We start from the raw sequence: 72,089 nt of genomic DNA on the forward strand, positions 1-72,089 counted from the left end.
TCAGCGTAAGGAAAGAGGCAATCTCTCCGGCGTTGAATGGAGATTCCACCAAGTTCCAGACTCGGCCCGTTGGCGCACTCATTCTGGCGGTTCAGATAAAACAGCTCTCTAAAGAGCAGTAGGCTGGGCTCTTCTCCAAGATATACTTCGCAGAATACTTGAAAGTTGTAGATATTTGACACGGAATTGGGTCCTATGTCTTGCGGCCGCAGATCGAAGAAGTTCAGAGCATCCCTAAAGAATTTTGAGCCGGGCGGTGCAAAGCCCCGGCTCATGTGATCTGCGAATATCACTACTTCACCATCTCTAGGTTGAGGTCTTTCCTCCGACGGATCAGGGGCACGATAAGACATGACATCCTTCTTGGGAAGGTAACCCGTCTTCACGAAATCCGCTAAGGTTTCGTCAGTAACATTGGATCTCATCCAGTTGCACGTGATGGGTGCCTTGGGAGCTTTGGGTGGCATTGTGAAAGACGAAATCCTATGACAAAAGGAAATGTCCGGTTCAATTATAAGCCGGAGGAAGTTTACAGTTCAATGTTCAAGATGGCGGCTTACGAAGGGGCCTAATGACATATGGTTAATTGCGTCGGGTTATCTAAGCCGCTAGGGGCATCGTGAGTAATTCAAGTTGTCTGAAGCTTTATTATAAATGAGCCGGAAATTTCTACAGCGTGTGGCCTCTTTTAAGCCGGAGATGTGAGCCGCCATAGCTAAACAGATGCAATTTTTTGGCTAAGTGTGGCGCAAACAGGTTTCACAGATCACAGTAATTATTCTGGATCAAACGATCGACTGGAAAGGGAAAATTTCTAGACCTAGAACAGACACAGAAGAAATTCATAGGTTCGAACGGAGCCTCTATGCAATGAAAAGGGATCTATGCGCATTGGGAACGGGTGCGAAACAACTACCGCAGCAGTTCTGTACGGTCTAAGGATCAAGAAAGGGTGGTAATAGTGGAATCTATCGAGAGTTCATGACGAACGGCGACGAACACCGATGAACTCGAAGATCACTAATGTGGATCCGAGGAACAAGGAGGAGAAGGCTTACAGATGCGGAGCTACTGCAGAGGTTCGTCACGTTTTTCTGGTCACATCAGGTTGATGCAGCGGCCTGAGTTGGTGACGACGAGGAGATCCGCGGCGGCGGCGGTGGAGCTCGAGTGGCAGCACAGTAGCGAGAGGAGGAAGACGATGGAGGCGACAAGTAACTGGAGGCTCATGGGCCGGGCTATTTATAAGGTGAGGCTCATAAGTGGGCGCGAGAAACAAGGAGGTCACGGCGTGATTATCTCGCCACAGAAGCGCCTCGATTTTCGGGATGGCCATTAAAGATAAGATCCGTTGGGATATAACGGAGTAAAAAAATGAACTTAATGGAGAATGACGTCATGGTGGGTTACCAGGAATCCAGAAGATGGCGTCACGGCGGGTTATAACCTTTGCACAGATATAAGCCGGCAGATTTTCTTTCAAAGGGATTGAAGATTGACATGAACCGGTTCAAATCAATCTGGGGCCTAATGTTGAGGATATAACCATTAGAGTCACCCGCCCAGGAGGGGCCGGGTTACGTTATAATGGTCATCACGCGAAGCCCAGTACCAAGCTTGAAGACGGCGGGCCAATAATGGGCTTAAGACCCGGAGATGGCTTAAGGCCTGTAGTTATAAACCGCCGTTATGGCAAGACTTGTAGTGTAAGGCAAGAATAGTTAGGAGTCCGAGCCGGACATTGTTATGAGCCGGCCGGGACTCTGAGAGCCGCTGGGCGTCAACCTCTCTATATAAAGGGACGACCCGGCGGCGGTTCAGGGACGAGAAAGATCAGATCGATAACCAGGCAGGGCGGTTTAGCTCCTGGTCGTCGAAACCCCAAGCAATACAACCTCAACTGGACGTAGGCTTTTACCTTCACCGTAAGGGGCCGAACCAGTATAACCATCATGTTCCTTGTCCCGTTTAACCCCTTTAAGCTTCCTAGCTGCGATGGCTCCACGACTAAGTCCTAGCAAGAGGACATCTGACGTGACAATTCCACAACAATAACATAGCCCTCAGGCACAACAGGCAATTCATATCTAGGGGGAGAATCTTCATCATCACTTTCATCAATATTATCAGTTTCAATAATTTCATTCTCTCTAGCCCTAGCAAGTTGTTCATCAAGAAAGTCACCAAGTGGCACAGTACTATCAAGCATAGAAGTAGTTTCATCATAAGTATCATGCATAGCAGAAGTGGCGTCATCAATAACATGCAACATATCAGAATTAATAGCAGAAGCAGGTTTAGGTGTCGCAAGCTTACTCAAAACAGAAGGTGAATCAAGTGCAGAGCTAGATGGCAGTTCCTTACCTCCCCTCGTAGTTGAGGGATAAATTTTTGTTTTCGCGTCTTTCAAGTTCTTCAAAGTGAACAGCAGATATAAATCCCAGGTGACTCAAAGAATAGAGCTATGCTCCCCAGCAACGGCGCCAGAAAATAGTCTTGATAACCCACAAGTATAGGGGATCGCAACAGTTTTCGAGGGTAGAGTATTCAATCCAAATTTATTGATTCGACACAAGGGGAGCCAAAGAATATTCTCAAGTATTAGCAGTTGAGTTGTCAATTCAACCACACCTGGATAACTTAATATCTGCAGCAAAGTAATATGATAGTAACGGTAACGGTAGCAAAAGTAATATTTTTGGGTTCTGTAGTGATTGTAACAGTAGCAACAGAAAAGTAAATAAGCGGACAACAATATGTGAAAAGCTCGTAGGCATTGGATCGGTGATGGAGAATTATGTCGGATGCGGTTCATCATGTAACAGTCATAACATAGGGTGACACAGAACTAGCTCCAATTCATCAATGTAATGTAGGCATGTATTCCGAATATAGTCATACGTGCTTATGGAAAAGAACTTGCATGACATCTTTTGTCCTACCCTCCCATGGCAACGGGGTCCTAGCGGAAACTAAGGGCTATTAAGGCCTCCTTTTAATAGAGTACCGGACCAAAGCATTAACACATAGTGAATACATGAACTCCTCAAACTACGGTCATCACCGGGAGTGGTCCCGACTATTGTCACTTCGGGGTTGCCGGATCATAACACATAGTAGGTGACTATAGACTTGCAAGATAGGATCAAGAACTCACATATATTCATGAAAACATAATAGGTTCAGATCTGAAATCATGGCACTCGGGCCCTAGTGACAAGCATTAAGCATAGCAAAGTCATAGCAACATCAATCTCAGAACATAGTGGATACTAGGGATCAAACCCTAACAAAACTAACTCGATTACATGATAAATCTCATCCAACCCATCACCGTCCAGCAGACCTACGATGGAGTTACTCACGCACAGTGGTGAGCATCAGGAAATTGGTGATGGAGGATGGTTAATGATGACGACAGCGACGGATTCCCCTCTCCGGAGCCCCGAATGGACTCCAGATCAGCCCTCCCGAGAGAGTTTAGGGCTTGGCAGCAGCTCCGTATCGTAAAACGCGATGAATCTTTCTCTCTGATTTTTTTCTCCCCGAACACGAATATATGGAGTTGGAGTTGAGGTCGGTGGAGCTCTAGGGGACCCATGAGGCAGGGGGCGCTCCCAGGAGGGCAGACGCGCCCCCCACCCTCGTGGCAAGGGTGTGGGCCCCTGGCCTTGATTCTTTCGCCAATATTTTTTATATTTTCCAAAAATAATCTCCGTGAAGTTTCAGGTCATTCCGAGAACTTTTGTTTCTGCACAAAGATAACACCATGGCAATTCTGCTGAAAACAGCGTCAGTCCGGGTTAGTTCCATTCAAATCATGCAAGTTAGAGTCCAAAACAAGGGCAAAAGTGTTTGGAAAAGTAGATACGACGAAGACGTATCATTCATCCATATTAAATGGCTGGTTCATGGATGACTCAATTTTGTTCCATTGTTTTTAGATGGATAAACTAGTGAATGTGCATTATTTGGACAAGGCGGCTTTCATGGATGGAAATGCCGACGAAGGGGAGGAGGCCATGGTTTTGACACAAGCCCGAGCTATGATGATATTGTCGTGAAAGTGAATAACGTCCTCAATTGGATTAGCCCAAGTGATGGTGTGAAGCTTATTGGGCGATATGATGTGGGAGTGGGAGTAAAATCCCGATTAAAGAGTATGCCCATCACCTCTCAATTGCATTGGGATGTGTATAAGGAGAAAGTTGAGGGATCACAAGACAAGTCACTTGAGTTATTTGCCACAAAGGTTGAAGTTCCTCGGCCACTACTCGACTTGAACCGGAATGTGTCCTCCCCAATACATGATGCTGTCGTGGTGTATGACCACAATGCGGCTATCCAACCACCAAGTAGCCAACCAAATGAAGAGGTCATCAATGCTAGAGCCATAGTTCTTCTAGGTGATGATCATGTTGGAGATGAGGATGTTCCTCATGTTGATGAACATGCAAATGTTCATGTTGATGAAGATGTCATTGCTCATGTTGATGGAGATGCTATTGCTCAAGATGATGTGTATGAGGAAGAAGAAGAGATTCATTACAATCCCATTGGTGACTTGGGTGTCATTGTGCATCAACAAGACATGGACCGTAACCTCCCTTACAGCCGTATGTGTAGGTATGAGTCGGATGATGAGGGTCCACCGGAAGAATTGGATGAGGATGGATTCACGCCGCAAGAAAATCGAATTTACAAGAAGGTCAATGGCAAGGAAAGAGGACACTCTTTGTTTCGTGATCTTAGTCTTGCCGACAAGGCCGTTGTTGATGGTGGCATGAGGTTGGGCTTGGTCAAACCATCACCTTGCCCGAGGATGGGTGATTCGAGGCCACCGGGTGAGGATGAGAATGCTCATTTGAAGAAAGGGATCAAGTTTGGTTGTTTGCAAGAGTTCAAGATATGGTTGAGTGACTAAGCCATTCGGAACCATAGGCCGTTCGTTGTTCGTCATTCCAACAAAACATTGTGCTACACCATCAAATGTTACAAAGAAGGTTACCCATGGAAGGCCCGTGGAAGAAAGATCAAGGAAACCGAGCAATGGGAGTTGAAGAGTTGTGTGGCCACCCATGAGTGCATACCGCCGGAGAAAGCGGACCGAAGCAAGGGACACCGCCAACTCACATCTGAGTATCTAGGCTACAAATTGTTGAATGAGATATCCCATGACCCAACCGTGAAGGTGAAGTTCCTCATGAGTTCGGTCTTCGAACAATTCGGCTACCCGGTCAAGTATGGAAAGGTGTGGATGGCCAAGGCAAACGCTATAAGGATGTTGCATGGTGATTATGTCACCGCGTACAACATTCTTCCGAGAATGTTGGGAGCCATTGCTCATCGGAACCCGGGCATGCGCCATAGGGTCGAGTCAATCGAGGGAGTGTTTCATCAAGCTTTTTGGAGCTTTGGGCAATGCATCGATGCATTTAGGCACTGCCGCCCCGTCTTGTCAACTGATGGCACGTTCTTGACCGGAAAGTACAAGGGCACGTTGATGGTAGCAATGGCTCACTCGTCCAATGACAATGTGTTGCCGGTGGCATTTGCGTTGGTGCCTTCCGAGCACGATGATAATTGGGAGTGGTTTATGGATCATGTGAGGACGAGGTGATTGGCCCCAAAAGAGAGGTGTGCATCATATCGGATCGCCATCATGGAATTCTCAAAGCAATAGAAGTTGACATTCCAGGCTATCCAAAGCTCCAACACCGTTGGTGCATGAGGAATTTTTGTGACACCCCAAGATTTTGGCCTTATTTTATTTATTAAAATGTTGAGAGGAAATAAAACTTTTCCATTATTGCCAAGTTCTACCTTTTGTGACCCTAGATTTTTACCTCAAGTAGGAAAAAAACCTTCAAAGGTATTGTTGGATTTGTTTACTCTCTTTTATAAAACAATTCCTCATCAGTGGATCCAAATTTGCAAGGCTTATTTTACTCAAGCTTTATTCCTTTAAAATGATTTCTTTTGCATTTAGAGCCTGCTTTGCACTGCAACCATCTGATAAATGCTTTCAAAATTTCCACCAAAATTTGGAGATGTCATGTGATGTTTCCACATCACTTTCATGCAAAAATACCTCTTGGCCATTGGAGATTTTGAGCTCTACACCAACTTTTCCAATCTGGTCCAGTAGGCACTTTTGCACTGCAACCCATTTAAATATTCTTCTGAAAATTCTTCCAAGTGTTTGGAGATGTCAGTGGATGCATACCATTCATCTTCAAGCAAAAAGCCAGTGATGTCCCTTGGAAAATTTGAGTGGATCAGCCTCTTTTGCATTCTGGTCCAATTTGGTGATTTGTACTGCAACCATGTTTTTCTTTACCCTAATAACCCTGAGCTTTCTCCTACTTGTAGCCCTCCCTACCAAACTCTTAAGTCCAGGAGATTGGGCTCATTGGAGGTTTTGAAGTGCATGTTCTAAACCCTTTTTCTTTCTGTCCAAAACTGGTGTTTTGCAAAACTTGCACTATCAACTTTCTGTCTTTGCCAAACTAACCTTGCCATCATCTCCTGCATCTAGAGAGACACTGATCTGGAGATTTTGGCCACTCCAAGAGTTGCCTAAGTGCATCTGGCATTCTGTCGAACACCTGGTGTGCACAGCCACTTTTGGCAAGCTCTCTGGTTGGCATTGTGGACTTGGACTCCTGACCTATCCACCTTGTCCACTAAGTGTCTTTCTTCCCCTACCATCATCCTGTGCAATGCCAGCTCCACCCTCGAGCTCTAGAGCACGCTGGCATTTCGTCGAGCAGGTGCCGTGCGTGCTCTGGGCGCGCCCAGAGCGCACGTTTTGCACGCGCGCGCACTACGCCGACACGCCGCACTGCCGCGCTCGACGCGACCCGACCCTGGCTCCCTCTGCGTCGCTGAGCCGCGCACTAGCCGCCCCCCCCCTGCTCCACGATCCCTCTGGCGTCCTGCTGCACCGCTAGCCGCGCCCTTGGCGGCACGCCGGCGTCGGCAGCGGATTCCGCCGCGGACGGCGCCGCCCAAGCCACCAGCGCACGACAGCTGCCTCAGAGCACAGGCCGTGCTTATCCTCCCACTCGTCGGAACGCGTTCGTCGCCGCCAAGATGCCCTGCCACTACAGCAACGGCTGTCGCCGGCGATCCTATCTTCTACCACCACGGTCCAGCCTCGCCACGCTATATAAAGGGTCCCCGAGCCGCTCCGAGCACTCACGCGACCTCAGAACCACCCCGTAGAGCTCCCCTAGCAGTAGATTGACCGGAGAGGACCACCCTCCCCAACTCCGGCCAGCTCGGCCGCCGCTAAGCCCCGGCGCGATTCGTCGCAACCGGCCACCCATTCGCCAATCTAGCGCCACCAAGATCCTCCCCGTAGCCTTGCGGAGCTGCCCAGCTGCCCAAGCTCGATCGGAGACCACCAGAGCACGAAAGTCACTTCACCACCGTAGCTTTCTTCCTTCCACCTCCGCCAACCCAACGACCACCCAGAGGACCGCCTCGGTCTTGCCGTTCCATCCCCGCCCTTGGATGCCCTCGAGGAGCCGCCGTTCATCGCCGGCGATCGCCGGAGCCTCGCCACCGTTCGGGCACAGAGAAAGGAGGGAGAGGGAGACCAGTCAAACCTGACTAGTGGGCCCTCTGGACCCACTGTCAGTGACCCGCACGTCCGCCCTCCCTCTGGTTAAGTGAAGGCGCAAAACCCCGAATGCGTTTTCCCTGCTGCGTAAGCGTATTTCCCTCGAAGCGTTTTCCTTTTTCTGGTTTTATTTTAAAAACAGAGTTGACCAAACTTTGACTGGCTATAACTTTTAAAATAAAACTCCAAATGAGTTGATTCTTTTTCCTACCTCTCTCAAATTTCATCTAGTTTATTTTAAGATTTATTTCAAAAATATTTGAGACAAGTTTTGGTACTGTGTTTGAAATATTTGTATTTGTGTATTTTGCAAAATAGGATTTTTGGAGGGAAAGGAAAGCTTCCAATAAGTGCATCCTTTGCATACTTTTGAAGGCAAGCATTTCTGAACTCTGGCATAATATTCTGTTGTGGTGTTTGGATGTGATCACAACACCTTTTGACTTGGAGTGTGTGATAGTTTATGTACCGATATAGTCTCATGCATAAGTACACTTTGGAGTTGCTTTGTGGTCAGCAGGTGGATACACTAGTGATTTGGGTCATCCTCGTGAGTTTCTCTTGCACATCGGTAGGAAGCCGGGAGAGTCGTGGTCTTGGGTAGACACGAGCTCGTCCCTAATCCCTCGTCGAGACGGGTATGCCCGGCATAGCTAGGTGAGGCTCGAGGAGTGATGATTTATTTCCCTAGTGGTGATATGTTTGGTGGATGCTTGGACCACTTGAGTCGGTTGTAGACCGAGTCTTGATCAATAGCTTCCTTTTGTTGGTACCACCACTTGTCCCTGCAGGGGACAGGGTATGGTTCAGTAGGTTGTCAACCCCTGTCCAAGGCACACACCGTACAGAGAGGCCGTGATGTAGGTCCCGTGGCCACGGATTAAAGCCTGTCATTCGGTCCGGGGGCATGGGTGTTTTCGGTTGTAGCCGAAGGGGATAGCTTCCCCAGTTTTGCGCGCGGTATAAATTTTGTGATCCCATGCTACGTCGAGGTTGTAGCCTCCCCACTTAGAGTTTTGCTTGGCAGGTGTCGTGGGTGATTCCAGGCACTGGTGAGTTAAGCTGGTGTGTGCAGGACGGGCGTGTTTTCAATCAAAAGACCGTAGACGGAATTAGTCCAGAGGGACTAAGTAAACCCGTTACTCGTGGAAAATGGTACTCCCTCTGCAGAGGATACATCCTGTCAGATAGTCATGTTCTTGAGTAGAAACCACAGTCTGAGTTGAGTCTTGTAACGGTGTTCGGATGGGGAACGATTCATCTAGAACTCTGTAACGGTATTCGGATGGAGATACGGCCTGACTAAATTATCGGTTTTTCGGATGGAGAAACGACTGTACTAAATTTTGTTTATGACTATGACACGTATGGATTGTGATCTTTATTATATTTTGGACTAACCATTTATATTATGTATATTATTGAGTATCCCTGGGATGGTCCTACCTCCTGGATGTTCACTGTAATTATTTTTCTTATAAGCCCTTTATGCAGTGTCGCTCAGACGCCCGACTGCGGCATGCGTGTTATTCATTTATCTTTTATAAGCCCTTTATGTGGTGTCGCTCAGACGCCCGACTGCGGCATTATTTTTATTTCTGCATTTTCCGCTCGAGGAGTCATTCAGACACTCGCTTGGCACCCAGTATTTTATTTTGGTATATTTTAACCATATGTGTGCATCATGACCTTTCATATATTTCGTGGCAGATGTGTGTTTTATCTAGTTTAACTCGGAGCATGTTTGATATATTATACCTGTGTTCCTAATGTTTGCGAGTACATTCAAACGTACTCACTGGCTTGTCCCTGGCTATTGTCTTGGCCAGATTTCTCGCTCGGAGACGAGCCACGCGGTGACAACCTCGGAGCCTACGTGTTGACGTTTGCGGCCTCGCGAAGATAGGAATTATCCTGGTCAGCTGTTCTTGTGGGAAATGAAGTCCCATAGACGCAGATGTACCCAACCGCTTCTGCCCTCAACCATTAGAAACCAAATGTTGTACTCCTAGGCCTGAATGGTCTTGTACTACATATTTTTGTGCTTGCTTGGATATTCTTGTATCAAGTTGGTGCCTCATCAGCTAACAGTAATCCTGGGGCTGGTGAGCACACAGGCCGTTTTTCTGGGAATTTATATCCCAAAATCCGGTCGTGACAGACTTGGTATCAGAGCCAGGCTGACCATTGGCTAATCCTATCTTAGCCAGGTCAATAAGCTTAGGTTAACCAAACCATCAGACCTTGGCCTAACCCCCGGTCAAGCTTCCCGCGTAAGGTAGCCCCACAGTGACCCGACGCCCTTTTTCGGCGGACGGTGCCCAACCTATCAGCCTAGCCCGTCGCTCACGCGCCAGTGACCGACACCCAACCCGTCTCTATCGCCAGCGTGCGGAGGAAGACTCCGTCCCCTTTTCCTATAAAAAGGGCACGCTAGCCTCGGCATAGCACAGCCTCTTTCCCCCAAACCCAGCCACGATGCCTGGCCCCATTGTTCACAACGAGACCACAGCAACCAACCTTGGAGGTTTTGTGACCGTGCTCGCAAACCTCACCCGCCGTGCCTACGCGTTAGAAGAGCCTCCTGAGTATGTTGTGTACCAGGGACCCATGTACGGTGAAAGCCGTCAGTATTGGGCCACTGTGCACATCTACGGTAGGGGTCTGTCGCCAGAACGCCCCTACAGGTTCACTGGAAGGACAACTTCCTTTGAGCCACAAGCCATCCAACTAGCAGCCCGCGAAGCTATAGTTCAACTCCGGCACCTGTCGCCCAGAGTTAACTGTCGCTCGTTTCACTACTACCCCAGTCGTGACAGGTATGGTAGGCCGCCCCAAGTTGCCGACGGAGACCACGAGACGGATCCTGCGCTGTTGCATCTGGTGCGCTATGTAAACGCACTAGAGCAACTGTTCGATCAGGTCACCCTCGATCTGATCGCAGCTCGTGGAGAGCTGGTTCGTCGAGCCCCGGCGAGAAGAGAAGCGGAGCCCGACACCGACAACCCAGTCGTGCTGTTCGGACACCCGATCGATCCCTTGAGGCCTGCGCCAGCCATCAACCAGAACACTTTGGTGACCCCAGAAGCGTTTCGTCGCCTTTTGGAAACCCATTCCAACGGGATTTGGGCCAACAACCCCCGGGGTGGTCATCACCATCTCCCCGACCCTGCAGCACCTCAGCCTCAACCAGCAAATCCTGACGGTGAGAGCCGTGGAGAAGCATCGGCGTCCGCAAGGCCAGCCCACTTAGACATTAACGAAGTAGACTAAGTCGCTCAAAGTTGTGTCGAGCCTTAGTTTTCTACGCTTTGTAATGTGTGGCCTTGTATCGCTGTTGTTGCATGCTGTCTGTTTGAGCGCCCTTGTTTTTGGAGTAGTAGTTATGCATGTGTACGTTGGCGTACAGTTGCATTTTTTATTTTATTTTTTCGGACGCAGCTACCTAGACCAATCCCGTCAACACCCACAGTAATGCGTCACCTTTATGTGATATGTATATCTGTGGCTTTGACCCGGGTGCAAGATCGTCAGCCAGTTACCTTTCACCCCGATAGATATCCCAGCCCCTGTGTTATTTAAAGGCCACTTCGTGACCTTGCCGAGAACCCCTCACCTTTGTGCGCAGCACCCACAGCCGCCCCTTGCCATGTCGACCCCCAGCGTTTATCTGAGAACCCCAGACGCAACCCCGGGTAGCTTTGTCAAATTATTGTGGGACTTCACCTGCAGTACTATGAGCGCCACCCGTCCACCCCAGTACGAGCTGCTCAAATCGAGGATCACTCCTTCCACCTCGAAATATTGGGCAGTGGTGCACATCCCTCCCGCCTACCCAAACCAAGACCCAACGGAAGTCTCCTTCGTGGGGAAATCCATGCCGACTCCGCAGATGGCCATAGAAGCTGCTGCGTACGAGGCGCTCACCCGCCTTCGATTCGCAGTGCCCTATGCCAGTGAGCGAGGGTACTATTACTTTCCGAGCCGTGCAGCACCCGGAGAAGTTGCATCTTTTCCCGGTGGGCGCATCGAGAGAGATCCAGTACTGGCCAACCTTGCCCAGTACGTCATTGCCCAGGAGCGTTTAACTCAGCGAGTAATGGGTTATCTCCAGAGCCTCGCTGATTTAAATCCTCGGATCGCTATTGGCAGACCACTGAGGCCTGACCAAGAAGGGCGCATTCATCGACTGGTTAACCCGCTTCCCCCGATAGAAGAGGAGTGTGCCCCGGTGCCAGAAGCGTTTTCTCAGGACCCTGTCGCTTTACCCTTTTCTTTATAAACGCCTCCGATGTATTTATTGTCCCAGTACTTGTATTTATGTGTAGCAGCATGTTCGTAAAAACCTTTATGCAACGGATCCAATTTTTCTTTAATTCCTGTTTTGTGAGCGGTGTTGCCGCTGTTAGTTTTGTTTTAAATTATTTCTTCTCTCGCAACATATTTTTCGAGAAGATCTCTTTTCCCCGAGTTATTGCTGCATATATATGCTTTTTCCCGGCATAGATTTTTTTTATTATTCGCGCATCATCGTTACAGCAAACTCTCAGCCACCACTCGACCATGAGCACTGTTACAAATCTCTGAGCACCTTTTTGCGCCTATGTAACCACACTCGAGGACACGACAGTCTCAGTGAGAGTGACTTGTGAGTGTTCATTCGAGCGCAAGCTGCCCCGACACTCCGACAGCAGTCAGCCCCGATGCCGCGTCTAATCCACATGATCGCCGCCACCGCGAAGAGCTAACACTCGAGCAGCAGCATCACGACGATCGTCCAGGATCATCGCGCACAGGAGCACGGAGAACCCCAGCAGCACCGCCAAGCCCCCACACACCAGGACCACATACCAGTCCGGCATTGCCTCCGCCATTGGAGCCTCGGCTCGAGCTCCTGCCAGCAGCTATGGAGAAGAAGGAAGGAGGAGTAGGGGCGAGGCCGGGTGCGAGGAAGAAGAGAGGAGCACCGCGACCGTTTTATAGCGCGAGATCGGTGTACGGTGGGCGAGGTCCACCAGCGCCACCCGTCGCTCGGCCGCCGGTGTTCGGAGGCGAGCCCGCGAGCAGTGCCGACAGCGCCCTGGCCCGCGAGGTGAGTGCACGCTGCACCAGCAGCTAGCACGCCGCGCACTACCACGGTACGGCCTCGATGCCCTACGAGCTAGGCATCGCCGGTGGAGGAAGCGCGGGAGAACGCGCGAGAGAGAAGAGAGGGCCAGAGGATGGAGAAGAGGCCGACAGTGGGCCCTGGGCCCACCTGTCTGCCAGAGAGAGCACTGTGCTCTCGGGTGCGACCAGCGTATATTAGTAATTTAGAATTTATTCTAAATTACTGTATCCCCATAGAAACGTCTCGTTTTTCCCTAACCGTGGATTTTTCCACACTACACCAGTGTGCCACACTGTGGTTTTACACCACTTATTGCCCTCTCACTATAGCCGTTTTGTTTTGTGCAGTTGAAGGATTTCTTTGATAAAAACAGATTTTTTATTTCAAAACAATTCTTGTTCAAAACAGCCTTTAACAAATCTCGAGGACGAGATTTTTTCTTAAGGGGGGTAGTGTTGTGACACCCCAAGATTTTGGCCTTATTTTATTTATTAAAATGTTGACAGGAAATAAAACTTTTCCATTATTGCCAAGTTCTACCTTTTGTGACCCTAGATTTTTACCTCAAGTAGGAAAAAAACCTTCAAAGGTATTGTTGGATTTGTTTACTCTCTTTTATAAAACAATTCCTCATCAGTGGATCCAAATTTGCAAGGCTTATTTTACTCAAGCTTTATTCCTTTAAAATGATTTCTTTTGCATTTAGAGCCTGCTTTGCACTGCAACCATCTGATAAATGCTTTCAAAATTTCCACCAAAATTTGGAGATGTCATATGATGTTTCCACATCACTTTCATGCAAAAATACCTCTTGGCCATTGGAGATTTTGAGCTCTACACCAACTTTTCCAATCTGGTCCAGTAGGCACTTTTGCACTGCAACCCATTTAAATATTCTTCTGAAAATTCTTCCAAGTGTTTGGAGATGTCAGTGGATGCATACCATTCATCTTCAAGCAAAAAGCCAGTGATGTCCCTTGGAAAATTTGAGTGGATCAGCCTCTTTTGCATTCTGGTCCAATTTGGTGATTTGTACTGCAACCATGTTTTTCTTTACCCTAATAACCCTGAGCTTTCTCCTACTTGTAGCCCTCCCTACCAAACTCTTAAGTCCAGGAGATTGGGCTCATTGGAGGTTTTGAAGTGCATGTTCTAAACCCTTTTTCTTTCTGTCCAAAACTGGTGTTTTGCAAAACTTGCACTATCAACTTTTTGTCTTTGCCAAACTAACCTTGCCATCATCTCCTGCATCTAGAGAGACACTGATCTGGAGATTTTGGCCACTCCAAGAGTTGCCTAAGTGCATCTGGCATTCTGTCGAACACCTGGTGTGCACAGCCACTTTTGGCAAGCTCTCTGGTTGGCATTGTGGACTTGGACTCCTGACCTATCCACCTTGTCCACTAAGTGTCTTGCTTCCCCTACCATCATCCTGTGCAATGCCAGCTCCACCCTCGAGCTCTAGAGCGCGCTGGCATTTCGTCGAGCAGGTGCCGTGCGTGCTCTGGGCGCGCCCAGAGCGCACGTTTTGCACGCGCGCGCACTACGCCGACACGCCGCACTGCCGCGCTCGACGCGACTCGACCCTGGCTCCCTCTGCGTCCCTGAGCCGCGCACTAGCCGCCCCCCCCCCCCTGCTCCACGATCCCTCTGGCGTCCTGCTGCACCGCTAGCCGCGCCCTTGGCGGCACGCCGGCGTCGGCAGCGGATTCCGCCGCGGACGGCGCCGCCCAAGCCACCAGCGCACGACAGCTGCCTCAGAGCACAGGCCGTGCTTATCCTCCCACTCGTCGGAACGCGTTCGTCGACGCCAAGATGCCCTGCAACTACAGCCACGGCTGTCGCCGGCGATCCTATCTTCTACCGCCACGGTCCAGCCTCGCCACGCTATATAAAGGGTCCCCGAGCCCCTCCGAGCACTCACGCGACCTCAGAACCACCCCGTAGAGCTCCCCTAGCAGTAGATTGACCGGAGAGGACCGCGCTCCCCAACTCCGGCCAGCTCGGCCGCCGCTAAGCCCCGGCGCGATTCGTCGCAACCGGCCACCCATTCGCCAATCCAGCGCCACCAAGATCCTCCCCGTAGCCTTGCGGAGCTGCCCAGCTGCCCAAGCTCGATCGGAGACCACCAGAGCACGAAAGTCACTTCACCACCGTAGCTTTCCTCCGCCACGGAGCTCACCGTAGCTTTCTTCCTTCCACCTCCGCCAACCCAACGACCACCCAGAGGACCGCCTCGGTCTTGCCGTTCCATCCCCGCCCTTGGATGCCCTCGAGGAGCCGCCGTTCATCGCCGGCGATCGCCGGAGCCTCGCCACCGTTCGGGCACAGAGAAAGGAGGGAGAGGGAGACCAGTCAAACCTGACTAGTGGGCCCTCTGGACCCACTGTCAGTGACCCGCACGTCCGCCCTCCCTCTGGTTAAGTGAAGGCGCAAAACCCCGAATGCGTTTTCCCTGCTGCGTAAGCGTATTTCCCTCGAAGCGTTTTCCTTTTTCTGGTTTTATTTTAAAAACAGAGTTGACCAAACTTTGACTGGCTATAACTTTTAAAATAAAACTCCAAATGAGTTGATTCTTTTTCCTACCTCTCTCAAATTTCATCTAGTTTATTTTAAGATTTATTTCAAAAATATTTGAGACAAGTTTTGGTACTGTGTTTGAAATATTTGTATTTATGTATTTTGCAAAATAGGATTTTTGGAGGGAAAGGAAAGCTTCCAATAAGTGCATCCTTTGCATACTTTTGAAGGCAAGCATTTCTGAACTCTGGCATAATATTCTGTTGTGGTGTTTGGATGTGATCACAACACCTTTTGACTTGGAGTGTGTGATAGTTTATGTACCGATATAGTCTCATGCATAAGTACACTTTGGAGTTGCTTTGTGGTCAGCAGGTGGATACACTAGTGATTTGGGTCATCCTCGTGAGTTTCTCTTGCACATCGGTAGGAAGCCGGGAGAGTCGTGGTCTTGGGTAGACACGAGCTCGTCCCTAATCCCTCGTCGAGACGGGTATGCCCGGCATAGCTAGGTGAGGCTCGAGGAGTGATGATTTATTTCCCTAGTGGTGATATGTTTGGTGGATGCTTGGACCACTTGAGTCGGTTGTAGACCGAGTCTTGATCAATAGCTTCCTTTTGTTGGTACCACCACTTGTCCCTGCAGGGGACAGGGTATGGTTCAGTAGGTTGTCAACCCCTGTCCAAGGCACACACCGTACAGAGAGGCCGTGATGTAGGTCCCGTGGCCACGGATTAAAGCCTGTCATTCGGTCCGGGGGCATGGGTGTTTTCGGTTGTAGCCGAAGGGGATAGCTTCCCCAGTTTTGCGCGCGGTATAAATTTTGTGATCCCATGCTACGTCGAGGTTGTAGCCTCCCCACTTAGAGTTTTGCTTGGCAGGTGTCGTGGGTGATTCCAGGCACTGGTGAGTTAAGCTGGTGTGTGCAGGACGGGCGTGTTTTCAATCAAAAGACCGTAGACGGAATTAGTCCAGAGGGACTAAGTAAACCCGTTACTCGTGGAAAATGGTACTCCCTCTGCAGAGGATACATCCTGTCAGATAGTCATGTTCTTGAGTAGAAACCACAGTCTGAGTTGAGTCTTGTAACGGTGTTCGGATGGGGAACGATTCATCTAGAACTCTGTAACGGTATTCGGATGGAGATACGGCCTGACTAAATTATCGGTTTTTCGGATGGAGAAACGACTGTACTAAATTTTGTTTATGACTATGACACGTATGGATTGTGATCTTTATTATATTTTGGACTAACCATTTATATTATGTATATTATTGAGTATCCCTGGGATGGTCCTACCTCCTGGATGTTCACTGTAATTATTTTTCTTATAAGCCCTTTATGCAGTGTCGCTCAGACGCCCGACTGCGGCATGCGTGTTATTCATTTATCTTTTATAAGCCCTTTATGTGGTGTCGCTCAGACGCCCGACTGCGGCATTATTTTTATTTCTGCATTTTCCGCTCGAGGAGTCATTCAGACACTCGCTTGGCACCCAGTATTTTATTTTGGTATATTTTAACCATATGTGTGCATCATGACCTTTCATATATTTCGTGGCAGATGTGTGTTTTATCTAGTTTAACTCGGAGCATGTTTGATATATTATACCTGTGTTCCTAATGTTTGCGAGTACATTCAAACGTACTCACTGGCTTGTCCCTGGCTATTGTCTTGGCCAGATTTCTCGCTCGGAGACGAGCCACGCGGTGACAACCTCGGAGCCTACGTGTTGACGTTTGCGGCCTCGCGAAGATAGGAATTATCCTGGTCAGCTGTTCTTGTGGGAAATGAAGTCCCATAGACGCAGATGTACCCAACCGCTTCTGCCCTCAACCATTAGAAACCAAATGTTGTACTCCTAGGCCTGAATGGTCTTGTACTACATATTTTTGTGCTTGCTTGGATATTCTTGTATCAAGTTGGTGCCTCATCAGCTAACAGTAATCCTAGGGCTGGTGAGCACACAGGCCGTTTTTCTGGGAATTTATATCCCAAAATCCGGTCGTGACAGACTTGGTATCAGAGCCAGGCTGACCATTGGCTAATCCTATCTTAGCCAGGTCAATAAGCTTAGGTTAACCAAACCATCAGACCTTGGCCTAACCCCCGGTCAAGCTTCCCGCGTAAGGTAGCCCCACAGTGACCCGACGCCCTTTTTCGGCGGACGGTGCCCAACCTATCAGCCTAGCCCGTCGCTCACGCGCCAGTGACCGACACCAAACCCAGCCACGATGCCTGGCCCCATTGTTCACAACGAGACCACAGCAACCAACCTTGGAGGTTTTGTGACCGTGCTCGCAAACCTCACCCGTCGTGCCTACGCGTTAGAAGAGCCTCCTGAGTATGTTGTGTACCAGGGACCCATGTACGGTGAAAGCCGTCAGTATTGGGCCACTGTGCACATCTACGGTAGGGGTCTGTCGCCAGAACGCCCCTACAGGTTCACTGGAAGGACAACTTCCTTTGAGCCACAAGCCATCCAACTAGCAGCCCGCGAAGCTATAGTTCAACTCCGGCACCTGTCGCCCAGAGTTAACTGTCGCTCGTTTCACTACTACCCCAGTCGTGACGGGTATGGTAGGCCGCCCCAAGTTGCCGATGGAGACCACGAGACGGATCCTGCGCTGTTGCATCTGGTGCGCTATGTAAACGCACTAGAGCAACTGTTCGATCAGGTCACCCTCGATCTGATCGCAGCTCGTGGAGAGCTGGTTCGTCGAGCCCCGGCGAGAAGAGAAGCGGAGCCCGACACCGACAACCCAGTCGTGCTGTTCGGACACCCGATCGATCCCTTGAGGCCTGCGCCAGCCATCAACCAGAACACTTTGGTGACCCCAGAAGCGCTTCATCGCCTTTTGGAAACCCATTCCAACGGGATTTGGGCCAACAACCCCCGGGGTGGTCATCACCATCTCCCCGACCCTGCAGCACCTCAGCCTCAACCAGCAAATCCTGACGGTGAGAGCCATGGAGAAGCATCGGCGTCCGCAAGGCCAGCCCACGTAGACATTAACGAAGTAGACTAAGTCGCTCAAAGTTGTGTCGAGCCTTAGTTTTCTACGCTTTGTAATGTGTGGCCTTGTATCGCTGTTGTTGCATGCTGTCTGTTTGAGCGCCCTTGTTTTTGGAGTAGTAGCTATGCATGTGTACGTTGGCGTACAGTTGCATTTTTTATTTTTATTTTCGGACGCAGCTACCTAGACCAATCCTGTCAACACCCACAGTAATGCGTCACCTTTATGTGATATGTATATCTGTGGCTTTGACCCGGGTGCAGGATCGTCAGCCAGTTACCTTTCACCCCGATAGATATCCCAGCCCCTGTGTTATTTAAAGGCCACTTCGTGACCTTGCCGAGCACCCCTCACCTTTGTGCGCAGCACCCACAGCCGCCCCTTGCCATGTCGACCCCCAGCGTTTATCTGAGAACCCCAGACGCAACCCCGGGTAGCTTTGTCAAATTATTGTGGGACTTTACCTGCAGTACTATGAGCGCCACCCGTCCACCCCAGTACGAGCTGCTCAAATCGAGGATCACTCCTTCCACCTCGAAATATTGGGCAGTGGTGCACATCCCTCCCGCCTACCCAAACCAAGACCCAACGGAAGTCTCCTTCGTGGGGAAATCCATGCCGACTCCGCAGATGGCCATAGAAGCTGCTGCGTACGAGGCGCTCACCCGCCTTCGATTCGCAGTGCCCTATGCCAGTGAGCGAGGGTACTATTACTTTTCGAGCCGTGCAGCACCCGGAGAAGTTGCATCTTTTCCCGGTGGGCGCATCGAGAGAGATCCAGTACTGGCCAACCTTGCCCAGTACGTCATTGCCCAGGAGCGTTTAACTCAGCGAGTAATGGGTTATCTCCAGAGCCTCGCTGATTTAAATCCTCGGATCGCTATTGGCAGACCACTGAGGCCTGACCAAGAAGGGCGCATTCATCGACTGGTTAACCCGCTTCCCCCGATAGAAGAGGAGTGTGCCCCGGTGCCAGAAGCATTTTCTCAGGACCCTGTCGCTTTACCCTTTTCTTTATAAACGCCTCCGATGTATTTATTGTCCCAGTACTTGTATTTATGTGTAGGAGCATGTTCGTAAAAACCTTTATGCAACGGATCCAATTTTTCTTTAATTCCTGTTTTGTGAGCGGTGTTGCCGCTGTTAGTTTTGTTTTAAATTATTTCTTCTCTCGCAACATATTTTTCGAGAAGATCTCTTTTCCCCGAGTTATTGCTGCATATATATGCTTTTTCCCGGCATAGATTTTTTTTATTATTTGCGCATCATCGTTACAGCAAACTCTCAGCCACCACTCGACCATGAGCACTGTTACAAATCTCTGAGCACCTTTTTGCGCCTATCTAACCACACTCGAGGACACCACAGTCTCAGTGAGAGTGACTTGTGAGTGTTCATTCGAGCGCAAGCTGCCCCGACACTCCGACAGCAGTCAGCCCCGATGCCGCGTCTAATCCACATGATCGCCGCCACCGCGAAGAGCTAACACTCGTGCAGCAGCATCACGACGATCGTCCAGGATCATCGCGCACAGGAGCACGGAGAACCCCAGCAGCACCGCCAAGCCCCCACACACCAGGACCACATACCAGTCCGGCATTGCCTCCGCCATTGGAGCCTCGGCTCGAGCTCCTGCCAGCAGCTATGGAGAAGAAGGAAGGAGGAGTAGGGGCGAGGCCGGGTGCGAGGAAGAAGAGAGGAGCACCGCGACCGTTTTATAGCATCAAGCGCGCAAATCTTGGCGTCAACAAATGATTAGTTTCAATGAAAAAGAACAAATCTACCAAGTCGATGAGCCGGGTGGCACAACAAGGGACGGCATGACGTATGGTGGAGTAGCATATGAGGTGCGCCTCAAGACCCGGTGGTGTCAGTGCGAGAGACCTCACAAGTATCATTGGCCTTGCTCGCATGTGATGACCGCCGCAAGGTTCAGAAACTTGAAAGTATCCGATGGTACCACCTTGCGGTTGCATGAGTTCACATTGGAACGAACGAGGTTGACATGGGCTCCTAGGTTTCATCCCTTCCTAGATCAGTCACAGTGGCCTGAGTATGATGGGCCACACATCGTCCCCGACGCCGAACTCATGGTGCCTACAAAGGGAAGAAGAAGAAAGAAGAGGTTTAGGGGTGACATGGATGACCTAGCTGGATACACCGGAATGAAACAATTTGGTAGCGGCCATTTCATGGAGGCACCGGACATCAATAGTTGTGGTAAATGTGACGAGCTGGGACACAATGTTAGGAAATGCACCAAAAAGCCACGGACCGATGCCAACACTCCGGATCCCACTAGTCAAAGTGGTGCCCGAAGAGGAGTTACCGGTGGCACACGAGGAGGTAGGAGTGGTAGTGGACGAGGAGGCAGGAGTGGTGCGCATGGAGGACGGACAAATCTTGGCGGTAGTGGACGAGGAGACAATCTTAGAGGGCGTGGGGGACGGTCGGGTACCGGTGGCCGTGGTCGTAGGACGAAAAGGGTTGATAGAGGAAGGCCTATTGACATCTTGCTTAACCCATATGGTTGAGATAATGTGAATGGTACTTGTTATTTGGTCTTGTTTATTTGTTTTTCTTGCATACATACATGTTATTTTACTTTACTAACTACCAAATTTTGTCTTTATAGGCATGGCTTCTTCCGGTTCCGTGACGAGGCCACCGTGTGCTAACCGCGAGGACATGCCGGACAAGTGGATAGACGCCCAGTTGGATAAGGTGAAGGACAAAGATATGGGAACTCCATCATGTTGGTGTGGAGATGTTTGCAAAGTTAAGGTATCCACCGACCGCAAGAAATCATGGACGGAAGGAAGAAGATATTTTGTTTGCCCCAACTATGCCTACGATCGTCCTCGTCCAGCTCACGCCTATGATGTACCGCTGGTAAGTTGTTCAAGTTCAAAGAGTATTCAACCGTTGCTACAACTTGAACCTATCTTACTAATGACCACATTTTTTCTTTATTCGTACGTAGTCGCCGCCTCCACTTTGTAAGTACTTCACATGGATAGATCAAGATGTGCCAGAAGATGTTAAGAAAGATCAATATCGAGATTGTCTAAGGAGGCATCAGTTGTTTGAAGAAGCATTTCAGAGAGGCTTGGATGAAGAGCGTCGTGAAAAGGAGAGGATGGAGCGAAAGAAGCGTGAGGAGGAGAGGGCACGCAAGGAGAAGATTGCTCGTCAAGAGGAGAGAGCAAGAAAGCTTGCAAGGGCTCGTGAAGCCCAAGAGGAGGATGAGGCACGCGACAAGAAAGGAAAATGGCCTCGTGTGACCCAATAAGGCCTTCGTTTCAAGAAACTAGTCATGAACTATGTCTTCGATTCAAGAAACATGTGATGAACTATGTCTTTGATTTGTGAAACCTGTCATGAACTATGTACTTTATTTGTGAAACCTATCATGAACTATGTCTTCGATTTGTGAAACTTGTGATGAAACTATCTCATGAACTATGTTTGTTGTGTTGTTGCTGTGACTTGACTTGTCTTCAAATGATTAAGAAGAAAAACAGAGTAAACTCTGCTGTGCTTTGCACCCTACCGCCATAAGACTCGGCGGTAGGCTATGAAACCCCACTGCCATGGGCGTAGCGGTAAGCAATTAAACCCCATAGCAAACTCCTGGAACGCAAACTCTCCCCTGTTTTGCGGTAGGGTTGGCCATCCTACCGCCAAGGCAGGCGGCGGTAGGGTGGCCACCCAACTGCCTGCTCCGCTCCTTGTTCTGTGACCAAATCGGCGATATTTTTGACGGTAGGGTTGGCCATGTTGGGAATCGTAGCATAATTTTAAAATTTTCCTACGCTTACCAAGATGCATCTATGGAGTGTACTAGCAACGAGGGGAAGGGAGTGCATCTACATACCCTTGTAGATCGCGAGCGGAAGCGTTCCAATGAACGTGGATGACGGAGTCGTACTCGCCGTGATCCAAATCACCGATGACCGAGTGCCGAACGGACGGCACCTCCGCGTTCAACACACGTATGGTGCAGCGACGTCTCCTCCTTCTTGATCCAGCAAGGGGAAAGGAGAGGTTGATGGAGATCCAGCAGCACGACGGCGTGGTGGTGGATGTAGCGGGTCTCCGGCAGGGCTTCGCCGAGCTTCTGCGAGAGAGAGAGGTGTTGCAGGGGAGGAGGGAGGCACCCAAGGCTGTAGGTTGCTGCCCTCCCTCCCCCCCTTTATATAGGCCCCCTGGGGGGGCGCCGGCCCTGGAGATGAGATCCAAAGGGGGGGCGGCGGCCACAAGGGGGAAGGGGTTGCCTTGCCCCCCAAGGCAAGGGGGAACTCCCCCCCCCCCCCAGGGTTCCCAACCCTAGGCGCATGGGGGGAGGCCCAAGGGGGGCGCCCCAGCCCACTAAGGGCTGGTTCCCTTCCACTTTCAGCCCACGGGGCCCTCCGGGATAGGTGGCCCCACCCGGTGGACCCCCCGGACCCTTCCGGTGGTCCCGGTACAATACCGGTAACCCCCGAAACTTTCCCGGTAGCCGAAACTGGACTTCCTATATATAATTCTTCACCTCCGGACCATTCCGGAACCTCTCGTGACGTCCGGGATCTCATCCGGGACTCCGAACAACTTTCGGGTTTCCGCATACATATATCTCTACAACCCTAGCGTCACCGAACCTTAAGTGTGTAGACCCTACGGGTTCGGGAGACATGCAGACATGACCGAGACGCCTCTCCGGTCAATAACCAACAGCGGGATCTGGATACCCATGTTGGCTCCCACATGTTCCACGATGATCTCATCGGATGAACCACGGTGTCGAGGATTCAATCAATCCGTATGCAATTCCCTTTGTCAATCGGTATGTTACTTGCCCGAGATTCGATCGTCGGTATCCCAATACCTTGTTCAATCTCGTTACCGGCAAGTCTCTTTACTCGTACCGCAATGCATGATCCCGTGACTAACGCCTTAGTCACATTGAGCTCATTATGATGATGCATTACCGAGTGGGCCCAGAGATACCTCTCCGTCACACAGAGTGACAAATCCCAGTCTCGATCCGTGCCAACCCAACAGACACTTTCGGAGATACCCGTAGTGCACCTTTATAGTCACCCAGTTACGTTGTGACGTTTGGCACACCCAAAGCACTCCTACGGTATCCGAGAGTTGCACGATCTCATGGTCTAAGGAAAAGATACTTGACATTGGAAAAGCTCTAGCAAACGAAACTACACGATCTTTTATGCTATGCTTAGGATTGGGTCTTGTCCATCACATCATTCTCCTAATGATGTGATCCCGTTATCAATGACATCCAATGTCCATAGTCAGGAAACCATGACTATCTGTTGATCAACGAGCTAGTCAACTAGAGGCTTACTAGGGACATGTTGTGGTCTATGTATTCACACATTTACGATTTCCGGACAATACAATTATAGCATGAATAATAGACAATTACCATGAACAAAGAAATATAATAATAACCATTTATTATTGCCTCTAGGGCATATTTCCAACAGTCTCCCACTTGCACTAGAGTCAATAATCTAGTTACATTGTGATGAATCGAACACCCATTGCGTCCTGGTGTTGATCATGTTTTGCCCTAGGGAGAGGTTTAGTCAATGGATCTGCTACATTCAGGTCCGTGTGTACTTTACAAATATCTATGTCTCCATTTTGAACACTTTCACGAATGGAGTTGAAGCGACGCTTGATATGCCTGGTCTTCCTGTGAAACCTGGGCTCCTTCGCAAGGGCAATAGCTCCAGTGTTGTCACCGAAGAGAGTCATCGGGCCCGACGCATTGGGAATCACCCCTAGGTCGGTAATGAACTCCTTCATCCAGACTGCTTCCTGTGCTGCCTCTGAGGCTGCCATGTACTCCGCTTCACATGTAGATCCCGCCACGACGCTTTGCTTGCAACTGCACCAGCTTACTGCTCCTCCATTCAAAATATACATGTATCCGGTCTGTGACTTCGAGTCATCCAGATCTGTGTCGAAGCTAGCGTCGACGTAACCCTTTACGATGAGCTCTTCGTCACCTCCATAAACGAGAAACATATCCTTAGTCCTCTTCAGGTACTTCAGGATATTCTTGACCGCTGTCCAGTGTTCCTTGCCGGGATTACTTTGGTACCTTCCTACCAAACTTACGGCAAGGTTTACATCAGGTCTGGTACACAGCATGGCATACATAATAGACCCTATGGCCGAGGCATAGGGGATGACACTCATCTCTTCTATATCTTCTGCCGTGGTCGGGCATTGAGCCGTGGTCAATTGCACACCTTGCAATACAGGCAAGATCCCCTTCTTGGACTGATCCATATTGAACTTCTTCAATATCTTGTCAAGGTATGTACTCTGTGAAAGACCAATGAGGCGTCTTGATCTATCTCTATAGATCTTGATGCCTAATATATAAGCAGCTTCTCCAAGGTCCTTCATTGAAAAACACTTATTCAAATAGGCCTTTATACTTTCCAAGAATTCTATATCATTTCCCATCAATAATATGTCATCCACATATAATATGAGAAATGCTACAGAGCTCCCACTCACTTTCTTGTAAACACAGGCTTCTCCATAAGTCTGTGTAAACCCAAACGCTTTGATCATCTCATCAAAGCGAATGTTCCAACTCCGAGATGCTTGCACCAGCCCATAGATTGAGCGCTGGAGCTTGCATACTTTGTTAGCATTCTTAGGATCGAAAAAACCTTCCGGTTGCATCATATACAACTCTTCCTTAAGGAAGTCGTTAAGGAATGCCGTTTTGACGTCCATCTGCCATATCTCATAATCATAGTATGCGGCAATTGCTAACATGATTCGGACGGACTTCAGCTTCGCTACGGGTGAGAAAGTCTCATCGTAGTCAACCCCTTGAACTTGTCGATAACCCTTAGCGACAAGTCGAGCTTTGTAGATGGTCACATTACCATCTGCGTCCGTCTTCTTCTTAAAGATCCATTTGTTTTCTATGGCTCGCCGCTCATCGGGCAAGTCAGTCAAAGTCCATACTTTGTTTTCATACATGGATTCTATCTCGGATTTCATGGCTTCTAGCCATTTGTCGGAATCCGGGCCCGCCATTGCTTCTTCATAGTTCGAAGGTTCACCGTTGTCTAACAACATGATTTACAGGACAGGGTTGCCGTACCACTCTGGTGCGGAACGTGTCCTTGTGGACCTACGAAGTTCAGTAACTTGATCTGAAGCTTCATGATCATCATCATTAACTTCCTCCCCAGTCGGTGTAGGCACCACAGGAACATTTTCCCGCGCTGCGCTACTTTCCGGTTCGGAAGGGGTGACTATCACCTCATCAAGTTCCACTTTCCTCCCACTCAATTCTTTCGAGAGAAACTCCTTCTCCAGAAAGGACCCGTTCTTGGCAACGAAGATCTTGCCTTCGGATCTGAGGTAGAAGGTATACCCAATAGTTTCCTTAGGGTATCTTATGAAGACGCATTTTCCGATTTGGGTTCGAGCTTTTCAGGTTGAAGTTTCTTGACATAAGCATCGCATCCCCAAACTTTTAGAAACGACAGCTTAGGTTTCTTTCCAAACCATAATTCATACGGTGTCGTCTCAACGGATTTCGACGGAGCCCTATTTAAAGTGAATGCGGCAGTCTCTAAAGCATAGCCCCAAAATGAGAGCGGTAAATCGGTAAGAGACATCATAGATCGCACCATATCCAATAGAGTGCGATTACGACGTTCGGACACACCGTTTCTCTGAGGTGTTCCAGGCGGCGTGAGTTGTGAAACTATTCCACATTTCCTTAAGTGTGTACCAAATTCGTGACTTAAATATTCTCCACCACGATCTGATCGTAAGAATTTTATTTTCCTGTCACGTTGATTCTCGACTTCACTCTGAAATTCCTTGAACTTTTCAAAGGTTTCAGACTTGTGTTTCATTAGGTAGACATACCCATATCTACTTAAATCATCAGTGAGAGTGAGAACATAACGATATCCTCCGCGAGCCTCAACACCCATTGGACCGCACACATCGGTATGTATGATTTCCAATAAGTTGGTTGCTCGCTCCATTGTTCTGGAGAACGGAGTCTTGGTCATCTTACCCATGAGGCATGGTTCGCACGTGTCAAATGATTCGTAATCAAGAGACTCCAAAAGTCCATCTGCATGGAGCTTCTTCATGCGCTTGACACCAATGTGACCAAGGCGGCAGTGCCACAAGTATGTGGGACTATCGTTATCAACTTTACATCTTTTGGTATTCACACTATGAACATGTGTAACATCACGTTCGAGATTCATCAAAAATAAACCATTGACCAGCGGGGCATGACCATAAAACATATCTCTCAAATAAACAGAACAACCATTATTCTCGGATTTAAATGAGTAGCCATCTCGAATTAAACGAGATCCAGATACAATGTTCATGCTCAAAGCTGGCACTAAATAACAATTATTGAGGTTTAAAACTAATCCCGTGGGTAGATGCAGAGGTAGCGTGCCGATGGCGATCACATCGACCTTGGAACCATTCCCGACGCGCATCGTCACCTCGTCCTTGGCCAGTCTTCATTTATTCTGTAGTTCCTGTTTTGAGTTACAAATATGAGCAACCGCACCGGTATCAAATACCCAGGAGCTACTACGAGTACTGGTAAGGTACACATCAATAACTTGTATATCACATATACCTTTGGTGTTGCCGGCCTTCTTCTTGTCCGCTAAGTATTTGGGGCAGTTCCGCTTCCAGTGACCACTTCCCTTGCAATAAAAGCACTCAGTTTCAGGCTTGGGTCCATTCTTCGACTTCTTCCCAGTAACTGGTTTACCGGGCGCGGCAACTCCCTTGCCGTCCTTCTTGAAGTTCTTCTTACCCTTGCCCTTCTTGAACTTAGTGGTTTTATTCACCATCAACACTTGATGTTCTTTTCTGATCTCCCCTTCCGCTGATTTCAGCATTGAGTATACCTCGGGAATGGTCTTTTCCATCCCCTGCATATTGTAGTTCATCACAAAGCTCTTGTAGCTTGGTGGAAGCGACTGGAGGATTCTGTCAATGACCGCGTCATCCGGGAGATTAACTCCCAGCTGAGACAAGCGGTTGTGCAACCCAGACATTCTGAGTATGTGCTCACTAACAGAACTGTTCTCCTCCATTTTACAGCTGAAGAACTTGTCGGAGACATCATATCTCTCGACCCGGGCATGAGCTTGAAAAACCAGTTTCAGCTCCTCGAACATCTCGTATGCTCCATGTTTCTCAAAACGCTTTTGGAGACCCGGTTCTAGGCTGTAAAGCATGCCGCACTGAATGAGGGAGTAATCATCAGCACGTGATTGCCAAGCGTTCATAACGTCTTGGTTCTCTGGGATTGGTGCTTCACCTAGCGGTGCTTCTAAGACATAATCTTTCTTGGCTACTATGAGGATGAGCCTCAGGTTCCGGACCCAGTCCGTATAGTTGCTGCCATCATCTTTCAGCTTGGTTTTCTCTAGGAACGCGTTGAAATTGAGGACAACGTTGGCCATTTGATCTACAATACATAGTGTAAAGATTTTAGACTAAGTTCATGATAATGGAGTTCATCTAATCAAATTATTTAATGAACTCCCACTCAGATAGACATCCCTATAGTCATCTAAGTGATACATGATCCGACTTTAACTAGGCCGTGTCCGATCATCACGTGAGACGGACTAGTCAAGATCGGTGAACATCTCCATGTTAATCGTATCTTCTATACGACTCATGCTCGACCTTTCGGTCCTCCGTGTTTTGAGGCCATGTCTGTACATGCTAGGCTCGTCAAGTCAACCTAAGTGTATTGCGTGTGTTCCGAGGCCATGTCTGTACATGCTAGGCTCGTCAACACCCGTTGTATTCGAACGTTAGAATCTATCACACCCGATCATCACGTGGTGCTTCGAAACAACGAACCTTCGCAACGGTGCACAGTTAGGGTGAACACTTTCTTGAAATTATTATAAGGGGTCATCTTACTTACTACCGTCGTTCTAAGCAAATAAGATGCAAAAACATGATAAACATCACATGCAATCAAATAGTGACATGATATGGCCAATATCATCATGCTCCTTTGATCTCCATCTTCGGGGCACCATGATCATCTTCGTCACCGGCATGACACCATGATCTCCATCATCATGATCTCCATCATTGTGTCTTCATGAAGTCGTCACGCCAACGATTACTTCTACTTGTATGGCTAACGCGTTTAGCAACAAAGTAAAGTAAATTACATGGCGTTATTCAATGACACGCAGGTCATGCAAAATAATAAAGACAACTCCTATGGCTCCTGCCGGTTGTCATACTCATCGACATGCAAGTCGTGATTCCTATTACAAGAATATGATCAATCTCATACATCACATATATCATTCATCACATCTTCTGGCCATATCATATCACATAGCACTTGCTGCAAAAACAAGTTAGACGTCCTCAAATTGTTGTTGCAAGTTTTTACGTGGTTTGTAGGTTTCTAGCAAGAACGTTTTCTTACCTACGTATGACCACAACGTGATTTGCCAATTTCTATTTACCCTTCATAAGGACCCTTTTCATCGAATCCGTTCCGACTAAAGTAGGAGAGACAGACACCCGCTAGCCACCTTATGCAACTAGTGCATGTCAGTCGGTGGAACCTATCTCACGTAAGCGTACGTGTAAGGTCGGTCCGGGCCGCTTCATCCTACAATGCCGCCGAAACAAGAAACGACTAGTAGCGGCAAGAAGAATTGGCAAACTCAACGCCCACAACTGCTTTGTGTTCTACTCGTGCATAGTAACTACGCATAGGCATGGCTCATGATGCCACTGTTGGGAATCGTAGCATAATTTTAAAATTTTCCTACGCTTACCAAGATGCATCTATGGAGTGTACTAGCAACGAGGGGAAGGGAGTGCATCTACATACCCTTGTAGATCGCGAGCGGAAGCGTTCCAATGAACGTGGATGACGGAGTCGTACTCGCCGTGATCCAAATCACCGATGACCGAGTGCCGAACGGACGGCACCTCCGCGTTCAACACACGTACGGTGCAGCGACGTCTCCTCCTTCTTGATCCAGCAAGGGGAAAGGAGAGGTTGATGGAGATCCAGCAGCACGACGGCGTGGTGGTGGATGTAGCGGGTCTCCGGCAAGGCTTCGCCGAGCTTCTGCGAGAGAGAGAGAGGTGTTACAGGGGAGGAGGGAGGCGCCCAAGGCTGTAGGTTGCTGCCCTCCCTCCCCCCCCCCCCCCCCTTTATATAGGCCCCCTGGGGGGGCGCCGGCCCTGGAGATGAGATCCAAAGGGGGGCGGCGGCCACAAGGGGGGAAGGGGTTGCCTTGCCCCCCAAGGCAAGGGGGAACTCCCCCCCTAGGGTTCCCAACCCTAGGCGCATGGGGGGAGGCCCAAGGGGGGCGCCCCAGCCCACTAAGGGCTGGTTCCCTTCCACTTTCAGCCCACGGGGCCCTCCGGGATAGGTGGCCCCACCCGGTGGACCCCGGGGACCCTTCCGGTGGTCCCGGTACAATACCGGTAACCCCCGAAACTTTCCCGGTAGCCGAAACTGGACTTCCTATATATAATTCTTCACCTCCGGACCATTCCGGAACCTCTCGTGACGTCCGGGATCTCATCCGGGACTCCGAACAACTTTCGGGTTTCCGCATACATATATCTCTACAACCCTAGCGTCACTGAACCTTAAGTGTGTAGACCCTACGGGTTCGGGAGACATGCAGACATGACCGAGACGCCTCTCCGGTCAATAACCAACAGCGGGATCTGGATACCCATGTTGGCTCCCACATGTTCCACGATGATCTCATCGGATGAACCATGGTGTCGAGGATTCAATCAATCCGTATGCAATTCCCTTTGTCAATCGGTATGTTACTTGCCCGAGATTCGATCGTCGGTATCCCAATACCTTGTTCAATCTCGTTACCGGCAAGTCTCTTTACTCGTACCGCAATGCATGATCCCGTGACTAACGCCTTAGTCACATTGAGCTCATTATGATGATGCATTATCGAGTGGGCCCAGAGATACCTCTCCGTCACACGGAGTGACAAATCCCAGTCTCGATCCGTGCCAACCCAACAGACACTTTCGGAGATACCCGTAGTGCACCTTTATAGTCACCCAGTTACGTTGTGACGTTTGGCACACCCAAAGCACTCCTACGGTATCCGGGAGTTGCACGATCTCATGGCCTAAGGAAAAGATACTTGACATTGGAAAAGCTCTAGCAAACGAAACTACACGATCTTTTATGCTATGCTTAGGATTGGGTCTTGTCCATCACATCATTCTCCTAATGATGTGATCCCGTTATCAATGACATCCAATGTCCATAGTCAGGAAACCATGACTATCTGTTGATCAACGAGCTAGTCAACTAGAGGCTTACTAGGGACATGTTGTGGTCTATGTATTCACACATGTATTACGATTTCCGGACAATACAATTATAGCATGAATAATAGACAATTACCATGAACAAGGAAATATAATAATAACCATTTATTATTGCCTCTAGGGCATATTTCCAACAGGCCACCCTACCGCGGCCACCCTACCGTCGGCCCCCTCGGCGGTAGGGTTGACCAGCGTACCGCCAGGGGTCATGGTGGTAGGGTTGGCCACCCTACGGCCATTATTGTTGTGACCAAATTGGCCAGTCGTTTGTCGGTAGGTTTGGCCATCCTACCGCCGGAGCATATGGCGGTATGGTTCTGTTCCCTTGCCCTTTTCCTATCTTTTTTAGCCCTTTGCCTTTTCATTTCTTACAAATTTCTATGAACTAAGCATCCAAAAATGGCATGCAGAAATGATGGAGTAGCAAAGACATACATAACCGAGCATAGTTCATTACATCCACAAATGACACTTGTTCAAATGACTTAAAACATCTAGCAATTTGAATGACATGAGTTCAAACTACAAGCTCAAGCTCGAGCATACATTTTCTACAACAGAAAGAAAGATCTAAAACATATAAGATGTTCAATTTGTGCGTCACGATCAGGATTAGGCTTCAGTTGATAATCCGACGATCCTGCCCAATTCTCCAACACATCTTTCGTTTCGCTGAACCAGGCCCATCGAGCACGGCGTTCCGGAATCTCTGACTTGCCTTGTGTGATTGCCCATCCAATGACCTGTCCGGGTTTTCTCAAGTCCAGCTCGCGGAATTATTCTATGTTCATAGAGAAAAAGATCTCCATTGCCACAGAATGTCTGCAAGCATATTCCATCTCATGCAGCTCATTAAGTATCTTCTGTTTTTCTTTCACAAGCCTACGAAAAACTTTTCTCTCCTTAAGATCAGAAGGTTCCTCCATGAATGGATACTTGTTGAAATCCATCATGGCAGCAATCACCTCATCATTGCTCTTGAACCATGCTTCAAGCTCCCTCTTGATACCAAGTTCTCGCTCCGCTACAATCTTCTCAGACGCTACCGCCAGACTCTTAGATGCAATGTCACAACACTTCTCATATACTTTCTTCATCTCCTCCGGGGTCATGTTTTCCATGCTACATGAAATGGAACAAACCAAAACTCAAATCAAATGATACAATACAAACACAAAGCATAACTTATTTATAATGACCTAGGTTACATAATGTTCTCACTGGTTCAAATGACATAGGTTACATAAATGATAAGGGTACATGCCATTACAGTCCAAATGACACTACAACATCATTTGTTTCAACCCCCTCTACTACTCCATCAACAAGACATCTTTGTCGTACGGCCCGGGGTTGCAACAAATGACATCATTTCTTTCACGGACCCAAGCCCAACGAGTTGCCCGACTAAGTATCGCCGATGATGGTTGCCTAACTAGCCAATCAATGATCTGGCCAGGGTTGTTAAAGTCCATCTCATTCACTTCATCCCTTGTTCCACACAATGCAATTTGCCTTGCAAGAGCGCGTCTATGAATTTTCTCTTCCTTCTTGAGGTTGCTTATGTTTTTCTCTTTAGCTTGGTATAACTTAACTCTGGCATCGTCGCACTTCGACACATAATACTTTGAAAAATCTCTACAAGCCGCATTCAATGCATCAACGGCTTTGACCCACAAGTCCATCTTTTCCTCAATGACTGCACATTCACGCTTCGCCGCCGCCTCCGCGGAAGTCTCAACAAAGATGGTCGATCCCATCCTACAAGTCGAGGGATTACTATAACGGTCATCCAAGGCAAAAATCCTAACCGTCTCTTGACAAAAACTATAACCCTAGGAGTAGATCGAGCTATAATTCGAGAGGTAACTACTCTAACAAAACCCTAATTAAACTATAACCATAACGTTCGTCATATAGGCATTTACTTAAGCATAACCATAACCTTAACCTTAACCCTAACCATGTCATTATACCTAACCCTAACAAAACCCTAAATGATATTTCTTACTACCCAAACAATGCTAGTGACACAATACATTGTCAAAGCACAAACATTACCCTAAATGCATCATATACATTGATTTCACCACAACAAAACCATGAACTAGTGATTCCAACAGAATGAGCAAAATGCATGATTTGAACCAACCAAATGAAGGGGGGATGGGGGAGGTACCTTGGGTGATGCAAATGGCCTCGATCCACCGACCAAATCTCAAGCAATGGAGGGGGATCTAGTGGGTGATTTGGTGGGGGAGAAAAGGGGGGAGAGCTTGAGCTCGAAAAGAAGAGTGGGGTGAATGAGTGGGTGGGGAGCAGCACATCCCCCTCCCCTCACAACCTTATCTAGGAACCTACCGCCAGAGAGCCTGGCGGTAGGTTGCAACAGCCTACCGCCATAGCCGACGGCGGTAGATCCCTTTGCCACGTGTACACGGCCGTTAACGGCAAGACGGCGTCAGGGAACCTACCGCCAGAGGGGCGGCGGTAGCCTGTACGTACCTACCGCCAGGGCCTCGGGCGATAGCAAAAGGGTCAAATCTCGAAAAATTTCCATACCGGGGTCAGATCCCGATTTTGTACGCCGAAAGGGTCAAAACACGAAATTTGGCCTCCGCTGCGCAGTGAGGCGACTCAGATCACCATCATCATGCATATATGGTTGGTTGCTCGCTGCATGCATTGAATACACCATCTCCAGTCCTGTCGATTTAACGGGCAGCGTGATGGTGTAAAATTGTAGAAGGCCCAAGTCTCGCTTCTTGTGAACATGCCATGGTTGTCTGTGTTTTTAGGCACACGTACCGCCTTCCATGGCCTACCTGTCAATACAGATCCGCGTTGAATGACACGACACGTCCGGATCGCGCGGACGTATGCGGCAGTGGCGGTGCCATGAATAAAATCATGTGTAGTCATTTTAAAATAGTATAGTCAAACGTATATAATTTTATGTTTTTTGCATGATTTATACTTGCTATATGATGTTTTATCCAAAAGTTGTGTAGTCAAGTGACTACACAACATATGTGTGGCTTCGCCACCGGTATGCGGACGGTTTGAGGGTCAGCGTCGGAGATTTGTGCCTGAGTAGTGCATCCAAACACACGTGACGTGTACACCAATCTCGCGTGGAAAATAAAGAGGAAGAAGATGCATAGAAAACACAAACAAAAGGACGGTTAACTAGTTATGGACGACGTTGATGCGTGATGGCGCTGATGCTGAAACACGCACACGTGCGTCCTCAAATCTGCCTTGTTTTTTGTACGGAGAAAGCTCCGGGTAACGTGACCAACATCAACTAGGCTGCGTTCCATGGCCGCGGCTTGTCTTTCCTTTTCAGGCTTGCTGTTGGTTTTGCAGACAAGCTGGGAGAGAAAGCATTGGTATTCTGCTTCAAAGCATATATGAAGATGATGAGATATCGGGTTCGTCTCTGGTAAATCTTCTTTCGCTCAATCCAGTTGGAGAGAAGTTTCTGGCAGGGATCGCTATTCCATGGTCAGGATTAGGTCAGTGTTTTGCTGGTTTTATAGCGACTTTTGGTCCAGAGACATTAGCATTAGCCAATTTTTTACGAACTTGCAAAATGGTTCGCAAAAGTTCATCCTTCACTTGGAAGATCTAAATTTTGGCTTCATTCCAAGAATGTCATAGGAGCCTCGTTCTGATTATGCCTGAAGAGGAGCAATGCATTGTGCATCTAAACCCTAAGGTGCAGTGTACACATCGCCTACCATGGAAAAAACACAAGAAAGCTCCAGGCTGAGGCAACCACCATCAGCGCCTGCGTTCCATTTCCATGGCCGCATGCAACTTGTCTGTCCTTTTCAGTTCCTGTTCGTTTTCGCAGACAACCCAAAGAAAAAATAAGCGCCGGAATTTTGGTTATCTGATTTGACTGTGATCTCCCTTGACTGAACCGTATCGAATGACTGATTGCAAAGCAAAAAAAGGACAAACACTTGGCTGTCTTCTATGACATAAACATCTCACCTCATCAGAGAACAAAAGGCTTCTGGAAACACTCCGTTATATGCTTCTTTTAACTCTAATGGGTTCAAGAGAGGCAGAAGTTTCTAAAAGCTTTCTACAGCATGATCTTTTGCTTGAGAAGTACATGCATTAAAGTCAACTTGCAACATGTGCTCCAACAACATTTCACCGAAGTTTATAGAAATATGTGCTCATATCTATAATATCGAATATATATAGTACAAAAACTACACTCCGTATTATAGACTTAGGGCAATGCTAGAACTTTAAATAATTTTGAACATGATGAATATTTTAGACCTGAGCAGTCTGCATTCAGACTCTCGTCTCCCTTGAAAAACAAAGGCATAGAACACAGCAGGGGTAAAGGCATAGAACACAGCAGGGGTGGTTACCTAGTTATCGAAGACGTTGATGATGCTGAAACACACACTGGCAGACACTCCGCCTCTCCATTGCTTGTATGCTATAAGCTGTGTTCCACAGCCGCAGCTTGTTCTCTTTCAGTCTTCCTGTCAGTTTTGCAGACAACTGGAGGAAGCACCAGAATTTTGGTTCCTTCCCTTCACTGCCGCGGGAATCCCCGCAAAAATTCTGCGCTTGAAGTACGCATTTAGTGACCAACGCAAAATGCTTTGAAATTGCCGTGTTTGAATCCGTTCTATGCTTCTTTCAGTACATAATTAAAACTGTCTGCGGTTCTCTACAGCTACTGTACTCATGCAGAGGAGATACTTACAAATCATCCAGCTGCTTTATAAGTCTGGTAGAAAAAAAAACAGAGCCTCAAAAGGCTGTTGTGGGTATTTACAGGACAAAAAGGGGAGGCGCGCGCCTCGGTCTAGATATTCAGAAGTCTTCTCCTAACCCACTGTGCTACGAGTTGCCAAAGGCAGTTACGTACGAGACCACGACGGTGATGTCGTCCAGCTTCCCGCCGTAGTACCGGTACCCAGCGTCTTGGGCCGCGGTCGAAAACGGCGTCGGCCTGTTCTTGTCCTGTGCCCGCTGGCGTGCGAGCGCCGCTATCTTCTGGGCTGTCACTTGAGGTTCCAGGCCAGCTCTGGTTGCGTGGACCACTACAGCTGTTATATCGTTGTTGTACAGGTTATCGAACAACCCATCTGTTCCAGCGACAATTACATCACCAGACGCGACAGGTACCTTGAAGACCTGAGTATACAGGCACAGCAGGCAAAACAACATGGGTATTAACAAGGACTACAATTTGCAGTATGATATGATTGCGAGACTGGATACATGTGCTCATATGTTTTAACTTTTAAGAGATGGATATTAACAAGGACTACAATTCTACAATCCGCGTGTCGCAGAATTATACTACATGTGCTCATATGTTTTACGAGATGGATACAGAATGGAGTATAATTCTGCGACACGTGGATTATAGAATTCCTAATCTATATGGCTATTATATATGCATTTGTTTCACCTGGGAGTACTAGTATAATCCATCGGCACAAAGGCTTCTTTTACTAGAACATAAAACTATGGTTTTCATTAAAAAAAACAGCCACAAGCCGTGAATATTTGTTAACAACCAAATTGTGTCCATATACACTGGTTACTACAAAAAGAAAAGCGTTATCAGCAGTATATGAACATACCTGTGCAGCATTAGGCAAGTCACTCGAGTTGCCACTCTGAAGTTGGTAGGAGAAATTGAAATCATGTTGTTGTACAGGTGACCTACACAATGTGCAGCCATCTCGGATGACTATAAAGCCACTGTCACCAAGATTAATTGCTTGTATTCCCTGAAATAATGTACAACCAAATCTGAAATCGTGATAAACTATCTACAAACTGAACAAGTTAAACACTCAGGTCAGTTTTGTGGCATTATATCATCAACAAAGAATGGTGGTCAACTTTTAGCTTCTCTTACTGTTGCCAAAGCCATAGACAAGGAAACATGTAATCATGTCACAGCAAAAATGAACAAAATCAGTAACCAACCTGATTTGTTATAGCAATGATACATGCGGTCGATGAACCCGGCACTGTTGTGCTACTATGGGCCTTCTCTAGTACCCTTGTAAGATCAATTGAATCTTTTGGCTCTTCTTCTATTGCGGTTACTGCATTAGACATAATATCTCTAGCATATTGACCTGCATCAATACCGTAGCTTGCCCAACCACCAACGCCATCAGCTATGCCTATAGCCTGTTCATCCCAAATAAAATGTGCATCCTCACCACCAGTTTCTTCCTTATCCGGATGTGGTAGATAACATACCCCTGAAACAAGCTTCAAGGACCTATCTCCTAACATAGTCCTGAAATAGTGATCAATGTTTTAGAATAATCTAAGCAGATATATACAGTCATAAAAATCATCACAATGCATATGAGAAGCGCCATGATGCCATGCTTAAGCACAACACCCGAGCAGGGCACATGACTCTATGTCAAGACTCATGACATAGGTGGTCGAGGGAAGCAACCTCTATCTCCAGGAGTTAAATATCTAAATTTCCTAATTTGATTGAACTGTGATACCCATCCCTTAATTGCAACTGTATCCTGCTTTTGCAATCTGTGCACCCTTGGTGGCCCACTTGGGGCTGTAAATTACATTACATACCCCACGTGACAGCAATTATTCTGATTTTCTTTCTTTTGAGGAGAGTTTATTCACTAGCAGACTTTTTTCTCTCACCAATCTCTACCAACTTATCATATTTCCATATGGCCCATTAAAAACCTATGAGCATGGATTCCCAATGACTATTAGATATGTAGATGAACAAGACCTCCAATCCATGCACCAGTGCCAAATCTTATCAGAAGAGTGTAACAACTGTTGAGTTTTGACATAATTAGTATTCTTAGAACAACGGGAATCATAATGCACACAATGAGAAGACAATGTTCACGAACTGGGCATCTGCTAAAACCCCAACAGTGAGAACCTCATTTGAGCTAATTTGATGAAACTGAAAATGTACTCACTAAGCTAAGATACGCCGATTGCGAAATTAAACAGGTAGATACACAAGAGGAAACATACTTAAACAGGTAGATACACAAGAGGAAACATACTTATCTGAGGTGCCTACGGACTTCTCAGGCTGCGAGACATCCGCCTCGCGGGCGGCCGGGCTGAAGGACACCTCTTCCGGAGCAGCACCGGTCGCGAAGGAGCGCCCGCCGCCGACGAGGAGCTGCTCCACCAGCAGGCCCGGCCTGGGCACGCTGCTCGCGGCGCACCGGAACCACCAGGACCCGCCGCTGCCGCCCGCCGCGGGCCCTCCCCAGATCCCCAGGAACCCGGCCGCCTCGCTCCCCTGCAATCCGCGCGCGGGAGACAGCAGGGCCCCGCCCAGGCCCGGCAGCGCGGCGGAGGACGCGGCCCTCGGCGCGCCAGCGCCGGCGCCGGCGGCTCCCCGGAGCAGCCACGCGGCCGCGCGCCGAAGCGCGATCGCCGGGGACATCCTGCCGCGGCGCCCCTGCTGCGCCCAAGACGCTGCCGGAGAGACGCTCCGGCGAAGGTGGTGGAAACCCTAGGGTGCGGGAGAGGGAGGAACAAGGATGAGATGCCGTGCCGGGGCAGAAGGATGCAACAGTTTTTCAACGCGGTTTTTTTTTCGCACTTGCTATCGGAAGGAGCGCTCATTCTGGAAAGAATATAAGTACCACGCAAAACCTTTTTTGAAAAGAATAATACGAAATCTTATAGCAACTCCAATGGGGCGACCCATTTTATCCGTTTAGGTTATTCGGACACAAAACTTGGCCCAACAGGGCCATCCAAACGGACGCCCGTATCCGCGTGCTGTCCATCCCTAACCCAAACTTAGCCCAAATCTGGAAAGAAATGGGTACGAAGCGGACAGAAGCTGCTCTGCTCGACCGTTGTCGTCCGCTCGTGTCCGCCCTTGGTCCCACCTAGCAGTGAGCGCGCACGAGCTGGCGTCCCCACCCAGTCCTCCTTCCCCGCCTTCTCCACCGTCCTGCTCACAAGCGCAGGCCACCGCCATCCCCACCCAGTCCTCCTTCTCGCCTCCTCCGCCGTCCTCGAGGCCCGCCGCTGCGCTCAGTGGCGCAAGCTGCATCCCACGCTGTGGTCCAGGACGACGGGGAGATCTCCGCTGCGGCCTCCCGTTCCGAGCCGAGCCGACGGGGCCGGGGAACTGCACGCGAGCGGCGTGGTGCCGGGAAGAGCCGGGGGACTGCAGATCTCGTCATCGGCGGCGCATGGTGGGACGAGCAGCCTGGGCTTCGCCCGCGAGTCGTGCGGGAGCTGCAGAGCTTCGCGCTGCAGCAGATCCAGGAGGCGCTGCTCTGCGATGACCTGCAGGGCGTCCTGGTGTGCGCCCACGGCGTGAAGCAGGACAGGGGAGGGGGAAGCAGGGGCGGAGCGGCAAGGCGGGCCGAGCGGCGAATGGCAGGAGTGCGTGTCGGCGCGGCAGAAGCCGGACGGGGCCAGAAGCGGGCGCAGCAGTGCGAGGGGGAGCGGCAGGGCCCGACGGCGCGAGGGGTAGCAAAATGGCACGGCGGCGGGAGAAGGTGCCGGCCGACACGAAGGAGGCGGGGTGCCTGGTGTAGCCGTTGTCCGCTTTTGCGTTTTGGCATTGGATGCTCGCCGTGTCCGCCCCATGTCCGCCAAGCGGACATGAGACTCAAACGGACAAAAAACGGATAAAATCCGTGTCCATTTGGGTCCCTGCGTTGGAGTTGCTCTTATGCGGTCTATAGAATTGATCAGTGTTTGCGGCTGTTTCTAGTATAAAGCTGGATCATTTTCCTGCAAAACTTGTTTGTCTGGCTTTTTATAGTTTACCAGGCTTGCCGCTTGGTATTGTCCTGTAAAAAGTTGGACGTCAATATTTAGCGCTCGTCAAATCATGAAGATGGTTGAAACAAACAATTCATTCGATCAGAAAGGATCCTTTCAGCCAATGATTTCATTCGGTGGAGCAGAGCACCCAGCGTGACCCCGATGGCTCGACATGCCATTTGACGAGTCTCCCTCGCTTTATTCTTTATTGACAAACAAAAGGCTTAGTTAACTGGTTTTTGTAACACAAATTGCCATTGACAAAAAAATACAAAAAAGGCAGAGAAGCATATTTTTACATTTGTCATGCTCTAATTTATAAAAAAATCATGCTATACTTTACAAAAATGGCATCCTTTGTTTTTTAAACAAAAAAGTTGTAGAACAACGAAAATTTTCAATGGTCTATACATAATAAAAATGCCATTGTCAAAATAATTAAATTTGCATCAATAAAATTACCGTGGTCTAATTAAAAAAAATTCATGGTCAAACTAAAAAAGACTGCCATGGTCTAAATAATGAAATTACCATGCTACCTAGAAAAACAACCATGGTCTCAATAATTAAATTGCCATGGTACCTACAATATAGAAATGGCATGGTGTGATTAATAAAATGTTCATGGTCTAATTGAAAAACTTGTCATGGTCTAAATAATGAAATAGCCATGCTAACTACAAAAAAATACCATGCTATAATTAATAAAATTACGATGGTCTAAATAATATAATTGCCAAGCTACCTATGATAAAATTACAAATGGCAAGTTTAGAACATTTTATCCTCTAAAAGAACATGACAACTTTTGGGAATTGTTATGGGCACATGGCAAAAATTATAAAATTGCACATGACAAGTTTAGAAAAATTGTTCTCTAGAAACATGGCAGATTTTGGGATTTGTAATGGGCACGTGGCAAAAAATAGGAATTTTTATTCTTTCAAAGATGAAGAAAATTTGGAATTTCAGGAAAAATCACACAAAATTTTCAAATGAAAAATCAAAATCACAAATATTTTAGCTTCAAAACATATAGCAAGTTTAATCGTACGTGCTCAAAATCCACTTCAAGTGTCAGCTGGTCTGTACTTCCTTTAGAGTGTCATGAGTTCGAGCCACCCCCACGCACCTTTGGTAGATTTTTTTATAAACTTGAATGAGTGGGTGAGGCTGAAAGAAGAGGATCGGGGAGTATAAAGGAAGGGACGTTCGCGCTAGCAGTTGGTTAAGCGAACGATCCGAAAAACTGATGTGGCATCAGTCTTGCATCGTGATTCATGCCAGGAGATCGAAACGGCAACCAACGCGTTCTCTGGGAGGGACGAAAAAAGTGACATCAAGTAAATAACATTTCCCCAAAAAAGTTGGGCATGTAAAGACCAACGAGCAAGATTTATGAGTCCTTGAGCAATATGATACAATATATTTCAGCGTAGTTTACTAAGAAATGGTTTATTTTCTAAGTCTACTAGGGTAGTTTAGTTTCAGATTTTTGAATAGTTCTTTGTAAGATATTAATATACAATTGAATTTCTCGCACGACGGGCTCTTCACGACATGAATAAAAGCCGTAGATGTCATGTAAATGAATCCCAACTATGAGTTACAATGACTTTCCCCAGAAGATGATCATATGTCACATGTGTCATAGACTCGCTCTTTACTAATTTGGCCACACTTATTTGGAAAGTAGATTCATCTTGTCGGCGGCTAAGGATCTTGTTTATTGTGTTTGTCTCCAACTAACCAGATATATGTGGGAGAACGCCGCGTCCGGGAAGCCAGTTTGCGATAGTGCCGAGAGGGCTGTCACACTGACTGCCATGCTCAATGCAAAGAGCGCAACAAAAGATCATGGAAGAAGATGATGTTGATTGTGCCGCATGGTGGGCGGTGAAGAATATGTCAAGAACGGCAGGTAATAGACCGCGTGCGTTCTATGTTTTTATGTTCTTATATTTCTCGGTGAATCATTTTGTAGATAACCTCTATGAATAATTTATTATAGAGCGTACTGAATAAAATATTTAACCTGATTAATAAGTAGAGACGTTGATGTGTAAATCTTACTTTAGACGATTCTCTTTACAGTAAGTATAATAAAAGGTATATGGCGCGCTTACATCGCAGTTTTGTGTGAAGACAAGAAAAAGAGGAGAGTGAGCTCTCCTGTAGGAGCGCACCTCTACCAAAGATCTAAAAGAAATGTTAGAATATTTTCATCTTTTACTGTAGGAGTGTTAAGGGATAAGTTGCTAGCTAAATAACCATTCATTTTCTTGTAACCATGAATAAAAGTATAAAAAAAAGATACATGCACCTATGTATATAACGTACAAGATCATATTTAGTGTCAGGAAATAGGAAAACAATATACTCACCGCAAGGCGAATAGGGAAAGTCTTTTTTCCTTCGATCTTCGCCGGCGAGCCCGTGGATTCGCCTTCCCTCCGTCTGCCGCTCCTGCGGCTGGTGGCAGGGAGGGTATTCCTCATGGCTCGTCTTAGATAGGTAGGGTTTTGGTTCACGCAAAGGCGGTGCTCAGACGGATGACGGCGCTTCTTCTTCGAGTTAGTCTTTCGGACTCTGATCCTCCTCAAGTTCGTTCATCGGGACGGATTAGACGGAGCTCCAACGTAGATTCCTGCCAGTTCCTCGGAGCGGCGAGGTTAGGTTTTCTCGTCGTGCATACGCAACGACAAGATTTGGTGTCAGATTCTTCAGATCGATTCAATGATACAATGGCGACGACTGCAACTCCCGAACGTTGGTCCTTAGGGGCACGTGCACTAAGACTTCCCGGCTGTCATCGACAAGGTCAGGCCGGCTCCGGTATGGGAGCGGCGACAACGGCGCGTCGGAGGCTCGTTTTGGCAGAGGCAATGGTCATTCGGTTGTCCATGGACCTCGATGCAATTTTATTATGTTTGCGATGCTATGTATTTTCAGTGAATCTTTATAATAGATCCGATATATTCGCAAGAAAAATAAAAATACAATATCCTTAGTCTAGATTGATAAAATAATGCACAACAAAAGATTTAGTCATGGATTACATGACTGATTTCCCTTAGTGATTATTAAGATGTTATATAGGAGGGCTGAGTTAGGCAACATGCCTGATTTCTGATGGCTATAAATTTGCATGCTTGATATCCACATTTTAATTCATATGGCTATAAAATAACATTTTATAATTTGCGGATGTTATTATAAATACTGTACAAATAACACGCTTGATATCAACATCCCCACCTGATTGAATGCGCAAGTTACTTGTACAAGAGGGCTGAATAAGATGTTATAGCCGTCTATGATTCAAAACTCGGATTTAAAACTAAAATAAGACCACAAAGAGCAAAATTATAAATAGCACTCTTCATAACACATTCGTAAACTTCATAATTAAAAGTAGATAGAACTTACTTAGAGCTAAACAAAAGCTAAAATTAGTCATTTAAGCTAAAACGAGCAATAACCCTAGTCGGAGTCGAGGTTTATCATCGTCGGCATACCGGATCCCACCGCTTGGGCGTCAAGGGTGCCCCGCCACATCACCGACGCATCGCCGAAGTCGTCAACGACGCGGTCGGCCTTCGCTCACGCTCGTCGGTGATGGCCAATAATATAGTCAGCTGGTGGCTATATGATGTGGGGGACGTCTACAATCAACACTTACATCTATGCCATCCATCTCCGATCCAACGGGTCAGACTATTTTTCTTCTTCTATTTTTCACCACAAGCTCTGTTTCTATTTTGCAAAATAGTCGTCCGCCCGTGACTCCTCTTCTTGGTCCCGAAGCCATCCACGCGGACCGCGCCTCCTTCGCTCGCCATGGCGTCCAGAGATCTCCGACGGCTGCTCGACGGCGCAGCCCTCGTCGCCCGCGAGGCCGCCAGGCGCTCTTCCGGCCCCGACATCCTCAGGTCCGCCCTCCTCGCCGCCACCGACCTCGCCGGCCTCACCAGGGGCACCCCTCGCCGCCCGCAGCCCGTTCCCCTTCCTCCTGAATCCCACCCCGAGGGAGCAGACTCATCTCGCCCCTCTTCGTCCTCCGTCGTGTACTTCTCCCACGACGACGCGTCGCCTCTCGAACCCTCATTGGAGCAGCAACCCCCGCCCCAAGAATCCCTCCACCCCGCCCATGCGCGGGACATCACCGGCACCCATTCAACCGCCGCAGCCGCGGCTGTGGCTGAACCCGAAGCCGTGGCGGTAGCTAGACCCAAAGACGAGGCAGTTCGCCCTGAGGTTTCACCGTCATCCACGCCCACGCCCACGCCCTCGCCCTCGTCCTCGTCCTTGCCCCCGCCTGCGCCTGCGCTGGTGGAGAAGAGGCGCCGGCCAAGGGAGCGGAATGTTCCCTCCACACCGTTCACCCGAGCCCTCGGGTCAGTATATTACACTTTGCAACGATACTGACTAAAAGAAATGTTTATTGTTGTTTACTTGTATATATGCATGTATGAATCAAATGCCACTAAATCTTCTTCTTTCTCGATGATGTGCCGAAAACAATTAAGGTTTGCAGGTCTGGGTGCCGGGCTGGCATGGGGAGGTCTACAGGAATCAGCCCGGCGGGTGATGTATGGTACACCTGTTGGGGACGGCAATCGGTCAGCACTCTCGCCGTTCTTGTCCGACCAGAACGCTGAGCGTGTTGCCCTTGCGCTGTGTCGGATGCGGGGAGCGGCGCTCAAGGTGGGGCAGCTGCTGAGCATCCAGGACGAATCGCTTGTGCCCCCGCCGGTATTATTTGAAGCTGATGCTGCAATGTTTTGGGTTTAGCCTATTGTTATGTGCCACTGAATTTGTTTGCTGATTTTATGTAGGTGTTGGCAGCTCTTGATATTGTTCGTCAAGGTGCCGATGTTATGCCGAGGAAGCAGCTGAATTCTGTCCTTGATGCCGAGCTTGGTCAAGGTTGGTCCTCTAGGCTGAGGAGTTTCGACTATGAACCTTTGGCAGCAGCGAGTATCGGACAGGTTGGTCTGCCTGAGGCAACTCCCTTATACTTTAAATAATTGCATACATAATTGAAGTTTTGAGTTTGGACGGTCATCAATATTTCAACACCCACTGAAGCTAATATAATATTTGTTCCTTCTTTTTTATCAGGTCCATCGGGCGGTCTTGAAGGATGGTTCGGATGTTGTGATGAAAATACAATATCCTGGAGTTGCTGACAGTATAGAGAGTGATATCGAGAATGTTAGGCGACTCCTGACTTACACAAATCTCATCCCTAAAGGTCTTTTCCTTGATAGAGCTATAAAGGTAATTTTAAAATAAATTATAAAGCAACACAGATCATTCACTATCTTTTTTCTTTTCTTATTTTACATATGCATACTATTTTGACAGATATATTTGTATGTCCAAACCATGTCTCTCAAAATAGTATTTGTTCTCAAATGATTGTTGATCTGTGCTTTGGTCCTGAGGTTGCACGGATAATTAGCCGGAGACCAAGGCTGGCGGTGTGGGGTAGCCGTGGTCGACTTGGTAGGCAGCAGGAGATTGAGAAACTAGAGAATTGGATTGGATCCAGAGAGCATATGGGGAAGAGAGATGTCACATGGTCGGTGATTTGTGGAAGGATTAAGGGAAGACGATAATTGTGGGCAGTAGGAGGATGTGGCCCTGGACCTCTACCGCTCCACGGCGCTACGCCAGCCATGATGGGGCTTCCGTGTAGCGAAGGCAGTGCTGGAGAAGGGAGAGGGATAGTTGAGATCTGTTATTGCTTGCCTGTAAGGAGCTAGAGGTAGTCATGATATAGCCCATGTACATGACTTGAAGCCTAAGTTCTTATCCTAACAAACTTGGGAACAAACTCTAGAGAAGGATCCTACTCTCTCCGTCCCATATTAACTGTCGTTCAAATGGATGTACATGGACATGCTTATGGGACGGAGGGAGTATTACTAAATTAAAAGGATACAGATTAATTCTCGATCTATCTGCTGATGGCTGCACCAGCTGAAGGCCTCACCTGACAGAGACTTACCTTATAGCCTGATCCAGAATGATACAATGGACATGCTTATGTAGCATCACGTAGGACTCAATTAAACTAGGACTAAATTGCCAAGGACATGGATTGTACTTTCTAACTTAACCTATAATTCCTATGGCTGGGCTCCTCAAGCATTGGCTGCTCCTTGCTGAATCCGAGTTGATCTCTGCCTGTGCAGAGTTGCAGTCAGATTCATTAAGCTGCCCCTGATCTTGTCTTGCTGGCCGGGCAGCTGCAACTCTTCCTTAACCTTATATTCCTGACCCCTTACGTGACTATCTTTGAACTACCTTGACATCACAACAATCATACAGCAATATGCTATTTGCTATGTGAAGTAGTGTACAGAAGAGTATGCGAACACCGACTGCAGATGCTGTAGCCTATATGCGAAATGATCAACCCAGGTCATCCATCCTTACTTAAATTTCAGCTATATCAAAATGAAGTATGAAAACACTGAAGCCATGAGAAAAGTTACTGTCATTCATAGTCTTTCTCCGCACGTTTCATGATCTTATGAGTTCTGAACTGAAACAATGGTATTCTGAAATCTAAACAACTTAGGTTTCCAATACTGAGCTAAAATTGTTGCGAATTCATGGATGACAGCATAATTTCTTCCGTTTTCATATTATAACAGGTTGCAAAGCAAGAGCTGGCAAGGGAATGTGATTATTTCTTAGAAGCAAGCAACCAGAAGCGTTACAAAGAGTTGCTCTCTGATAGTGAGGGCTATTACGTCCCTAGGGTCACTGATGAATTGTCGAGCAAAAAGGTGTTAACATCGGAGTTTGTTCCAGGTACTTTTGATTTTTCATTCTGTGTATTTTTTGTCAATGATGTTGTAGTTTGCGATGCTGTTATAATTTAATAATTTATAGTGATGACACTTTTCAATCCATGCCAATTTTGGTTTAATATGGTCGCAGAAATTGATAAAGGATACCTATTCAGTGAGAACTGTTGTTATTATGCTAATGCTAAGCATTATATACTATTGCCAGACCAAGATTTTGAAGTAACCACAAATACGGACATCCGAAAGCTTTTTTGTAATATCATTTGATTCAGAGCATGAGCCACATCTATATGGCGTTTCATACCGATAAATTGAAGTAACCATATGGCGTTTCATATCTATATGGCGTTCCATATTTGTTCAATAGATAGTTCAACATTGAAAGACTCTTGACATTATTCCAGTAATAGGAATACTCCCTCTTTATTATTTGTCCTTGGGAAATTTGAGCAATTTATGCTTGAATAATTACCATGTCGGCTAAGTGGCAAGTCGGTAACCATTCAGGGGAAAAATTTGCTCTTTCTTATTGCTCTTGAGCTAAATAACCAATGTGGCTGCAAGTTATTGTGGATATGGGTCCAGACATTTCTTAAATAGAGGCAAGCATATAAACTGGAGTCCTGACAAACCAGATATGCTATATATCTTAGTGTCCAATACTGCTGCTGAAAGATATAACCCCACACTCAGCATAAAATCGGACTGCTAATGGATTCCTAGCGAAGTTCAACCGTATTCTAACCATGCTGCCAGTGCTGCTGTGATGCACGTCGCTCCTGCTATCTGGTTCAGTGTCAACAACACAAGTCCTCATATGCTCTGTGTAGACTTCTGATTGACTGAAAGTTAATCCTTGTATTTTAATTGGGACATGAGCACATCTTGTGTATTTTTTATGCTCCCTCTTCTTTGTGCAAACCACTTTCTTATGTCGGGGTCCTCTGACAACTACATCTACATGTTGGTTTTGTACAGGAGTTCCTATCGATAAGGTGGCAGTACTAAGCCAGGAAACCCGCAATTATGTTGGATGTAAACTTCTCGAGCTTACGATAAAGGAGTTGTTTGTCTTCAGATTTATGCAGGCATGTGTTGCTTCTCATACCATTTGTTTAATCCCTAAGTAATAAACATGGTAGACTTAGAGCTTGCTAGTTATATAGACTGCATTGGCATTAGAATTCTAGCAATATTCATTTCGTCATTTATGTTGCGGCTGATGTGAGTTCTAAATTTCTCTCATCCAATCTACTTCCATGAGGTTAAACTGGGTAGTGCAAACAAAAGGTTATAATCTCACGACTCCTTCTATGCAGACTGATCCAAATTGGAGTAATTTCCTTTATGATGATTCAGAAAGGCAATTTAATCTTATTGACTTCGGGGCAGCCCGTGAGTTCCCTAAAAAGTTTGTAGACGATTACCTACGTATGGTAAGCAATCAAAACTTATCTTCATATCCAATACAAAATATGCGCGTTATTTACTGTATTCAAGATGCCCGTCTAAATTGTGGTTCTGCCAGGTAGTTGCCTGTGCAAATAGAGACAGAGCCGGTGTGTTAGAGATGTCCCGCAGACTGGGATTTCTTACAGGTGAGGAACCAGAGGTCATGCTCGATGCTCATGTCGAGGCGGCCTTCATTGTCGGGGTGCCATTCGCAACACCCGGTGGTCATGATTTCCGTGCAAACAACATCACACACAGTGTTTCAAACCTTGGGGCTACCATGTTGAAATACAGGCTGACTCCGCCTCCAGATGAAGTTTACAGCCTCCATAGAAAGCTGTCAGGTGCGTTCCTGGCATGCATCAAGATTGGCGCAGTTGTCCCCTGCAGAGAGATGCTGTTCAAGGTTTACGAGCAATACGATTTCAGTGATGATCACTTGGAAGTGTTGTCCAACACTGGATAAAACACAGGAAAGTGCGCCTATGCCCTCTTGTACTGAAATCATCAAATAGTTACACAGGTTGGTTGCAGCTCATTTTTTGGAGAGCTTTGCAATCGGCTTCTCCCGAGCTAATAATGTGACAAATTATATTCTTCATGTCATGGAAATCGACGTGATTTTGTTTGGTTGGGTCCATTCAAGTTAGGCGTTTTCATTGTAATGTGAGCTTGTGCTCTTTGTATACTATACTGTAATATGAGCTTTTGTCGAAGAAACTGAAATAAAACATGATGAGTTGCTGCGTTCGTTTGCTTCCACTAAGAAGTAAACAATGTATATAAAAACTGTGCTTGCTTTAGTTGTCACAAGACTATTCATTGACAGGCAATTTCATCCCAAGACTTGAGACAAATGGGATTAGATGGATTATCAATTTAGATACTTTGTGCATGGAATGTTTACCATACTTGTGAGTATAGATACAACATTTTGTTGAGGAGGATGCAAGACATGTAAGTAAACTGGAATGGAGGGGAAATCATATTTAATTAAAGCTAATCTCCTTGCATGAGATATAGCCTAATTGCTTGTAACAAGTTAATAGAGAACGGACGTTTGGCTCTCGGCCTCCATGGAGGCCTTTTTTGAAAAAAAAAACAAAATTTGAACTTTCCGGTTTCAAAAAATCTGAAAAAAAATTGTGCAAGTAAGCAAGGATGTTATGTGTATGTGTGTAAAATTTCAGGATGAAAAACGTTGAAATGCGACATGTACAAAAAAACATTCATGGCCTGGGAGGATGAATAGTATCATGTGTTAAAAAACCCCAGATTTGTCTTTTTTGCATAGCCCTCATTTCAACGCATTTTGCCCTGAAAATTTATACCATGTGTGTTATACCTTCATGTATATCTGTGTTTTTTTTCAGAATTTTTTGAAACATAGAAAATATGAATTTTGACAAAATTTGATTCTTTCAAAACTGAGTTCCATGGAGCTCGGCCTCCAAAGACAATATTCGCAAGTTAATACAACTTCAAATTTATCAGTGAAAAATGTATGGGGTCGATCTCTTTTTCTAGGGAAAACTGAGAGGTGACCACCATGTAAGGTGGAGAATCTATGCCATAACAGGAAAAATCTTTTTTTCCTAATCATAAATCTAAATAACCATTTTGTTGGGGTGGTATGAAAAATTCTACACCTAGTTTTAGTGGTTGTTAGTTTTAGAGCAATAACTTCTATCACAACAAGCCAGCTAAAAAGCATGGAGGCTTGGAGCACTTGCGCTTGTGATTGATTCTCAGTATCAGAGCATTCAAACACATAATTAGAGTCTAAAAGAGCATTCAAACATATAATTAGAGTCTAAAGGCAAATCCAACGGGCTTCTCCATCATATGTCCAGACCAAAGAGGCCATTGAACGGGCTCCTCCATTTCAGCCGGGACAGTCTGTTGTCCGGACTTTCTGCCACACCGGCCCAAAACCAGCGTCTTGTAGTAACTGGGTTTGGGAGCTTCGTGTCTGTTTTTTCTTCTTCTTTCCTTTTCTATTTTTCTTTCCGGTTTACTGGTTTTGTTTCGGTTCTTTTTTCTGTTATTTTTGTATTTTCTGTTATTTTTCATCCAACCTTTTAGTTTCAGAATTCATTGTTTTTAAGAATCTATGTGAATTTGTGAACCTTCTTTTAGAATTCATGTTTTTCCCCTTAAATTCATGCACTCTTTCAAATCCATGAACATTTTCAAATTGATGAACCTCTTCAAATTGAATTCGTGAACTTTTAAAATCTGCTAACATTTTTGAAAGCATGAACTTTTATAATCCATAAAAAACCAGGGAGTCAGTTTTTTTTTTACTCTGAACCATTAGCAAGCGAGCGAAGGACCGAGCGAGGGCGCTAAAGGGTTGGCCCAAGTGCGGCTATTCGGTGCTTGACTGGGCCGGCCTGGTTGTTGGTTAGCCCGTTGCTTGAACGTCTCCAGGATGATTGCTTCCCGCAAAGTGCCATCGCCACTCTGAGGCAATCGGCCATGGACCCATGGTTGTTGTTCCCGTGCTTACATGGGATCATACAATTTTCTCAAAATGAAAAAAAGATGGGATCATACAACATGATGTTTGGATCACAGCGACAGACCCACAACCATATCTATGAACTGCCTTGTAGAAAACGGTTGAATTCAGGCATTCAACACTCATATGCGCAGCATATGAGAAAATTGAGTTGGCCAAGAGTGGACCCGAGGCGAGACAGACTACCTCAGCTCAGTAGTGCGGACGAACGATGCAATACAAGGCATAGGTTCGGCTCGGGCTTGTTGCAGGATCAAGTCCATCTCCATTGACTCACGAGGCAGAAGATTTAAGGCATCAGCAAGCAGCAGGAATTCAGAGCACTAACATAACTACTTCGTACACAAGATAGTCCACAGAGCAAATCATCAAGAATTAACAAGCAGAGGTAAGACTAGACATATATCAACCCAGCAATCCAGGATGCACAAAACCAGCACTGCTGGTCCAGCTGCAACAAGGCTCACAACTTCGAATTACCATGCTGTTCATAATCTGACCATTATAACCATCTAAAGGACCAAGGTCCAAGAAGGTTCAAAAGTAGATCCGAAATTCCAAAATACTGCATGCGCAAAAGGCACATTAAGATAAAAGGAGGACATCGGGCTCCCAAGATAGCCACAGCCAGTAGGACATAAGGATTTCAATCTTCAAGGTATCGACATACATTTTGCTTGAGTCATCATCAACCAGCATCGCCAAAACACCCCACAGCTATCTCACCAAGTCTCCAAGTGATCCTACAAGAACAAGATAAAGAAGTGGAAACATTCATCAATATAGTGAATTGGAAATCTGAGTCAAGTCTACCATCTGATCCTGCAATATTTAAATATGAGTCGAATTTAAAAGCTAGGAATGGCAGGCTTTCAATCATCCAACGGGGTACCATCCAAATGCATTAATGCTAGCAGCAGTGTGGAACCACCACGAAAAGGCAAGGCGGCTAAAAAATCATCTCAGGTGCATTCTTGATAGTTTGGAGATACATAGGCTATAGAAAACTAGCAGGTTAATCAAATTGACATTTAGAATTCTAACGAGGGTGCAGGTCCATATCCAGTTATGCAAATCATCCAACTTCTGAATTTACAGCCTTCAGTCCACAATGTTAATTACCTATTATGCTTTGGGAACCGATGCTGGCTCTGTTCGGTCAGCTCCAGCCTTCACATCACTTCCTTCGGAGCTTGGGGTAGACAGAGCTTGATCATTGGGGCCCTAAAGAATTTAAAGCTTATGTAAGTATTGTGACCATGCATCCCAAAACAGTACGATTTCAGTGATGATCACCCGGAAGTTTTGTCCAACACCGGATAAAACACACGAAAGTGCGCCTTTACCCTCTTGTCCTGAAATTGTCAAATAGTTACAGGATGGCTGCAGCTCGTTTTTTTCGAGAGCTTTGCGACCGGCTTCTCCATTCGAAGTTCAGGCTGAATAAATAATGTGACAAAGTGTACTCTTCATGTCGTGGAAATCAACGTGATTTTGTTTGGTTGGGTCCATTCAAGTTAGGCGTTCTCATTGTAATGTGAGCTTGTGTTCTTTGTATACTACTGTAATATGAGCTTTTGTCGAAGAAACTGAAATAAAACATGATGATCATAAAGAAGTATACGAGCATGCTTGTAACAATAGTAACGCTGAAAGAGTGGAAGGTTTTCCACTTTTTGAAAGAAAGCAGATAAGCCTACAGAGAATACCATTTACATATATCTGTAACTACTTCAACAATGGCTGCCTTGACATGACTAATTTGAATTTCTTCATAATTGCAAAATCGGAATGATGTACAGTAAGAGCGGGTAGCAGATTCCCGCAACAATCCACTAAATAGTCAGTGCTCTCAGGTAAATAAAAAATGCATATAATCCAGGTTTCAAACGTAGAAAGAAACTATACCAGCAACATTTTCACATGCATATATATGGGCTCACCTTATCATGTACCCCTACCAAAGAAGGAGGCCACGCCATGACGTAGGGATGGAGCTTGTGATCATATTCACAGATCTTTTTCAGCTCCGCTGTCTCGAGACAAAATGATAGGAGCAGCTGAGGAACTTCAGTATACCCGTCATAGGCAGTGCGCAGGTACACGATTCCATCGGTAACATCCATAACGTGCACAACGACATAGGAATCGTCTTCAATCTCAGTGAGCCGAGTGAGCCGACGGATCGTTTTGAGTTTGAACTCCTGGTCCAGCTTCCACCTCTCAACACCGTCGTATTCATCGGGTCTCCAGAAAAAAACTAGGAGCTCACAGCCACCCCACGGATCCGGGGACACGATGCAGGGCCTCCCATCCTTGGTATTACCAAGCACAAAATCACAATCACGGTTACTGCCTTCTTCCACCGCCAAGAGCGGCGGCAGTTCCATTCTAGAGAATTCCAGCGTCGCGGTGTTGAGCACGGTGATGTAGAGTCTCCCTGGGTGTGTCCAGTAGAGGGACCCGTTCACCATCTTGCCGGTGGCTCCCACCGCCCCCGGTATCAAAGCCTCGGGGAAAATCTGCCACTCAATCTCGGTGCTCCCCGGCGAGATGACACCGACGGAGGCGTAGAGGTAGCCACAGTAGAAACAAACCACACGGGGCGGCGAGCCGGGGTGCTCATCGGAGGAGGAGATTATGTGGAACTGAAAGGTCAAGGCGCTTTTGAAGATGCCCGGCGGCGAGGGGAAGAGATGCAGCGCCCGCGTGAGAGGGTTGTAGGCGGCGATCTGCCTGGCCCTCCGGTTGAAGAGGACAACGTAGCCGTCGCAGCATCGCTCGATCTCCCACACCGGGGAGGGATCCTCCTCCTCCTCCTTCTCGTCTTCTTCGTCGCTGTCCTCGTCCTCATCTTCGTTGTTCTCAACTTCTTCGTCGTCCGCGTCGTTGCTGTCCTCGTCTTCGTCGCCGCACTCTTCATTGTCGCCGTCTGGGTCCGGGAGGCCGTTGAGGGCGAAATCGCCGCCGCGGACAGCGGCGGCGAAGTCCCAGTCGGAGCGGCGGTGGCGGGCGTCGAAGGAAGGGACGCCGGGCTCCCATTTTTCGATGAGGCGTTGGATGAAGAGGCCGAGAAAGGGAGACGGGTGGAGATCCCGGAAGCGGCGGCGGAAGGGGGGGGGGGGGGGGGCGAACGGACGGCGCGGAGGAAGGCGTGGCAGGTGAGCGCGGCGCGGACGAGGCTCGGGAGCGCGGGGAGGCGGATGAACACCTCGCGGAGGAGATCGTCGTCGAGATCTTGTATGGTGGTGGGACCGGCCGATGGACATTTCGCCGCCGGCGGCGGCGATGACATCGCTGGAGACCTAGGCGAGTAGTGGGGGAAGCCGAATGGGTTGTCTCGTGCCGCCGGAAAGAATTCCGGAATGACTTTTATCCACCAGAGGATACGACCCAGGTTCGTCGGGGAGGCTGCGTGGGCTGAGCTGATCATCTCTGGACCAGCCCAGTTAGAGGTAGCTCGCTTTTTTCTTCATGGTTTCCTTTTACTTCATTTTATTCTATTCTATTATATTTTCATTTTCATTTTTGTATGTTAAATTGAAAAATCTTTTAATTATCTATAAAACATAAATTTTCACATTTTTTGTGCACATATTTCAAAAAATATTATTTAAAGAAAATGAAAAATATAAAAACTGTGTAAAAATACCCAAGATGTATTAAAAAACATATAACATGCATTTAATTTTTTAACATGTATATATAAAAATTTCAAAGTGTACTTAAAAAATAATGTGTGTGTATTTGTTAGAAAAAAGTTCACATTTCCTTGTAAACAAATAACGAGTTGACACCATTTCCTTTTTTAGGGTTCCTAGGGAGAGGGGATCGGGAGACGACTTGCATCCCATTGAGGCACCGGCACTGCCATGGGTTCCCCTGGTCTCCGCCGGCCGATGCGATGGCAGGGAGGTTGAGGAACCTTAGGTCGTGCCCCCGTCTGTGTCTCGTACGGTCTTCGTCGTCGGTGAAGTTGGGGCAGCGACGGTGATGGGAATAATTATTTCTCGGCTTTCCCCATGTCGATATCCTCCCTCGGAGTGGCATCAAGGAGCCGAAACATGGTGTTGATCATCAGGCAGTTGGTCTGACATGTTTGATGTTTGTTCACGACAACATAGTCCTATGGAGAGGATGGTGTTGCGGCGTGTTTTTCTCCATTTCCATCTCAATCCAATAAAATCTCAGCCAGATACGACTACATAAAAGAACTTTTGAGATTAGTGTCCCCCTCCTCTGTCTGGTCGGTTTTTTTTTCTCTCGAGAAAACGCAAAAGACATTTGTGTCCCCCTCCTCTGTCTGGCCGGGTTTTTTTTCCGAGAAAATGCAAAAGACATTTGTGTCTCCCTCCTATGTCATCCATGCTTCTTCCACAACAAGGTCAACTGTCTGCAATGCATCCGAAGGGCACATCATCTAGTTTTTTTAGGGGCGTCAAGCTTATTTGTAGCTTTACAGTTACAGTCTATTGTCATAGCATTACAGTATATGTTTACATCTATAAATAATGAAATTGTTTACATCAAGACTTCAGTGTTCCTGACATGTCAGACGCGTGTTCATCACGACGATGGCGCACACCCGCCTGTGCTTTTCGAGCAAAGGCGGCGCCGGTACTCCCCGAGAGCCCAGATGGGGAACAGGTTGCGGTAGTTGGGGTAATTGAAGAAAAGAGAGCAGTTGAAGCATCCGACGTGTTCCTATCATCGAAACGGAAGCATAGTCAGGTTAACCAGCATGTATAATCTGATCCTAATACATGATATAATAGGACTTCTATGGAGTATATCAGCACCGAATTCTACCCGTTAAGTTTATTCATGAAAAAGTAATGTTGCAAGCACAAATGAAAAGGGAACTTACTTGCTGTGGAAATTCTCCTGTATCCATCTGCATATTGATCAACTCCTTTGCAGCACGGTGAAGTGGTGTTGGATCTCGTTCCATCTGGTATTCAGTAAGGAAGTCATGTAAGTTTGATAAAACAGTGTATTCCTGTCACAGTTGAATTAAACAATGTACAAAACATACCTGTCCAGCATATATTAAGGTCAACATTGCCCAAGCAGTATTCACTGCGTGAGCACGGTCACCTTCAATGTTGACATATACCTGTTTAATTTTAGATCACAGTAAATATAGGTAGAAACAAAAAATCAAAATTTTATTAAATAGAATTACAATGGGAGAAGCACTTGTTTCTTATGAAATGGATTGAGAACGTCCTAAGAATAGAAGGCCCAAATATCGCTAACTGATTTCGTTCGCATGCTAACGAAGCAGATTTTCACCATATTGCATCATTTATATATTAGAATTTGCAAGCAATGCTTCCAATAAACGAGAAACCATAAGCAATAGTATCTAGATGTTTACCTTTGTTTCATTAGATACATGACTTTCTCCCCATCCACCAGTACTGAGCTGCTTTGATAATATGAAATGGCATCCTTTCCTGATGGAAGAACTGCTCTCGTATGTTCTTCCAGCAGCAACTAATGCTTTAACCGAAAAGAAGGCCCCATAGGTGAAACACACACCCCAAGTGCCTAACCTGCGAAAGTAATAATTGTGTTATGAATTGTAGAAGTAGAAGTAAAGTTATCTATAAGGTAAGTCAGGAAATGTGGCCTTCTGACAAACCATGAACCGTCTTCTCCTTGTCTGCTCTCAATGAATGTTGCTGCATCTCTGATACACTTCTCTATCTCCTTAGTGCGGTAACCATAATGTAGTTCTTTGAACAGCATAAGAGCTTGAAGCACTGAGGAAGTGCATTCTGGATATCTGCCATGTTTTATCATACACCATTAGTTTGTTTCTCAAGTTAAAACAAAAAGGGGTTTTGACAAGACGTTTCCAAACAACACGTTATCACTTACGGATGATCGACAATCATGTTTGGAAAACTCTCACAAGGATTGAGGATCTGGATTACCAAAAGCAGAAAACTATGTAAGAGCATGGCTAAAAAAAACTTGGAATATGAGTTCCGCCCGGCTAATTCTGGAAATATCAGACTATCAAAACATATAGGAGTCAATAAATAATTAAGATCTGAACATTCATAATCATAGGAGTATTTCTAAAGTATTTTAATCCTGAGATGCAAATCTCTCAATACTAAAAAAAAATAAAAAAATCAACCAGTAATGAGATAAAAATATGGTAAATTGAAGATATCGTCATATTGTATATCTAAAAAGCAACAATCGAGCACTCATAAATATTAATGGCTCACTCTCAATTTAATAAATCGGACAAGATTAGCAGCCTGTAAAAACTCACCTCTATCCAAGCAGAAGTTCTTTTACATTCATATGTGGAAAAGGTGCCATCTTTATTCTACAACCAAAAATGACTCGCTGTTAACCAGGTGACCTTCACAGCTTAGAACAATCCAAAAAAATAGCAAACAATTAAACATTGACAACATGCATGGTTTTATTTGACATCAATTACTGAATCTATTGACTGACTGCTGAAAGAAGCTGAATTGTGCAAACAGTATGAATGTTGACTTCACCACATTCATAAACTAAAGTTGGCAAAACATTTCAGATGCATTTTTTCCAGTGTAAGTTTGGCGGGACAGATCCATATTCATAGAATACAAGTTTTAGAGTGGTTGGGCTTTTTTAGAACCGTTCGTTGATGTCGATCTAACGGCAGACAAATACGAAGTACTGGGTAGTACTCCGATGAAAGTACGCGAAAGTACTAAAACGAGTGGGGCCGGTACTCGTGACAAGGTGGGGACGCGTTTTAATATAGGGGCAGTTTAGTCCTAGGAAAATTTGCACGCGCCGCCCCTCTCGTCGAATGCAAAACCGCCGCCATGGTGCTACACCTTCCACAATTACTCATCGACGGCCATCTCCGCCCTCTCCTCCAAGTCCACCGCAGTCATCTCCTCCTTCTCGCCGCTGCAACTTCTCTCCACTCAGGCAAACCCCCCACCCACCCCACCCCCTCTTCCATCGAAGCAAGAATCGGCAGATCGAGCTGATGGCCGGCGGCGAGAACACCGACTTCGTGCAGATCGCCGGCGGCGACCAGGTCAAGTTGGCCAGGTTGAGGGAGATCCGTTCTTGGTTTGACAACACAAGGCAGATGAGCTGGACGGCAATGGCCACTCTCAAGAATTTGACGAAGAAGGAGAGGGCAAAGCTTTGCCCCCCGCCCGCACAACCGATTCACAAGATCGAGATCCTCCTCTGGGCGATGGAGCAGGCCAATTCGTCCAGCAAGTGGACCAAGCGGAGGTGGTGGGCGTTCAGATCCAGGGTAGAGCATCCACTGGATCAGGAACCCACCGTGCACGAGGTGCCGTTGCAGATTGTGCAGCCTCCAACCGAGTCATCGGAGACTCCGAAGCACAAGATGAGGAGGACAGTGGTCGCGACCTCGCTTCCCCGCCGTTCTCCACGCTTCCCTCGCCGCTCTCCTCGTCTGAACGGTGGCGGTAGCTATGTTTAGAGTAAGCTTCCCCACTCCTCATCTTCCTACTGCTCGTGCTTACATCGTGGTGATACTGATCGTAATAGCTCAGAGAGGGAATGCTATATGGCATTTTAATCTCAATGAATTGCATGAATATTTGAGTACATGGATTTGGAGGATGATTATGATGTATGTGAACCCTAGGCATCATATGAACCCTAGGAAAAATTAGTAATGTTCTAATGGTAGACACTGAAATATTTCGGTACACACCGGTAGGCACTGAAATATTTCGGTACTGCCCTAGGCAAAATTTGTAATGTTGTAGTGGTGGACACTGAAATATTTTGGTACACACCGGTAGGCACTCAAATATTTCGGTACTTCCCTAGGCAAAATTTGTAATGTTGTAGTGGTGGACACTGAAATATTTTGGTACACACCGGTAGGCACTGAAATATTTCGGTACAATGTTGTAGTGGTAGACACTGAAATATTTCGTTACTACAATTTCAGTACACACCGATGCACACTGAATTATTTCAGTACTGCAGTTTCAGTACACACCGGTACACACTGAAATATTTCAGTATTGCAAATTCTATACATAGTTGGCATTTTGTCATTTACTTCTGAATTAATCCATGCATCATATGGCCTAACTTTGTACATGAGTTTGGGTCAATTTCATGTCTATTTATTGTTAAAATTATTGTCATGCCATGAAACACAAGACAAGTCACTGACCCAAGCTTGCAAAGATGCCATATCAATGTTGCTGATATGAATATGCATGTTTTCACCAAGTCTTGTGTCAGAATTAAAACTGAGCATTTTTTCTTGATGGTATCCATGGATCTAGAACTCCTATGAATTTGCTCATGTTGGATGTTTTGTTCTCCATCATTTGTACTAGCATTCCGTGCGATTAGATGCCTGGCAAATTTATTTTCTTGCCTCCAACATCCCATGTGTGTTTTGCAGGAAAAAACCTGGAGTTCACCAGGCTGGCTGAAGTTGTGAGGCTGGGAGGCTGATGGTGCTGCTACTGGCTGATCCTTCTTCTTTCAGCTTGTTCGTCCTTTCTCAAGCCGTTGGACCAGGGCTACTTCCCTATGTGCTGTTAATGTATTAAGTAGTTCCTTCGAATTTGTAGTATTAGTTAGTTTGAATGTGGAAGTACCTTAATTTTTAGGAACGAAATGTTGCTTTGTATGACCAAGGGTTTGATACCTTAATCTTTGGATAATTAATTATGTGAACTGTTGGATGCGGCGCACAACTAAACGCCTCTACCATTGATACTAGTTCAACATGTCGGTCCAATTAGAGACCAACCACTACCATATAGAACAGTTAGCATTTCATACTACAACCTGGCGCAACACTGAAGCGCCACTACCATATAGAACAGTTAGCATGTCTGAAGCAACACTGAAGCGCCATTTGTGATAATTGCACCATAGAAACAACAACTAAACATGAAGGAAGCATTCACCACCAATAAAGTTAAGGCCACACATATAGATAGCATTCTAAGTTACCACCACATGTACCAGGAAGTTCACCACAGATCCAGTTCACACACACAATACATTACATTACATTATGTTAATAGAAGTTCACCACAGTTTCCAAAAGTAAAACATCATCAAATATAGTGATGATGAGTACGGCTTCCAGCTTCTGATGATCAGCATGATGTACGACTAGAGGTTAGGGTTTTTCAGGACCTTGTGGAGGGCAGAATGCTGAGCACTGATCTTGTAGTCATGACTGCTGATGGATGTAGCCCGACAATGCTCCATCAGATGCTCCTGCAACCCAGACCTGGGCTTGGGCTTGCTGTAGTAGGGGCACCTGTACTTGTCCTTCCTCCAGTTGTAGTACATGGCAGATCCTTGGGCCCTGATCTTCTGCACCTCCTTCTCTTCAAAGGACTCGACGTTCCCCTCGTCCACATCATCTCCAGATTCATACTGCACACATTAATGACTGACATTAATACATTATGCATTCAAAAAACTATAAACACGTAATACTAACTCAATGCACAAATAACATTTCAACTAGGCCTTACCTCGTACGGCTCATCTTCATCACAGTCATATGGGTAGAACCCAGTCTTGTCCCACTTCCTCTTGTTGCCCACAAGATCCTCCTCCTCCTGCTATATTGTCAAACAAGCACATCAATTACAATGAATTGAATTGCAGTTAACAGAATGTCATTACAAACAAAATTGTGAATGTGAACCACATTGGTATGTTGCAAGTGACCAAATGCTTTCCTTATAAATAAAGAATCTAAGCAATCAATCAAAAGACAAATGATTTCCTTCATAAATGCTAATGAAAATGCAAGCTGGATTCTTGACATTCCCTGAATTTACCCAACACTTTTCTTTTGAGGGAATTCCCCCCCCCACACTACTTAATGGAAACATATAGTATATTTTGTTGCTAGGATCCTGCCTTGGAATGTTTACTTCACACTTTACATATAGTATATACTAATTACAGAAGCCAACTACAAATTTCAATATGCACAGATTACTGTTTTTGGGATAATGCAGCAAAGCTCCTACACATATTAACATAATGCAGTAGTTAATTAGGTACAACTTCAACTATAAATGCATACATCTCCAACAAACATCTAAAATTTCATTACTTACCAAAACAACAACAAATTATACTATAGATGAATCTTGTATCATCTAAATCAATTCATTGGCACATCAAAATTAATGCATTCCAAATCAAATATGTTTCCATCCAGTATCATTGAACCACAGATCAAATCAAATAATCATAAATGTCAGCAGCATTGAACTACAGATCTAATAATCATATGACATCTATATGACCTTAAATTCCCCCTTAAATAAGGTATTCAACCTCATACTAATTAAAATCTAACAAGCAAAAATTCAACTACTAATCTAATAAGGATCTGAAAAAACCCCAAGATGCTTTTATCTCTGAAGCAACGGCATTGCAGAGGATGTTCAATGCTGTCAATATCTCTGAAGCAACAACAAAATTCCACAACTAACCCAAACTAAATAAGCATAGACTGCCCCTTCCCCTCGACCACGCTTCCCCTCTCCTTCAGAAGCCCCAATCCAGCACAAAAAAATCCAGCCCTTGAGAAGCTCTTTTTGATTAACATGACAACACCCAGTACATGAGCACATCCTTCACTATATTTACAACCAAACTAATGCACCATCTAATCACCTCAGGTAGACAATTTCCAAAACACAAGGCCATGCACAAATCTAACCAAACAAAGTTCTGGCCACAAACACTACAATCTAAAAACTACCAACTAAAAGTGATAAGCAGATACCTTCTGCTCCGCCTCCTCCTCGCCGGAGCCGGCCTCCACCTTCTCCACCTTCTCCACCTCGTGCGCCTCGCCACAGCCCGCCCCCACCTTCTGCACCTCGCCAGAGCCCGCCTCCACCTTCTGCGCCTCGCCGGAGATCGCCAGAGCGGGCGCATCTGGCTGGACCGCGCTGCTGCGGCCCGGCCCCGCCTTCTCCAGATCTCCAGCGGAGGGAGCACCGCGCTGGACGCCGGCACGCCCCCTCACAAAGGTGCCCGCAGCGACCTGCCGCGCCTGCTCCACCAGATCTGCGCCCCAATCGGGGCGCTCGCCTCCTGCGTCCGCCATGGCGATGGAGAGGATGCGGTGAGGGAGACGAGGAGGTTGGAGAGGAGAGGGTTTTGGGGAGTGGGGAGTGGAGAGAGGGAGACGATGCGGCGGGGGGAAATGGTGGGCGATGCGGCCGGAGGTGGTTGCCGTCCACATTTATATGATGGGACAGTTTTGGCAACTACCCGTGACACGTGCTGCCCCACGCGCGGGCGGCTTCACGCGTGCACGAAAGGCCGCCGTATACAAACAAATACGTATACGGCCGGGCATACGATCCTATATGACGACCAACACGCCCGAAACCAAGGAAGCGTGCACCCGCCCTCCCTCGTGCGCCCTTAAGGCCAGCCCATGTGAGGGGCGGGAAGCCCCTTTCGTTTTTCCTTTTTATTTTTTCTGTTTTCTATTTTTTCTTTTGAAAGTAATTCAGGATTTCTACAAAGTTGCAAATTGCGAAAAAATGTTCGCATTCCAAAGTTCTTCATGGCTTGAAAAAATGTTCAGGACATGATAAATCTCACAGATTCAAAAAATGTTCATGATTTCAGAAAGTGTTCATATGTTAAAAAAATGTTCATGAATTTTTAGTAAATGTTCAAAATATTTTGAAAAATGTATGAATTTTTCAAAAATGTTCATGAATTCGTAAAAGATATTAGGAAATTTTAAAAATGTTCACAATTTCAAAAATATATTTCTGAATTTGGAAAATTTTCCTGATTTCAAGAACAGTTCATCGTTTAAAAAATTGTTCCTGAATTCAAAATATGTTTATGTTTTTCTTAAGAAAGCGTGAATTTTAATTTTTTTCGCAATTTCTTAATAATACGAATATTTTTTGAAGTTGATGAAAAATATAATTCAAAAGTGTTCACCCTTTTTTTTTAAAAAGTTCAAATCTATCAAAAATTAAAAAAATGTTCTCGAATTTCAGAAAATGTATGTAAATTTCTTCGGAAGCTTCAGCAAACATATATAACAGTTACCATGTCACACTACAGCCTATAAAACATCACACAGTGGAATAATCATAGCTAGTAGAGCATTAGTTACCAGTTAATAATAGTTGCAATCCATCACAAGCAATAGTACCTAGATATGAGTAGATATAGGTACGGTAATACACGACAAGTACTCGCAAACAAGAGCTAACATAACAAGTTCATTTCACATTGATACATGGCCCACCCCAGTTCTAAATGAGGTGGATGGTGATCATCATCCTCAAGTCATGGCGACGGGTGTTCGCAACAGTGAGTAGGATGGCCTGTCCTACCCGAAGATTCTTGGCACGAAGGAGCTTCTTCCACCTTGCCCTGCTCAAGACAGTGCGACCGTCCGTGTCCACTGCATAGGCACAACTGGTGATGGAGCCCGTTCTGGTAAGGCGTAGTCCAGCAGCCATGCCTTCTTCGTCTGGGTCGATGCCACAGCTATCAAGTAACCTCTTAGGTAATTTCTGAAAACAGTTGGCATGATATATGATCATGTCATGTGCAATTATCAACAAAGCATACACTTCAAGACACATATATCATTGGATTCAACACTGAGCATATATATCATCACATCACTACACTATACGCCAAGCATCAAATTACTACAGTAATTAGGCATATCATTAGATTACTGCGTACACTAAGCATATCATCGCATATTACTACACTACATGCATGTCATAAAATTCTTCACTAAATGAATTCTAAACTAGGCCTCTCATCACAGTACTACAACATGCATATCATATGAACTATTACACTAACTAAGCATGCATATCATGTAATTACGACACTAAGTAACATACCATGATATGGCGTTTAACATTCGTCCTTGTGAGGCGGGTCACGAATGGCTTCCCTAGGTAGTCTTCATGTAGCGGAAGCATGTCCCAGAGGTTGCCGATTTCCTCTTCGCCCAGTCTGAGTCCTTGGGCATACAGGTATTCAACAAGTGGGTTCTCATCATCATCTGAATCGTCATCATCTGAATCAGCACCATCTTCCTCCTCATGAACTTCATCCTCACTATCCGGAATGAAATTTAGATAGATAACAGAAATCCTGGGCCTATCTCTTCTGAAGGAGAAGCTGATCAATTCACCCCCACTAAGACGCATGCGGGCGATGAAACGATCCCAATCATCTCCTCCTATCTGGGTTATCTTTCGCCCCTTCTCGACCTGCATAGTGTATGGGCCCCCAAGAGTGTCGAAGGTCACGGTGTCTCCGATGAGCTCATTGAATGCCAATCTCACATTGCATGGTACGATCTGTGTAAGATAAAAACAAATAACAGACACAATACATTAGTGGAAATAGCAAAAAAAAAGAATGTACCGTCAGAAGGTTCATATAAATTGTTACCGCTGCAACAACAAAAGAAGGCTGGAAGTAGATGCCGAACAGCGTGGCAGTAGAAAGGCTGGTCCGGCACCGTGAGTTGCAGCGTCCACATGGTGCTTCCTCCATTCTACACAGAACATGTTGAACTCTAAGTTGAATTGTACATAGTACAATACAAAGATCATACATATAATAAATCATAGTGATAACCTATACTGGCAATGGCCAATCAATCTATTTACTATCATCTATGTAATAAAGCAATGCCAATGACAATGGCAATGCCCGTCTCATCTAAACCTGGGAATAGTTCGGCATCCAAACTAAAACCAGTCCAATCCACGGCACACAGCAAAACCAAACCAATCCAGATATTTTCATTTAGAATCTAGACCAAACCGAACTATACATGCTCGTCATCCAACCCAGTCCAAACCGTTTTCAACTTTTGGATTGAATCCAAAGGTTCAAACCATAGAAACCAAATCAAGATCCAATCCAAAAACTAAGTTTCAGTCCAAACCAATCGGCTCAGATCCGCCTCCGTAGGGAGACGCGGTTGGGGAAGGGAAGAAGAGGGGAGATCTCACGTACTTGCCGGATTTGGCGGCGGCCGCGCACCGGCAGCGAAGAGAGGGGTCATCGGGAGATGGCGGCGGCGGCGCTGGTCGAGAAGGGGAGAAAGAAAGATGTGGAGTGGTCGAGACGGGGAGAAAGAAAAATGTGGTACATGTGGTGGCGCGGTTGTGTGGATGACAAGGGGACCCACTTGTGAGACCGATAGCAATTGATGGCAAACCGCAGGAGGTGCACGACCGCGTGCACTTGTGAGACCGATAGTACTATGTTTTTTGCTCTTTTTTTATGACATTGGGGTTTTTCTTGTTAACTAGATGAGCATCAATTTCACTTGGGCGTGCTAGTTGTACATATGTAGGATTGTAGGGATTTAGCATAGATCTTCATGTCGGATCTGGATTTTTAAATCTGATTCCAGCAGATACTCTGGTTTTTTTCATGGCATTGAGGTTTTTCTTGTTAACTAGATGAGCATCAAATTCATTAGGGCGTGCTAGTTGTACGTATGTAGGATTGTAGGGATGTAGCATAGATCTTCATGTTGGATGTGGAATTTTAAATCTGATTCAAATTCTGATTCCAACAGATACTCTGTTTTTTTTCATGGCATTGGGGTTTGTCTTGTTAACTAGATGAGCATAAGTTTCACAAGGGATACATTAATGAAAGAAGTGGGGTAATGAACCCAAATACAAGAAAATGTTCATGGCAGGGATACATTAATGAAAAAAGTGGGTTAAACAATGGATATATGGCAGGATTCTCCATTGGCTTCCCCAGGACAGTGACAAAATGCTGCAGTTCCTGATTCATTTTAGTTTATGTAGATGAATTAATTTGCACACATGTTCATAGATGATCAGTTTGCACACATGTTCATAGATGATCCATTTGCAAATTCTGTACAGATTTCCATTTTGCAAAGGAAGTGATTGCTCCCTTAATAATTATGGGCTGACACAAAATCAAAACATTTCATGTAGCCAATTTCCCCAGTATATTATCTAGATGATCATAGCCACATCTCTCATCAATATGAGCAGTGAGACACCCCATAGCTCCTTTACCAATTTCCTTCTGAAACTTATCAGGGTCTAACAATGTTGGAGAAGCAGTATTGCCACTGTCAGAAAGAATAATGGTTTCTTCATTCCAGTAGATAGAACAAACCCCCCTTGTGTGAAACATGGAGGAGTATAATGAAGCCATTTTTCTTATTCCAATCAGAATTACACCTGTAACAAGTATCAAATATCATTAAACCATGCAAATGATTGCCGATTCCACCTATTGCCAAATCAAGCTTTGTACCGATGATGCATTAGATATTGCTATAAGTAGAGGATGCTCATGATTGCCAAAAGTACCTATTTCCACTTTCTGATAAGAACTAAACGTGTATGAAATGATGCTAAAAGTAGAGCATGAGCATGAGCATTTATCAATTGATGATCAATTGATGCTACCTATTTGTGTTTGAATGGGCTCAATAAAGCTGGTGCTAGTTTATGCTCTCTGCGTGACCGTGATGGTAACGAAGACACTTGGTTGGCTATGGTCTTGCCGTCAAATTTAAGTTTCAGTTCTTTAAGACTCTTTGTTTTTGCTGCTTCCTCGGGATTGACTAGCTTTCTCGGGCGTCCACGTGCTCTCTTCCTTTTTGGGGAGTTGGGTGCACCACTTTTGGGGGAGTTGGGTGCACCGGTATCCTTCTGGGAGTTGGATGTGTCGGGTTCGTTGGAACCATCAGGATTGTTGACTAATTGTACGTCGTCTTCTGAACCATCAGGTAGAATTGCTTGCTGGGCATCGTACACCTCCTTCTGTATATGAGAGAGTGCTGCGTTAGTTCTAATCATGAGACTTATGAAATAAATGATATATTCTTGATGTAGCACTAACCATTATGGGGAACTTATATGATTCGAGACGAAGCGCGTTGCAATTTGAATGCAGTAAGGCTGTACATATTTTCCACCTGAAAATATCTATCCTTGCCTATATTTGATAACCGACACTTACGTCAGCATAGCTTTCAAGCTAAACAAAGTACAAATGTTAATTAGGCATTCAATTACCTGGTTGAAAATATCGGTCATTTCATCCCCGTTCCATGACAACATGTACTGCAGTGTCCAAACCGCACAGGAAGTCCTGCGATGTTTAGTTAAAGATCAGTAATCTTATTCGTGTAGGCAAATAATAATTTATGAGGCCATGCCTACCCATCGGTCCGTTGTGGTATGTTCTCATAGCGTTTTTTGGTCCATTCGGCAAAATTGATGTTCTTAGCTGGTGATATCAACCCATTCTTGACAGCTTCGTCGATGCAGAACTGAATCGAGTCCACCTAGGGTACGACGAGTTATACATTGGGTTACGGTACTTTGGGAGCTCATGTGCCATGCGGATCAAAAGAGGCAGCAAGAGAACACTTACAAGAGAATCTTCCTTGGTCTTGTCGCAATGATAATTCATGGAGTTCAGAGTCTGAATTTCCTTTTTGTCAAAATTAAACATCATTAGCATCCAATGGTTTTGGTGTACATTCAGTGGGACATGCACCTGCAGTAAAATTTGGGTTGGGTTGAGAACTGAAATTTGTCGTGTACAGTGTGTACATAAACTACGAAAGTGAGGAAAACATGTACCTTTCGGCGCCCTACAAATTTTTCTGCTACACGAGCTAACCATGAGGCTGCACGTCCAACAGGAACCACCCCCTTCATTTGTAACAGCTTTTCGGTTTCTTCAGGGGATATGATTGAGGTAGTACCATTCTCAATTTGGCTAATGCGAGCATATGCCATAATAACCTGCCAAATTTTCAATCATACAATAATAAGAAAGTTGTTGCAGTAATGATGTAGACTAGAGTATAATGGGCTTACATCACCATAAATGTATTTCTTGTCCAAATTTCGCTTCAGTTTTTCTGCTGTGAGGGTAATGTCTCCGATTCTAGCTATTTCAACAGGGTCGTATGTTCCGCGGATGTAAACGGCTGTCTCTATGTCCTCATCCGTGAACTTGTAATCATTACCAAAGACAGGCTTCATCGGAGTTAATTCTGGATTCTCATTGTTTTCCGTCACATGTCTTGCACTTGGTGTAGTCGAAGTCCCTGCCGTGAATTGGCTAGCCCTAGGAGTTCCTGCCAGTGATGAATTGCACACATTGACTTGATCCTACAAAGAACAAAGGTAGTTCATCATTAGTTTGTTACTTTTAGATATTAACGTGTTGGGCCATAAAGATCACCTGCACGCCTCCTTTCTGTGACACTGATTGTCGGTTGCTTGTAAATTCGTATTTTAATTCCTGTAACAATGCAAACAATAATGAACATGAAGGAACATATTCATACAAATTACAAAATGCACAGTATGACATACATGTAGTTCCCTCCTTAAGTCTTTAATTTTGTCCTCGGCCTTCGACAACCTAGGATTAGTGCCAGTTTTAGTCTTCATGTCGATCAAGTCTTCACCTAGCGTCTGGTATTTGACATCAAATCTGTGCTCAATTTCCATTAACTTCCTGCCTACCTTCTTTTCATGATCAGCTAAGCGTGCATTCATGGCTTCAACTACCATGTCAATCTGTGTAAACCAAATAAAACCCCGTTGATAACAATAGCTAAATGAATGAGGTTCCATGACACCTATTTGTGATATTGCAAAAACAAATAATCTTTGGAGTACATACTTGCTGGCTACTAAATTGCTGTCCTTGTGATGGTGCTCGATACGAATCATGTTGATGCACATGTTCATCATTTTTTCTTGGAAAATTATTAGAATTCTTAGACGGTCGTTGAGGAGCACAAATTTCCATGACAGCCTTTTTTTATAAAATATAATGAACCATTAGTACCAAATAAAAAATCGGATATAGAAAGTTCAATTGTAGATAGGTACCAGCCCGTTATGAAGACCTCCTTTGTCGTAAGCATCGCTTCTTAAAGTAGCCGTCATTTCGTCCCATCGTGCGATCAATGGTGGGGGTCTAGAAGCATACATCAATCGGCCACTACGCACGTGCTCCCAGTACCAATACTACACAATAAATTAGTTCATCACCATACAGATATGCAGCAGAACAATAATTAAAGGACATTAAGTAGTGATCTAGCACTAACCTGGAGCAGAATTAGATTTCCTTGTAGATTTACATGATCTCGATTTCTAAACTTGTGAACGGACTTGAAGAAGTGATTAAGTGTGAAACATCCCCAGTTAAATTTCCGAAGGTTTTGAAGATCTGTAACAAGGTTGAGAAATTTCGAGTCCACATAATGTTGTGCTGTTGGTGCTAGAACAGTATCAATTGCGTACAGAATGAACCGTCTCAGGAAATCGCCGTCTGGGGCTTTGGAAGCTCGGATCGCCGTTTCAAGGTCAGAAATCAAAATTTGCCCATTGTTTGCATAGGCGGTAAACAATTCTGTGTCGGTTTGCATTTCCAGATGTGGCTCTATATCCTCCCCTTCTATCGGAATGCCAAATATACACTGCACGTCCTCTTTTGTTATAGGAATTGGCGTTTTTCCGATGGTAATGGATTGGGTGTCCATATCTATGCTCTTGGCTAGTCTAACCAACATTATGCGCCGTAGAGTCACTTCATGCATCTGGGTTAGACCGCCAAGACTGGTTTCTGATATGATGTACTTTTTGTGGTCTGGTGACAACAGTTTCATGGTTTTTCCAAACCTTGTCTGTGAGCATACTAACTTCATATGACCATGCTTTTCGCCGAGTTCCTGTTACATGCCATTAAATTATACTGAGTACACATGAATTATGTGTACGAAACGATTGTACACAAACAGTCAATTACTTACCGCATCGGTAATTTCGGAGATGGGCTTTTCTCCATTATGAAGATTCGTATCTGAAACTGACATTGCTGGCTCATATGCAATGATAAAATCCGGCTCAATTAATCTGAACAAAATTGGAAAATGTATAACAAAATTAGCAGCGAATGAATTTTAACAAAATTAACTGGGTCATTTAACATATGATCCACTTATGGGTTTAAGCAGAGAACCTATTTGGGTGCAAAACCTATGAGGGTTCAACTACTAAAGGAGCGGCCGACAACGATTATAAAGAGTTACGATCAGGTAATACCTTCTCTCGGAGATAGTGCCGCCGAGTAGATGGCGGCGGTTAGTGCGTTGCAAACTATAAGTGCCGGTATAGCGCGGTCGACGGCGCAAAGGAAAAACGGCGCGTTCACGCAAGGAGGAGGCGGCGAGAAGAACACTGACGTCCGACCCCTCAGATCACGTTGGCGGTGGGCGGCGAGTGGTGGCCGCCGACTCCTGTATTCCGTGGGCGACTGGCGTCTCCGATCTGATCTTGCAGCGGTCGTGGGAGGTGCGGACGGCCCGGGTGGTTAGAATGCGGAGCTGTAATCGCGGGATTTAGGGAGGGGTGGGCCGCGTGAGTTATGTGAGATTTGGATAAATGATATAAAAAAAAAGAAAATCTTGTCAACTCGTTTAGGGGTTTAGGGGTTTAGGGTTATTAGGGTTTAGGGGTTTAGGGGTTCAGGGTTTAGGGTTTAGTGGGGGGGGGTTAGGGTTATCAGGGTTTAGGGTTTAGGGTTTAGTGTGGGGGGGGGTAGGGTTATCAGGGTTTAGGGTTTAGTGTTGACATGCAAGCCCGGAAATGCGCGTGTCAGAGATCGTACTTGCGTGTACATGTACTAATGATCCCAAACTTTCTTAATGGCATCCCATGACCACATAGAGAATGCATGCATAATGGTTTCCATGTGGGGCAAAATTTTGAATGTTGTTACGGTTTAGTGGGGGGGGTTAGGGTTATCAGGGTTTAGGGTTTAAGGGGTTTAGGGTCGACGGAACTATGTTTGTCTTACAGTGGACGTAGCACACACACCGGACATTGGTGGAGCGTTGGTCTACAATGGATTCCCTCCGGTAGCATCGATCCGGTCCGTTGACTGGCTCGGCCGACAAACTTCGTCCCACATAGAGCATGCATCCATCCACTGGACCGGATCGATGTTGGGTTGGTTTCATATAGGTGAGGAACCCAGCTAGTGCTTTCGGGGTGTTGACATGCTAGGCCGGAAATGGGCGTGTCAGAGATCGTACTTGCGTGTATAATCCCAAACTTTCTTCATGGCATCCCATGACCCCATAGAGAATGCATGCATAATGGTTTCCATGTGGGGCAAAATTTTGAATGTTTTTACGGTTTAGTGGGGGGGGGTTAGGGTTATCAGTGTTTACGATTTTAGGGTTGACGGAACTATGTTTGTCTTACAGTGGACCTATCACACACACCGGACATAGGTCGAGCGTTGGTCTACAATGGAATCCCTTCGGTAGCATCGATCTGGTCCGTCGACTGGCTCGACCGACATACTTCGTGCCACATAGAGCATGCATCCATCCACTGAACCGGATCGATGTTGGGTTGGTTTACATGTACATGTACAGGGACCGAAAATGCGCGTGTCAGAGATCGTACTTGCGTGTACATGTACTAATGATCCCAAACTTTCATCATGGCATCCCATGACCCCATAGAGAATTCATGCATAATGGTTTCCATGTGGGGCAAAATTTTGAATGTTTTTACGGTTTTGTGTGTGTGTGTGTGTGGGTGGGGGGGGGTTTAGGGTTCAGGGTACATGCCACATTGTTCACATTGTCCAATTAACACTTTGTATAGATTTTTTGGGTAAAAAATGAACGAAATAATGCAACTAATCTGAACGTAACGTTTGGCATGTATCAAACCAAGTAGCCACTATTCCTAAAAAAAAAACCAGTTAGCCACTAATTGCGCCAAACATATCACGTAATAAATGGGTTGACAATTATTTCTTGAAATTCGTGGAAGGAATTTATTGCTCTTCCTTTTTTAGAGAACAATAAGTTACAAATTTTATTTTGGAAACAAGAAATCAGTTTTCAATTTTATTTGTCCTTTCCAATAGATTTCAAATGAGCTTTTCCTTGGTCTGGTCATACAAGGCATTAAGCACACATGACATTGCTTATACAGAAGCTGACTGAAATAATTTGTTAACAACTACTAACGACTGATGATCAACAAGTAAACAAATCCCACAACAATTATTGAAAAATAAAATCCCGCGGCCATCAGATTTGCGTGCTTCTTCAGATCGATCAACTGCCTTAAGTTCTTGTTGATCTTCTTCAATTCCACCTTGAGTTCCGCATCCACCACCATCGGAGGAACATTGGCATAGCCCTTATTATCCACCGCCGATGGCAGATCTACCTCTAGGGTTGCCCCGTGCCTCAAATCAATTAAGCCATCCGTTTGAAGCCTCTCAACGTATTCATCCAGCCACTCAAAATGCTTGCATGTTTTCAGGTTCTGAAAAAGGGAAGGGAAACCCTAAATACCAATTCCGAGGAAATATAAATAAATCTGGGGTCAGAATTCATAGCAAAAAGACACAACAGAACATAGATTTAACCTTCCCCGCTTCTGGTTTGCTCTCGCATTTCACAAATTCCCGCCCATGGTTTCCATTCTTCTCCGATATGGTTGTCAAACGCTTCAGTGGCGCGATGCGTGGGCAGTTGGGGCATCTGGTCATCGGTAGTGAACCATACCGCGGCCATGATGACGGAGAGGCCGAACTGGACATGGACATCTCTCGTCTCTCACCGTCCGCCGGCGATGGCAGGCTTCGTCGCCGGAGAAGAATAACAATTTGGTGGGGCAAGGGAAAGGGAGGCAATG

The 72,089-nt window shown here is 46.1% G+C and overlaps 2 protein-coding genes across 2 annotated transcripts; one reads left to right on the forward strand and one right to left on the reverse strand.

Moving 5' to 3' along the window:
* Nucleotides 1–35,317: 35,317 nt before the first annotated feature.
* LOC109734183 (probable protein phosphatase 2C 55) lies at nucleotides 35,318–38,315 on the reverse strand. Its single transcript, XM_020293398.4, has 4 exons — nucleotides 37,755–38,315; nucleotides 36,667–36,988; nucleotides 36,315–36,464; nucleotides 35,318–35,859 (listed from the first exon to the last, which is right to left on the reverse strand). The coding sequence occupies exons 1-4, from the start codon at nucleotides 38,144–38,146 to the stop codon at nucleotides 35,563–35,565; spliced, it is 1,161 nt and encodes a 386-aa protein (XP_020148987.1). The 5' UTR covers nucleotides 38,147–38,315; the 3' UTR covers nucleotides 35,318–35,562.
* A 4,933-nt stretch (nucleotides 38,316–43,248) lies between these two features.
* Nucleotides 43,249–48,574, forward strand: LOC109734182 (protein ABC transporter 1, mitochondrial). Its single transcript, XM_020293397.4, has 8 exons — nucleotides 43,249–43,889; nucleotides 44,022–44,247; nucleotides 44,331–44,483; nucleotides 44,617–44,775; nucleotides 46,161–46,320; nucleotides 47,298–47,407; nucleotides 47,639–47,755; nucleotides 47,848–48,574. Exons 1-8 carry the CDS (start codon nucleotides 43,333–43,335, stop codon nucleotides 48,235–48,237), a joined length of 1,872 nt encoding a protein of 623 aa, XP_020148986.1. The 5' UTR covers nucleotides 43,249–43,332; the 3' UTR covers nucleotides 48,238–48,574.
* The last annotated feature ends 23,515 nt before the right edge of the window (nucleotides 48,575–72,089 follow it).

Source organism: Aegilops tauschii, chromosome 6 (genome assembly GCF_002575655.3).
Source record: "Aegilops tauschii subsp. strangulata cultivar AL8/78 chromosome 6, Aet v6.0, whole genome shotgun sequence".
NCBI lineage: Eukaryota > Viridiplantae > Streptophyta > Magnoliopsida > Poales > Poaceae > Aegilops > Aegilops tauschii.

Bases quoted from the DNA above. Each gene is read 5' to 3' on its own strand.
- LOC109734183 (XM_020293398.4), bottom strand. From the start codon at position 38,146: ATGTCCCCGGCGATCGCGCTTCGGCGCGCGGCCGCGTGGCTGCTCCGG. The intron at 36,989-37,754 runs GTATGTTTCCTC...TCACTATTTCAG, and splicing joins TCCGTAGGCACCTCAGATAA to GACTATGTTAGGAGATAGGT. The intron at 35,860-36,314 runs GTATGTTCATAT...CTGTATACTCAG, and splicing joins ACTTGCCTAATGCTGCACAG to GTCTTCAAGGTACCTGTCGC.
- LOC109734182 (XM_020293397.4), top strand. From the start codon at position 43,333: ATGGCGTCCAGAGATCTCCGACGGCTGCTCGACGGCGCAGCCCTCGTC. The intron at 43,890-44,021 runs GTCAGTATATTA...AAAACAATTAAG, and splicing joins CCGTTCACCCGAGCCCTCGG to GTTTGCAGGTCTGGGTGCCG. The intron at 44,248-44,330 runs GTATTATTTGAA...GATTTTATGTAG, and splicing joins AATCGCTTGTGCCCCCGCCG to GTGTTGGCAGCTCTTGATAT.